General features: G+C 37.3%; 1 protein-coding gene, 2 non-coding genes and 1 pseudogene across 3 annotated transcripts; 2 read left to right on the top strand and 2 right to left on the bottom strand.

Annotated features, from left to right (window-relative positions):
* Positions 1 to 7,532: 7,532 nt before the first annotated feature.
* Positions 7,533 to 10,452, bottom strand: LOC112776889 (hypersensitive-induced response protein 4-like). Its single transcript, XM_025821160.3, has 4 exons — positions 10,185 to 10,452; positions 9,888 to 10,100; positions 9,523 to 9,619; positions 7,533 to 8,078 (listed from the first exon to the last, which is right to left on the bottom strand). Exons 1-4 carry the CDS (start codon positions 10,377 to 10,379, stop codon positions 7,708 to 7,710), a joined length of 876 nt encoding a protein of 291 aa, XP_025676945.1. The 5' UTR covers positions 10,380 to 10,452; the 3' UTR covers positions 7,533 to 7,707.
* An 8,551-nt stretch (positions 10,453 to 19,003) lies between these two features.
* LOC140182315 (uncharacterized) lies at positions 19,004 to 49,645 on the bottom strand (annotated as a pseudogene).
* LOC112780371 (small nucleolar RNA R71) lies at positions 43,548 to 43,651 on the top strand. The gene has a single exon (XR_003191213.1). It is a non-coding gene; the product is annotated as a small nucleolar RNA R71 (small nucleolar RNA).
* Positions 49,646 to 68,464: 18,819 nt separating the features above from the next.
* LOC112780848 (small nucleolar RNA R71) lies at positions 68,465 to 68,572 on the top strand. The gene has a single exon (XR_003191659.1). It is a non-coding gene; the product is annotated as a small nucleolar RNA R71 (small nucleolar RNA).
* The last annotated feature ends 3,517 nt before the right edge of the window (positions 68,573 to 72,089 follow it).

Here is a 72,089-nt window from a genome sequence, read left to right as displayed (position 1 = left end):
ATAACCCCTGGAACGACCTCGATAGTAAGAATATTGATTTCGAGAAGGCGCTTGATGCCCCCATTGTGGATTGCGTCGATACATATGATCATGTATATGGAATTCTTGGCAATTCCTAATCTACTGAACACCTATGGCTTGGGATTGGCTTAAAGGTGTAGTCACATTTTGCCGAGGGGCCTTTGAGCCGGAACCTCTATTCGCCGAATCGGCTGCCTTTGGCGCGCTTGTTCTTCTCTATGAGCTAATTCTTTCTTCATCCTTTCCTTTTCGAAGATTGCTGCTACTTCAGCATCAAAGACAGTATTGCATTGTGAACACAGAGATACATCCCGGTCTTTGATTTTTTGCTGAACCAAGAAATCCAGCAAACCATCCCCTGTTCTAGGGTATACAGATCTCACCTGTGACTTAAAATCATCAAGAGTCACGTCAAAGTCATAAGACATGCCAACCATGTTCACTCCTAAACAAGGTTCGACATAGCTAGCATCAACCTCGAATGGATCCACATCAACCTTCATCTCTTTCTTGCCATCGTCAAATTTCAACCGTCCTTCCATTATTGCTTCTTGAATCAAATCCCTGAAATGGATACAACTGTTAGTCGAATGACTTGTTGCTTGATGAAATTTACAGTAAGGCTTTTCTTTTAAATCTTTCACAGAAAGTAAAGTTCTGCCCTCAGGCAGAATTAATTGTTTATCTTTAAGCAACACATAAAAAATCTGATCAGATTTCGAAATATCAAAACTATACTTCTTTCCACTTTTTAGTTTTTAATTATTCCACTTTTCAGAACTTGGAAGTTTCTTCAATATGGAGGACCTTTCTTAAGTTCAGCCAAATCGACTTCTATCTCAAAATCGAATTCCTCCTCTAAGGACTCCATGGTTACATAAGCAACCTTTTATTTTCGAGTAAAAGGTTTACTCTTTGACCTTCGCTCATTTCTATACTTTTCTTTCTCTTTTTTCATGAGTGCGGTCTGTCGAACCTTTTTAGTCAAATGGGCCAAATCAGGAATATGCACATTGAGCAGCTTTCTGCGTATATAGAATCCTAACCCCATGGTTGCTATTTTCACTATCTCACTTTCGGGTAATGATACATAACATCTACTTCTAGCATTTTTGAAACGTATTAAATAATCATCGATGGTTTCACCATCTTCACGTTTCAAAGCCACTAGATCAGTAACTGCTACATTCATCTCTCCTCGCTAAAACTGAGCGTGAAAAGCATTTTCTAACTGATTCTATATTGTGATCAAATTCGGTCTGAGATTTGAAAACCAAGTAAATGCATTCTTTGTTAATGAAGAAGGAAAAAACTTCATTTTCAAATTTTTATCATTACCTAAGTTCCCAATCTCGACTAAATAACGAGCAACATGTTCAATAGTTGATTCTCCAACCTCACCAGCAAATTTTGCGACTATCTTTGGATTCTTCACCCCTCTCGGCACTTCAGCCATCTGAACAACTTGAGGGAAAGCAGACACAAAATGTGGTTGATTCATAAAACCAACATTCAGCCCAACCCGATTCAATACTTCTTCCATAATTCTAGTGACTTGATAACGTTCACCACCATGATTTGCACGTAATTTGGCTAAAAAATCATCAGCATTTTGACCTCGGGGAACTACATAAGGGTTTTATTGATTCAAAACATTATTTTCATTTCGAAAAACATTTTCTACTCCTCCGATATTTCCCTTGGCATTATGCTTTTCACCTTCATCATAATCAACAATTCGAGCAATTTTGTCGACTTGTCTAGCAAGACGTTCAAATTTTGATTCATGATCAGCCATCATGGGATTCAGAATTGTAGTCATTTGTTGGGTCAATAAGTTAACTAAGTCATGATGACTTTCCTCCACTTATTGTCGATATACCGCCATTGAATTGGCAGCATTCGAAGTAGAGCCCACATTATAATCGCGAGAGTACTCGGAATGTTGTTGTGGGTTTTGAGTATTGTTTACTCCATTTGTATTCCCAAAGCGGATAGGCGGAATAAAACCACCCACCGGTGGGGTATAACCAGGGAAAAGACCATAAGGAGGCAAACCAACGGTTAATGGAGGTTGATATGGTGGAACAGGGCCACGTGGACGAATATTACGTCCACCATTTCCTGTCTGAACAGTCGTAACTGCTATACTTTCAGTTCCAATTGCACCCTTCGAACATGAAGACACGTCGGCTTGTTGCATGGACACCGGTATGCTATAATTAGTGGATGAACCACCATTCACATTTGATAATTCATCAGCCATGTGAATGATTTTTCCACTTCGCAGTCGCATACACTGAAAAATACTGGAAAAAAATATTTGTTTGGCACACTTCGAAATTTTAAAACTGTCTCACTGGGCGTGCCAATTTGTTTTATCGATTTTTAACAAATCGATGGTGGTTCGATATCTAATGATCTGGGAGCGAAACCTACTCCTCTTTGCAGGTGCCAGTTTTCTAGAAGTGCATCAAAGTGTCTTCGATTAGATGGAATTTGGAAATAAAGATAAATTAAATTATGTAATTTAAGATAAAAGATGGCAAAATAAAGTTTTCAAAAAGAAAAAATTAAACTGAAAACAAAGAAAATGTGTTGAAATTAAACAAAGCAATAAAATGCCTTCGACTCAATCAAAGGACTTTTGACATAAAAATTAAAAATGATGAAATGTAAATTGAACAAAGAAATTAAAGATTGCTTGAAGGATAAATTTACTTGAAAAATAAAGTTTATAGAAAACATAAATGAGAAATTTAAAATTTGGAAGGAACCCTACATAAATTGAACTCAAATGCAGACTCAGAAATTCACTGGGGATGTGAATGTGCTTGAGTGTTTTCTGAAGTAAAATTCCAACCCTAATTTCCTAAGACTTCTTAGTATTTATAATCTACCTTTAGTAACTGATAATTAATTATAATTAATTACAATTAACTATGAATTTGAAATTTCGAATGATTTCTCCTTGGTAACTATTTCCGTCTTTTGATTGTCCGCATTCCCCATAATTTCCTCGCGTGATGGAAAACTTCTTAACTTCTTCACTACTACAACTATTCGAATCAATCTTTTTCGAATAACCACTTCAAGTATCCCATTCAATTTGACTCGCTCGATCAGGAAGCCTCGAAATTGAATCCGTGCTAAAAACCTTCACCTAACACTTGCACACGTGTCACTGCTTATGTTTTCGACCACTTTATCAATTTGAACAATTCACCTTTATCAAAAATATTTTTCTGATCAACACTATTATATATATAATGAAACTTATTATTGATATAATGCTTTATTAGTGTGTTGATATAACTAGCATCCCAACATATATGTTACTAATTTTTTTAATTTTTAAGTGTTAATATAATTTATTAAAAATATTTTATTAAAAATTATTAAAAATATATTTCTATTTTTAATGAATAAAAAATCAAAATTTTCAACTTGATTTTCTGACAAATGCCCCTAAATAATTTTTAGTTTCTCCATATTTTATTAAGTGTCTACTTTTAAATATTTACTTAATTTAAAAAATAACTAGAATGTAATAATAATAGTATCATTTTTTTGTCTAGTGAGTTTTTTTTTTCTCTATATGGTCAAAAGAATATTCTTTATAGAGTAGTGTTCTCTTCGTGTTTTGAGTAGCTTCAAAATCATTGTCTCAGATTAGCCTTTGTACAGTCAATGACGCCACTATGCTACCATTTAATGGTCTGCTTATCAAAAATCTGAAATGAAGAAAAACTCGTCAACCAACAATATTCACCACACAACCCAATCAGTTGTATCCGATGAGGAGGAAGAAACTATAATTGTGTATGATGAAATCGATATACATGAATGTGTGCAGAAGTGTCACCATAGTCTAGTAAGTAAATTACTCACCGATAAAACTATCAATTGTAATTGGGTACACAGTGTGATGTTTAACATTTGGAAAAAGTCAGAAGAATTTCAAATAAAAGAAGTTAAACAAAAAATTTACCAATTTTTTTAACAATGAACATGATATGAACCGGGCTCTCAAAGGGTAGTACCTGGTTATTCCGTAACTCGTGGCTCATTCTGTAACCTTGGCAGCTGCATGTTCCTCCCTGCAACTGAATTTTGCTTAAGCGGAAATGAAGTTACAATTTTGGAACCTGTCAGAACATTGCAAAATAGTCAAGTTGAGGGAGAAATTGGCCAGTTTGGTTGGCGCTAAAAATGAGTGTGGTCTCTTTGATGCTAGCCAGAGACAGGACATTTTATTAAAAGCTACGGTCATGATGCAACTTGATCAACCCATCAGGAAAGGCTTAAATATAAGAAGTGTAGCAGATGGAATCACTTGGGTTGACTTTAAATATGAGCGGCTACCTAATTTTTGCTACTATTGTGGTCTTATTGGACATTCGAAGACTAGTTGTGACAAATAGTGGAACACAGTGAAGAATCTCAAAGAATGTCGAAAGAATTAGGAGCTTGGGTTAGAGCTGATACGATTGGTACAAGAGTAGGGGCTATTGGGAAAAATAATCAGACACCTCCAAAGGAGGATTTCAAGCAGAAAGAATGTCAGAAGGCACAAGAATGTAGACAAGAAATACTTCTTGCTAAGCTAGCTAATCTTTCTGTACATAGCAATAATCCAAACCCTGCCCATGAGGAGACAACGGCGAAGCACTTGCAATAATTAACGCCCAATATGACTGAAAGATATGAGCCAGTAACTCAGTCCCCCAATTCAAGTGAGAAAACACCCCTTGAAAAATCCCACAACAGCCTCAACATCAAAATCCTGGGAAAATGGTGAAGAAAGGAAGGCACACATGGATGCAGATCTCAATAGGTTCATAGCGACAAATAACGATTTAGCACAAGGGAGTAATGGTACAAAAAAATGGAAATAGTTACCGCGTGAAAAGATGAACAGTTTGAATACATTAGCGATACAAAGTAACAGAGATCTAAAATGTAAGCAAATTGCAGATTTTTCAATAACTGAAGAAGGGGCAGAGGATACTAACAAGAAATACAAGATGGTACCATCCAACAGAATGGTAGTGGCTACTTAGCTGGAATTGCTGTGGGTTTAGGAACCTATGGGCAGTTAGAGCTTTAAATAAACCTGTTAGTAAATAAGTTCCAAATCTCTTTTTCCTAATGGAAACGAGACGCACAGCTGCAGAAATGAATCGACTTAGGAAAATGGGTAAATTGACAAATGAGGTGGGAATGGATTGTCAAGAAGAGGATCGAAGTAGATCGGAGGGATTGGCAATTTTGTGGGATGATACAATAGTAGTCGAGGTACTCTCTATGTCCCTTAATCACATTGACATGATTATAACAAATGACAGGACTGCACAACCATGGAGAGCGACAGGATTCTACGGGTGCCCGGAAGCTGAATATAAACACAAATAATGGGATTTACTCAACTCTCTTAGCCAGTCAGTGAATATGCCATGGATAATTTTTGGTGATTTTAATCAAGTTCTTGAGCAAAAGAACTCGGGGGACTGCCGGTAGCATATACTCAGACACGAGGTTTTCAAGATTCAATCCAACAAAACGAATTTCTCGATTTGGGGTTTGTAGGGCATGTATTCACTTGGTCAAACAGTCAGCACAGATACTCAAATATTCAGGAGCGCTTAGATCGAGCTATGGCTACCATTGATTGGACAAAAACTTTTTCCGGATGTGGTGGTACAAAATTTGCAAAGATACAGGTCTGATCACAACCCTTTTTTACTGGATACACAAGGTAGAAAACAGGGGGCGCGACAGAGACATAAGTTGTTCTATTTTGAAAAAGCCTGGTTAAGCAATGTCGGATGTCATGAGGTGGTGCGTCGTACTTGGCTCTCAGGCAGCCATGAAATTATGAGGAATTTGGAGAATTGTAGCAGTCATCTAAATGATTGGAGAAAAACAAAATTTAGGAGTATTCCTATAGCCATTCAGGAAAACCATAAGAAATTAGAATCTCTCTAATCACTCCCACAAATGGAAGATGTGGCTGCCGTAATGACAACGCAAAACACACTCGATGAGCTACTCAACCAAGAGGAGATTTGGTGGGCGGAACGCTCCCGGGCGACGTGGCTTAAAGCAGGTGATCGGAATACACGATTTTTCCATCAAAAGGGAATTCAAATTCAAAATAAGAAACATTATCCAGCAAATTACAGATGATACCGGGGTGGTATATCGAGAGGAAGGGTAGATTGAGGAGGTTGTAGTCAAGCATTTTGAACAACTATTCTAGACAGAAGGAATTCATAATATCGACGAAGTGACTGATGTGGTACGGAAAAGAGTAACACCAGAGAAATTTCAATGCATTCATCCAGAATTTACAAAAGAAAAGGTCAAGGTAGCTCTGGACCAAATGCACCCAGCCAAATGGTATGCCAGCTCTCTTCTATCAATGTATGCGGCACATAGTGGGGGAGAAGGTAACGGAATGGACTCTAAACGCACCAAGCCATAAGGCTGATCCTACATATTACAACAAGATATTTCTATGTCTAATTCCTAAGGTACATCAGCCAACTTATACAAAGGATTTTTAACCAATCTCTCTTTTTAAGGTTTTGTTCAAGATTATGACAAAAACAATGGCAAAAAGATTGAAGCTCATCTTACCAGAAATATGTTCATTTTGGGTAAACAACTTAATTAAGTTACTTTTAAAGAAATAGTTTAAACAATAAATATTTATATTAAAAGTAACTTATAAATAAGTTATTTTATATTTAGTTTTTTAGTTTTAAAAGTACTTATTTTAAGAGAAAAGTGATAAAAAGCTTTTTATTATGAGAGAAGTCATTTTTTTTAACTTCTCTTTAAGCACCAAAATAATTTTTTAGAAAGTTATAATTTTATTTTAAAAATTGTACCAGACATTAATACTACACTTTTTCATAAGTCAAAAGTTAAAAAAAGTTACTTATAAATCTATCCAAACAGACCATAGTGGGAGAATTTTAGAGCGCTTTTGTCCTGTGGCGGCTAATTACGGATAATAGTGTGATTGCTTTTGAGACTTTTCACTACATGAGAAAGAAGAAGATGGGAAACAAAAGTAACATGGCTTTAAAGTTGGACATGGCCAAAGCTTACGATCGCATAGAGTGGCAATTTTTTTTTTATCAAAGTTCTACAAGCTATGGGGTTCCCCCCACACTGGATAGGCTTGATTTGGAGATGCATTAATAAAATGTCCTTCCAAATACTTCTTAATAAAAAAATGCTACAACATTTTGGTTGACATTAAATTAGTAATAATTATTATATTGTATGACAACTATTGGTTACCATTCTAATTAGAACTTCCAACTTTTAAAATATAGTAAAAACATAGGAAAGAGATGCCATAAATTTATAGAAAAAAGATAATTTTATTTTTTTAATTTTTTTCACATTGAACCAACACATTTCTCCATATTATTAGATTAAACATAAGATTCTTGGTTTGATTATGCTTAATAATTATGATAGAATATATAAATATATAGAGAAATAAAAAAAGTCTCTAATCTCAAATATATTTATGTACTTTTCTATTTTTATCATGCATTTATATCATATATAAACCACCAACTCAACCCATAAAATGAATTTAATGTCCCACACACACACACACATATATATATGAAAATAAAAGTTTTATCCTAAAATGTGAAAAGATCATTGAGTGTTTACATGAGCACTGGTTGCTTCCATCATTCCCATACGTATCTGCTCACTAATATCTCTAACATGGCCAGGTCCATGTGGTATGAAAACCGTTGTGTTCTTTGATGAGTTGCCAAGGTCTTTGATTGTGTCAAAGTACTGAGTTATCATTATGAGATCCATAACCTCTTTTGCAGAGGTCCCTTCTACTTTGTGTGAGAAATTCAAGATGTTCTCTCTCAATCCATCCGTTATGGCTTGTCTTTGCCTTGCAACACCAACACCACCAAGGTACTTGGATTCTGCTTCAGCTTCAGCTCTCTTTACTTGAAGCACCTTTTCTGCTTCTCCTTTATATACACTAGCAAGTTGCATTCTTTGAGCTGAGAAATAAAATTATTTCTTAAATTTTTTTATTTTTTATTGTTTCATAATTATATCAAGATATCAATATAAAAATATAAAATAAAATAAAATATATAATAAAAAATTATTTAAATAGATCTGACTCAGCCTTAAATTAAAAATTAGTTCAAGATTTGAGAATTGTCTAAATATTCAAGTTGTCTAAAATTGTAAAGTTCTTACTTTTAGATAATTTACTCCTAACACTTAAGATTGTACAATGATTTAGAGTGTGAAAGTTCATAACCTGAACTTTTAAATAGTGTGTAACTACGTAAGGTGATTTAATAATAAAAAGAGTAAGTGGATGTAATTAAATTGTAAAAAGTAGTTCAAAACATAAAAAGTATAGTCTCATTTTTAACTGGACAAGACTAAAGTTTAGTCACTGATTGATTATTCTGTATAGTGTATACAAAAAAATTAGGAACAATGCAAATAAATAGAATAGAGATAAATTTTTATATTTTCTTTAGCATCATTCTCTTAATACTTTTGTGTTCTATATCTATCAAATACATATATTTCGATATTTGATGAATTTTAGACTCTCTTCATATATGGAGAAAAAGTTTAAATATTAGTACTAAGTCCATGGTTACTCTCAATTAAAAGTGAATTGGCTAATACTGAGCTAAGGTTGAGAGAGAGAAATCTTATTTAACAAAAACAACAAATACTTGAGAAAAGAGAAGATAGAGCTATTTTCACAATTGGATTGAGTTGAAATTTAGACAGCATGTTCTAAGTATCTAATTCTTTATTTTCATCGTTCAAATTTTTAAAATGAGCTCTATTTTTGTGGTATATATTTCCATGTTCTTATTTGTAAGTTGTGATAATTGGGTTATTTAATTTGGCTTGTTGTATGTATATACATTTGTGAAGTGATTTGTGACTCTCTTATATTTTATCTAAATCATAGTAAAATTAATTTTTTAATTTTGGTGAATAATTTTTACATTTCACATTAAGAAGATTTTTTACGTTAAAAATGTTGATACATTTTTATCTCTATTTATTTGATTTTTTGTGTGTATTTTTTTGCTACTATTAATGTGTTTATTTACTGTTGTCATTAATTTAGAGAATAAGTATTATTATTGCTCATATTCTTATAAGTAAAAAAATGTGTGTTTTATTTTTATCAGAATCCCACTATAAAAAATGATACAAGTTTGAAGATATTTAATGTCCAAAATCTCAAACAAACTGCATTATTATATCATATAGTTTTCTTTTTCTCCGATCAGCAATACTATAATATGTATCCTTTCATTCTACTTTAACAAAAATAGAAACGAAAAGCAAATATTGGCAACTTCACCAGGAGAAGTGTGCAAAATAATTGCACACATACAAGCCTAAAAGAAGCATGGAGGAAAAATAAAGTGTGAGGAGGAAGCAGAGTAGAGTATGTACCTGCATTGATCTCATTCATAGCTTTACGAACAGAAGGATCAGGCACAATATCAACCATGAGTATGTGCTCAATATTATATCCATATGCTCCCATTACCTACGTACACGAGTGCATCATTCATTAAGTGTTAGCTACATGTTGTCCAGCTTGGTAAAATCACTTCTCCTAAAAAATTTAAATTGATAAGAAAAAACATATGAATAGTTATATATGTAATATACTCTTTCACCCAAGAATCTTTGTTGGACCTTTCAGACATAGAAGTTTGGTGTCATATCATGAAATCACATAACGTATAGATAGTTATATTTCTAATACCTAAAAAATTATCGAATTAAAAACCAAAGGTTACATGGATTATGACCTTTTCAAGCTCATCCAAGACAGCTTTGGCAACCTCGCCCTTTTGTTCAAAGAGTTGATCGAGAGTCATTCTTGGAACAAGAGCGCGGGTGACATCAAAGACGTAGGCCTGGATTTGTTCTTGCGGATTTTGTAGCTCATAGAAAGCATCATCGGCACTCTCCTTTATCACTCTGTAATGGATCGAGCATAACAACTGTACGAACACATTGTCCTACATTTAACATATGGAGACCTCAAATCAGATCTACGATTGATAGGATTTGAATGAACCATATACCTAGTGCCTAGTGCGTACCTTGGTCTTGGTTTCGATGCGGACGTCGAGGTAGGAGAGCCTTGTGGACAGTAGTCCCGCCAAAAATTCGCCAGCTAAGGGGTTGAAGAAGTTGAAGCCAGGCTGAGCAAGCCTCTCGAACCGGCCCCAACGCTCGACCACCGCGACATGTGATTGCCCTATACACCCGCAGAACAAGCAAAATGTGTTTCCCATTGTCCGCTGTTTCACGATCTGATACGTAATGATAACGGTATCACATGTTAATTAATAATTATTACTATCTTCCTTTCTTGCTTTGGTTTACTTTGTTTTATTATGAAAAAAATTGTACTATTATTTTTTTATACAATAACAATAAAATAACAATAACCATTGGTCCTTATAACCAACAATATTGGGCCTATTTCCCATAAAAAAAAAACACGCGTCATACCACAAAACCAAAATAATATTGATGCTTTTTATAATATCATTTGGTTATTTTCTTATAATCAATTATCTAATGCGAGTTTAATTTTAATATATTGACTGTGTAAACTACACAGTCGTCTAATCATATTCTTTTTTTTTGAATGACCATTCACACAGTCAATGTAAAAGGTAATTATTTTTGCTAATATGTTATTACGTAATTGGATATATGTGTAAAATTATTTTACACTGATATTACATCAAAATTAAATTCTATCTAATAAACATAATAATATTATAAATGTATTATTATGCTGCCCTAAATTTAATCGAAATTTATATCTTAAATTAATAGAGCTAGTTATAGATGTAATTTAGTTGAGTTAGTTAATAATTAATTTTTTTGGCTATTAATAATCTTTTAAGTAGTTTTGAAGTATATATTTTTTGGATTTAGATCTTCTAAAGTTTGAATTTTATGTTAGAGAGTAAAATGTGATTTCTCACCATTGATTTCATAAGTGGGACCAAGAATAAATATTAAAGAAAAATTATTCAAAGTTAGAAGATCACACTTTACTCTCTAAAGTAAAATTCAAACTTTAAAGGATCCAAATCTATATTTTTTAGTGCCCTACTAGAATTTTGATTAGTTTTTTTGAGAAATCAGTGTCTAGTATGTGTGAAGATTCAACCTTTTTTCCGTACTGTTAACATAAGCAATCTGAAATATAACATCTAAGGAGGTTCGAAAGGTTAAAAACCTTGAATTTCTTGGACTAATGGAGGAAAAAATCGTGCCTCTTAGAAAGGAAGATGTGCGGCTAGAGATTGAGAACTACACATGGAGTCTTGTAGGAAGGCTCAAGGCAGATAGGGGTTTTAGCTGAAAATAACAGAGGATGCATTCAATGCAATATGTAACCACCCTAAGGGATTATGTGTGAAATCTCATGGTAACAATGTCTTTCAATTTTTCTTTGCGAACGAGGCAAACATGATTAGAGTGAAGAGAGGTTTTCCATAGCTTGTCAAGCAATTCATGATCCATTTAAAGTGGTGGATACAACCATGAAGATGAATGAAGAGGATTATATCCGCTTTCTAATTTGGATACAACTGTGGGTTATGCTAGAATTTTTTAAAACCAAAGAGGTTGCAAGGAAGATAGGTGAGGGGTTGGGAGAGGCCATTGAGGTAGATACATTCATGTTAAGGGGTAAGGAGGATCATATTATGAAGGTAAGTGTTAACTTGGATATCACTAGAACTTTGAGGCAAACAATTAAAATCTCTAGTCCTGACAGATTTAGTTTTGAAGTCACGCTAAAGTATGAAAGGAAAAGAGCCTATTGTTGTTTTGTTGTTTCATAGGACACGAAACTAGAAACTACAATAGCTTCTTAGAGGCAACCTCTAATCAACAGGGAGGGGAAGAGTAGAGGATTAGAAAGAAAATGCCAACCTAATATAAAAAAGAGAGAAACAAGACTAGTATACTCAGAAAAGAAACCCACAGCAGTCAACTTTCTAAAAAAATTTTCACAATTATTATTTAATGACTCAACAGGAACAACCACTAGCCATCCAAACCAAAACCTATTACCTCAAACCATCCATTTATCCTTACACCAAAACAACTCTTAAATATCTAATACATAAAAATAACTCCCAAATAGCCAATACATACAACCAACTTGACCATTCTCCAATTATCCTACCCGAGAATAACTTATTGGATGAATACAATCATGAGGTACTCTCATTATGGGAAATGAGAGATTTTCAAATTAGAAGTAACTAGAAGCTTGCTGGATGATGCAACAAAAAATCAAAAATTAAAATATGTAGTAAGAAGAATGAAGGTAAAGGAGTCTTGTTCTAATTCAGAATTGACTAGTGCTAAAGGGGAGAAGGGTGCAATCCCAAATTTGGCACTCCCTAATGCCACAAAGATGCTTATATAAAATTGCCAAGGTTTGCAAAAATTCATGGTAGTTCATAATATAAAAGGATAAAAAAAATTTTTATTCTTCCGAGGTGATGTTCTTATGCGAGACCAAACAACAACCCTTGATTATGGAAAGACATTTGAAACTGTGTGGTTGTACGAATTTCTTTCATGTAGAACTGGTTGGATTAGTATAAGCTAAGGACTAATAACCCTGGTTTGGCAAGAGGGATGAAAATAAAGGTTATAAGAGAAGGAGAGTTCTGTTTAGTATTTTCTATTCAAGATTTAGAGAAGCAAATTAGATGGAAAGTGATTGGAGTCCACCTTTATAGTGTAGACTACATTAGAAAAATCAAAATGAGGTACTACTTGGTATTACTAGAGGTTTTGGTTATAGACACATGATTATTAGGGACTTTAACACCATTTCAACAACTTGTGAAAAAGCAATATGTAGAGAAAAATTTCACAATCAACTAAAACTTTCAAGACTTTATTAACAAGGGACAACTAGTTGTGATGGATTATATAGGAGGTAAATTTACTTGGTAGAATCAAAGCTATCAAGATCGAACTATCAGGCAGAGATTAGATAGGGTTCCCTCACTAAAACCGAAAAAGGAGTACACAATGGCTACCATAAGACATTTGAAGGATAGAAGGTAAGATCTTAAGCACCTATTGATTGTGCTAACTCTGTCACTCATAAAGGAAAGAAAATATTCATGTTTTAAGAAAGATGGTGTGGGATGGATAAAATAGACGAAATAGTGAAAGATGTTTCGAAGATGATTGTGACTGGCTCATCCATGTTCAGATTATTCAAAAAACTTAAAAGATGCAAACATGAAATTGTGAAATGGCATTCCTCAAAGGCAACCAATTCAAAAAAGAAATTCTAAGATTAGAAGTCATATTAGGTACTGCCAAAGAACACCCCTCTTTTTAGATAAGTACTAAATTCTAAAAGTTGAAGATGAACTAACTAAAGCTTACTTGAATGATTAATAATTTTGAAAAGAGAAATCTAAGACTAATCAGCTAAGGTGTGGAGACTAAAACACCTGATTTTTTTACTTAAAAACTAAGCTAAAAACTATGGAGGAATAAAATATGAAAGATGGAGGACAATAAATGCCAATTAGTCCACCATTCTTGAAATAACAGTGGGCTACACATAGAGGTACTTTGAAGAACTTTTTCATGTAGTGAACACACAGGACACGTCTCTACTATTGGAAGGAACAAGGAGTAAATTAACATCAGAGATAAACCGAAGTCTCATTAGACCAGTTGTTAAAGAGGAGATTAAAAAAAAATATTTTTTATAAATGCTGAGACAACCTAGGAGAAGATAGATCCACAACCAAATTTACCAATTCTATTGGAGTATAATTAAAGTAAATGCGTGCCAGGCAGTAAAGAATTTCTTTGGAGGAAGTAGAATCCTTAATAGGGTGTTTGGAACCCTAAAATTCAATTTTAATAGGAATTGAATTAAATTCCATTGTTTGAAATAAAATCAAATTATTTAGTTTAGATGGAATTCGTAACACTCTACCACATAAAGCGTTATGTCTAGGTCATAAATTACGGGTGGTGAGGCGTTACGATCTCTAAAAACAAAATACATACATATACATATGAAGAGTAGTTTAATTAGGAGCCTTGAAATAAAAGTCACACAAAATTAAGACTAGACAAAAATGTCATATTCGAAAAGAGTTAAGCGTAAAAGAAACAGATAAGTGCGTATAGAAATATAAGATACACATAATATAGAATGCCAAAGATACAACTAGCAAGCTCCAAATTCGACTTGCAAAGTAAAATGTAACACTTCAAATTTTTAAAAATTAAATAATTAGTTGTTTATGAGTTATTATATTATATTAAAATTCTATTTTTAAGGAAACTATTTTTAATAAAAATAATTAAATAAAATTTTAAAATTTTTAAAGTATAATTTAATTATGATTTATTTTATTAATTTAAATTATTTATTAAAAACTGTTTTAATAGACAAAATTTAAATTAATTTTTATAAATATTATTATTATTATTATCATTATTATTGTTATTATTACTATTATTATTATATTATCATTATTATTATTACTTATTATCATTATTATATCATTATCCTTCTTCCATTTATTTTCCTTGGCCGAATGCCATCAGGGAAAGGAAGAAACAAAGCTAAAGAAATAAAAGGAAGAAAGCTAACGTGGCTAATGTATACATATACATATATATAATGTGACACATACCTCATTAATCATCACCCTTATGTCATTTTATTCCTTTACTTCACCGAACCAAAAAGGAAGAAACTAAGGGAAAGAAGTGACCAAAAGGAAAAAGAAAAAAAAGACCGTGGGTGAGGAAGGGAGAAAGCGTGAAAACCTCTAACTTTTGGGCTTCGATTTATTGAGATTCGTAACTTTAATAAAAAATCTAATCCAATAAAAATGTTAGTATCTTCTTTTTCTATATGTTGGTGATATTTTTGTTCGATGGAAGCTGACGGTGACGTAATTTCTCTTTTCTTTGAGTTCGGTCAATTGAAGTTTTAGGAAATACAGACAATTTCTGACGTTCTTTTTTTCGGCAGCTCGGTTAAAAAGCTTCTCCGGAGTCTCGAGTATTTGATTTCATACAGAGGTAGGGTTTGATAACTTTATAATAATTAAATATGAATTTAATAAGTGAATATTGATTTGGTTGATTATTATTTGAGTTTAAATGAGTTTATGTTGAATTATTGTTATTGCTTGTGATTTGTTGGTTTGACTATGAGAAACAGCTAAACTAAAATTATTTTGATAATTTTGGGACTGTTGTGATGTGGTATTTTGAGGAAATTGAAGAGATTTGGTGGTTGAAAGATTAAATTAAAAGCTGTGAAAAATCGGTAACTGAAAAACTCGAAAACGGATTAAAATACAATTAATATTTTGAAAAGGAAGGATTAAAAGTCTCAGTTTTGGAATAAGAGGAAGATTAATATTAAACTTTATTTTTGAAGGGTAACATTGTATCTGTATATAAAAATTGAGGTACAATTTGTAATTATATAAGTTTTCAAGTATTTTAGGTAATAAATAAAGTACAAAAAATAAAAATGGGTATTTTATAAAAATTCAGGTTATTTTTATAAATATGAAATTAAATGAGTGTTCGAATATAATTTTATAAAATATTAAGGTTAAAAATAAATTATTAAAAAGTTCGTGATTCAAAAAATAATTAATAAAATAATATTTTATAATCTAAGTTTTAAGAATATATATATAAAAGTTTATAAAATAATATTTTATTAATAACTTTCTATATATATATATATATTATTTATTTACCATTTAAATTATTCTATTTATATTATTTTTAATATTTTATTACGAATATTAATTAGTAGAGATATTATTAATATTATTATAAGTCAAAGAAGAGTAAACAGAATGATCTTAAAAGTTTTAGAGAATGCAGACTTAATTAAAGTATTTTATAATTCTTTTTCATAAGACACTTAGGAAAAGGCGAGAGAATAATGCAGAGATAAATTATATTATGGAATGATAGGAAAGAAAAGAAGAAGAAAGAAAAGAAAGGAAAGAATAATATTAAAGAAACCTCTGCCACAGGAGAGAAGAGAGTAAAGACTAAAAGAACTAAAAGAATCCCTACCAAAAGAGGGCAGAGCACAGAAAAGAAAGAAAGAAAGAACGAAAAGAAAATGAGATAAGTAGAGATATGGTGGTGAGTCCACCGAGATTTGCTTTCCAGAGATACATCAGCCACTCCAGGGGATGATCGCACCTGTAAGACAGAGGTTGCTTACAGAGGTTATCAATACATATATTGGCTAGAGAGAGCCTCACCTGTAAGACTGAGGTTGCTTACAGAGGTTATGTTTGCATATATCGGCTCGAGAGAATCGCACCTGTAAGACAGAGGTTGGTTACTGAGGTTATGGCATTGGAAGCCAAACTCAGACAAAGGTTGCTGAGTTAAGTGGAAATATAATTCAATAAATAATAAAGAATAAATGAATTAAAAGAATAAAAGAAACTAAAGAACTTCTGCCACAGAAGAGCAGAGAACAATGATTAAAAGAATTTGATGAACGTCTGCCACAGTAGAGCAGATAAAAAAAGGTATTAATTAAAAGAATCTCTGCCGCAGTAGAGTAGAGAGCAAAGATTGAAAAGAAATTGAGTGCTGTTTGGGCCTTAGTGCCAAGTGTCTAGTGGGATGGCGATGCGTAACGCTCACTTGATACTATAGGGACGACTTAGTGAGGACTGCGATACATAATGCTCATTGGAGACCGAAAGGAAGGTTCTCCCACGAGGACGGCGATGCGTAACACTCATGGAGGGGACGTTAGCTGAGATAAAGATGGCAGTACAAAACTCTTATCTCAAGACCAAGTCAGAAATCGGGCAACAAACCAACACATGAGCTCACGACATGTATAGGACTAGGCATGCATCATACTTGTTTGCATATATTTGTTTGTGATTGTGTTTTCTATGGTTGTGTGTGCTTGTGATTGGATTCTATGTTCTGTAATTACTGAGTTGGACAATACTTTGTTACTGCTGTTATTGACTGGGAACATTGATGAGTCCATATATGAAGTTAAATTTTAGCTTAAATTTGACGGATTTCATCATAAAAACTCACACTTAATCACCAAAATAGCATACTTTTGTGAATTTCTCCCTAATTTGGACCTAAATATGAAAACATGCATTTTTGTATTTAAATTGATCATTTTAATTTCACTTTTATTCTATTCGATGCCGTGATATGTTTTGTGAGTGATTTCAGGTCCTAAAGGCATGAATGGTTTGGTAGAAGTGGAGGGAAGCATGCAAAAAGGGAGAACACATGAAGAAAACAAAGGAGAAGCACACAATCAAGTGTGCATATGCACAACCTTCAGTGCGTACGCACAAGTACAGCAATCAGCAAGTGTGCGTATGCACAACCCTCTATGCGTACGCACAAATGGCAAAATCAACAAGTGTGTGTACGCACACATCTCTGCGTACACATAGGTCCTAGTACGTGACTTCATTAATGAAGCACGTAACTCGCGATTTTTGGGGTTCTTTGGCCCAATTTTGGAAGGCTGGAGGCTGAATTGAAGTGCTATATGAAGGGGACATCAACACATATCAAGGATTAGCTTAGAATTAGTTTTAAAGAGCTCATTTTAGATAAAAAATGCATTAGGAGTTGGAGTAGTGTAGATAGAAAATTCTCTCTTAAGATTTACTTAAATTTTCATTGTAGCATTTTATAGTTTCAAGTTTGATCTTGGATTTTGCTTATCTCATTGTAAGTACTCTTTAATTTCCTCTTTAATTTCACTACTCTTGTTGCATTTTTCTATGGTTCAAGTTATTTTGTTAATATATGAAATTTTGGTTTCTTGAAGTTTTGATTGATGAATTTAATGTTTTATGTTTTATATATGCTTGATTGAATGTTTATTGTTGATTTTGTGAATAGTTTGATTATAGTTTTTATTTTCCTTTGCAATTTCCTATGTTTTGGTTTTATGCCCACCAAGTGTTTGTCAAAATGCCACTTGGTAATTTTGAGTATCTTTTCACAACTTGGTTTGGAAATTGAGTTGAGTAATAATGTCCAACATTTAGTGGTAACTCTTGGGTAGTTAGTTGACTCTTGTTTCCATTGACGCTAGCTTTTTACTAAGAAATTAGTAAGTTAGCTAGGACTTATGGATTAAGGTCAATTATGCTTGCTTGACTTACTCCTCGATGCTAGGGGTTGACGAAGCGAGATTGACTCATCATAGTGGCCATAGTTGTGGTTATCACGATGATAGGATTCCTTAATTCTCATTCCCAAGTCAAGGCTCTTTTATGCATTTATAGCATTTTCACTAGTTTTGACCTTATCTTCTTTTCAATTGCATTAATTTCCTTTTTGATCATTTGTTAGTTCTTTTATTTCTTAGTTCTTTTAATCTTTCGTTCCTTAATTGCAAACCCCCTTTTCCTCACAACCAAGAGTGTGAAATCTTAATTGCATTGTTCGAGGGAAACGACTCGAGGTTTAATTACTCTCGGTTAATTTTATTTGGAAATTAAACTTTGATTGGGAGGATCCATTGTCAGTTCGGACTATACTATCAATGGAATTGTTTTGTCTCAATTCCGAATTGGCATAATCCTCATCTATCAAGTTTTTGGCGCCGTTGTCGGAGAATGCAATTGGTGTCATATTTTTTGTTTGTTGTGAATATGTGCATAGTGTAAATAGCTTACTTTTTTGGTTATTTGGTTGTTTTCATTAATACTTAGGTGTTTATTTTTCTTGTTTATTGATGTCTTTTGCTTTTATTTTCTATTTTCTCTATGAATTATCACCCTTGTTGCTTGGAGCTTGGTTGTAATTATATTGTAGGGTGTGATGGATTCAAATTGGGATTGCATCATGGAGTGGGAGAATCAATTGAGGGAGGAACCAATTGCGTATGAGCAATACTCATGGCAACCACCTCCCCCATGCTACAACGAGCCAAACTCCCTCCAATGTGCATACCAATACCAAAGATATGAACGGTACCCCATACACAACCATCAACCATCAAAACTTCAAGCACCACACCATCCACCTTCATGGAATCCAAATAATTATACACCTTGCCACCAACCATATGAACCATCACCTCTTTATACACTACATCAATACCCTTACCCACATAACTCACCTTCCAACCATACAATCTTTCTCCCAACCATTGAACCTTCTTTCTCACCCAAAGATGAAGTTCTCCAACCCTTGTCCCAAGAACAACAAGACCTTCAAACTTTTCTCCAAGAGTAACAAGAATTTCGGAAGAAGCAAGGGGAGTTCATGGTAACCATAGCCGAAGCAGTGAACTGCTTAGCCCTACTACACTCAAGCAATCAAGACATCCTCCTTGAGAAATGTGGAAAATCAACTAAGGAATGTAGTGAGGAGGAGAATATGGAGTCTAAGGTAGAAGGAGTGGAGCTAAAGCTTGATTCACAAGAGGAGGAAGGTAAAACAATTGAACCCAAAAAGGTGAATGGAGAATTGAGAGAATTTGATCAAGAAGTGGATTCCATCATCCATGATTTTTTGTCCACCTTGGTCAATTTCCTCAATGATCTTGAAGAACCCTTCTCTTTTGAGTTTGAGAGAGATATGGAAGTAGACCTCACACAACCTCCTAAGCTTGGATTGAATGATAGTAGAGAAAACTTAGAGGAGGTTGGTGAGGAAGAGCTAGAAAAGGGTGGTAAGGAAGAGGTGGTCACCAAAGAAGTGAAGGTATTCATGCAAGAGCCCAAAAGATCAATTCCATTCCAAAGGCAATTTGAGTGGATAACAATATCCTCAATGAACTTCATCGGCCCACATCAATTTGCTATCTTGGAGACGAATCACCAACTTAAGGTGCTTCTTAGAGTGTTAAATGGTGAAGAAATGGGTGTTGGTTGCCAAAGAAATTCAAGGTATAAGTGGTAGAAGGTCCAATTAGGAGGATCCCAAGATATAATTGGATGCTTTAAAGGTGATTTGAAAGGTTGTCCATCCAAGAGCAAGAATAAAAATCAACAAGAGGATGACCGGAAAACTAGAGTTTGGGATCCCAGAGGAGTTTTGAAGAGCAAACATGGGTGGCGACTCAAGGATGAGTGGAAGCATAAGCCACCATGACACAAGCTTCATTCAAAAAAGTCCAACTTAAGGACTTTAAACCAAAGTGCTAGGTGGGAGACACCCCACTATGGTAATATCCTTCTAACATTTCTCTTATTTTAGCTTTTGCTTATTGAATTTTGTCTTTTTAGTTAGCTAAGTTTGATTGAATTCTTGGCTTAATTTAATTGCATTTTGGTGTTTATTAGGTAATCTTAGTGGAATAATATGTTTTTGGGGTTTTAATATGTTTTGGAGTTTGAAAAACTATTTTGGATGTCATGTTTGGTGCCTTAGAGGCATTAATATTGTTGCAGAAACAGGACAGTGTGCGTATGCATACACCTGTACCCACGCACACTTTTTCCAGATTTTGACATCTGTGTGTACGCACACTGATAAACCCTATTTTTAAGGTCTATCTTGTGCTTAATTAAGTGGATTTTATCCACTTTTCTCACACTTATTCATAGAATTCGCATGTTTTACATTTTCCTTCCTAATTTTGTGCTATGATTGAAAACATGCTTCTTTGGCCTTAAATTTGCTATGTTTAATCATCTCTTATTGCCATTCGATGCTGTGATATGTTTGTTAAGTATTTTCAGGGTTTATAGGGCAGGAATGGCTTAGAGGATGGAAAGGAAGCATGCAAAAGTGGAAGGAATACAAGAAATTGAAGGAATTGCTAAGCTGTCAAGCCTGACCTCTTCATACTAAATCGATCATAACTTGAGCTACAGAGGTCCGAATGAGCGGTTCCAGTTACATTGGAAAGCTAACATCCGGGGCTTCAAAATGATATGCAATTTGCCATAGTTTCCATGCAGTTAGGCTACGTGTACGCGTGAATGACGCGTATGCGTGACCTTGTGAAAGTTCAGCGACGCGTACGCGTAGGCGACGCGTACGCGTGACAGAGCCACGTGCTGCACATATTAGAAAATGCTGGAGCGATTTCTGGGCTCCTTTTGGCCCAGTTTCAAGCCCGAAAAACATAGAATAGAGGCTGCAGAGTGGGAGAATCAACCATACAACTTTCATTCACATAATTTTAGGTTTAGATGTAGTTTTCTAGAGAGAGACTCTCTCCTCTCTCTAGGTTTTAGGGTTCTTAGTTTTATTCCTTCTCAATTTCTGAATTTTTATCTTATTTTCTACTTAGTTCTCTTCTACTTTTATTTGTTCTAGCATTCTAGTTTATTTATTTCCCTTATTGATCACTTTATGTTCCCAATTTAGTTTATGAATCTCATGTTAGATTTGATTTTCCTTTTTAATACAATTCGAGGTATTTCATGTTTCTTGCTTCTTCCTTTATTTGTTATCATTGATGCTTGCAATTGTTGGTTTTAGATTTTACATTCTCTATTATTTTTCTATGCTTTTATTTTGCGCCCACTAAGTGTTTGATGAAATGCTTGGTTGGATTTTAAATTAGCTTTTTATGTTCTTAGCTAAGATTGAGTAATTAAAGACTATTGGATTGTCAAAGTCTCTTTTTGGTTGGTGATTGAAACTTGCTAGTTGGCTTGAGCTTCACTAACTCTAGTCTTTGATTAGGACTTGTGAACTTAAGTTGATTTTCTCACTTGACTTACCTTCAATTGTTAGAGGTTAACTAAGTGATAGCAAAAGGCAATTACCATCACAAGTGACTATGATAATGGGGATAGGAATTCCAATTATCAATCCTTGCTAAGATTTTTCTTAATTATTATTTTATTTCCTTGTTATTTACATTATTTGTTCCTTATTTCAAAACCCAAAAAGATACAATCTCATAACCAATTATAAGTACACTTCCCTGCAATTCCTTGAGAGACGACCCGAGGTTTAATACTTTGGTTTATTTTTATTGGGTTTGCTTTAGTGACAAAAAAATTAAATTTGATTGAGGTTTAATTGTCGGTTTAGATCTATACTTACAACGCACTTATTTTTGTGAAATTCTTTACCGACGATTTTCCCCCATCACACACTCATCAGCACCCCTTCTGTTGGGAGCATTCGCACATGCTTGTACGCGCGAACCCCAAAGTTTTTTGCCCTTGTGCATACGCATAGAACTTGTGCGTACGCACACATGATCCTTTTTCCCTGTTGAAAAAAAAAACTTTCTGTGTGTGTGCACAGCCCTGTGCGCACGCACACTCTGTAGCACCCTTCCTACTGGGAGCGCTCGCACACCCTTGTGTGTGTGCATCCCCTGTTTTCTCACCTTTTGTGCATACGCACGGACCTGTGTGCGTATGCACAGGCATCGATCTGGGCAGCAATAGAAACAGAACCCAGTTATGCTAGAGCACCTCCCAGCCCCACCCATCCCTTCTTCCGGCGACCCGACCGCCACCGGCGATGCCAATGCCGTGCCGCGTGCCGCCTTTCTTCTTCCTTCCCTTTCCTTCTTCTTTCTTCTTCTTCTTATCTTTTTACTCCTCTTTGTTTTGTTTATTTGCTTGTTTAATTTTTGTTTTCTTTATTTAACTTTGGTAATCTAGCTTGATTTTTACTTAATTGTTTGTTTGTTGAATTGCAAGTGTTTAATTTCTGATTTATGGGTTGTTGATGTTCGAATTTTGTCTTGAAATTGTTGAATATGTGCACTGCATATCATGTGTTCAATAAAATGCCCGAATGAACTTTTAATTTAATGCATGTGTTGTAGCTACCATATGTGTTAGACTATATCCTTGTGTGGCATTTTAATCAAGAATTGTGCACTTTTGAATGATCATTATATTATTGTGGATTGAATTTCAATAATGTACTTGTTTATTGCTTGAATTGCTAGCACCAAATTGATATGGAAATTGACATTTGTCCCTCATTTGGTGATATTTTGAATAAGTGCATATTGAATTTAGTAAATTGAATTGCTTATTCATCTTGGTTTTCAAAATCAATATAATCACATCACAAGGTCCTTGTTTCTTGTTAATGCTCTGCATTTGTTTGAGTTGACTTGACTTGATTCTTATCAAACTTGTCACCTTTTTGTAACAAAGACTTTATCCATGTGATTATTTCATTGTTCTTAAGGATGAATAAGTAGTTTTTTTTTTCATCATTAAATTGGTTATTGTGTGTTGTGCTATTTTATATCAATCTTGTGCTTCTACTTGCACAATTTCAATATCCAATATTTCCTAAATTCAATTCACTCGTGTTGTAATTGCCTAAGCTTGCTTGAGTCTAATTGATGCTTATCTATTGCTTGCAACTTAGGTCGTTTAATTGAGGAACTCATGCTTAATTTTTGATTGTGTGGTTGCCGTTTGAACCGGCCAATGTGGGTGTTCTAACCGTGCACATTTAGAACACATACATTGTCTTTTATCATACCACACCACTATGCAAACTTCCTCAATTAAATGTTTGTTTGTTTTCTTTTGGCTCTAAGTATAGATTGTATTTGCTTCACCCTTTGTCTTTTTTGTGCTACTTGCCCTATGTTTCCTAATTATACTCTATTCATTCTTTTTGAGGATGAATGAACGATTGGACTTTCTGCCGGTAAAAATTTTTTATAAAATTAATAGCGTTGTAAGTATAGTTTCTAAACCAACAGAGAATCCTTTCGTACAAAAGTTTGGTTGTCACAAGTAACAAAACCCAATAAAATTTATAACCGAAGTATTTAAACCTCGGGTCGTCTTCTCAAGGAATTGCAGGGAAGTATGATTTATTATTGGTTATGGAAAAGGTAGAAATTTGGGTTTTTGAAATAGGAAAAAGGAAAATAAATTGGCAGGAAGTTAAATCTTAATTATCATAAAAACCATTGTAAGGTATGAGAATTGGAAATCCCATCCTAGTTATCCTTATCAGGTGTGATGAGAATTGTTTATCGCTCCCACTTAGTTAACCCTTACTAAATAAAGGAAAGTTAAGTTGATTAATCAATTTGATCATCAAGTCCTAGTCAACTCCTGTGGAAAGACTAGCTTTAGAGCGATCCAAATTAATCAGTAATTCCCAAATCTCAATCAACTGTTGAGTTTGACAACTCAAGTATTACCAATTACTTAACCAAAGCAAAGGGGAATAAATCTAAATTAAATTAAAAGGATTAATAACATAAATTCGAAGAAAGCAATCTTAAATCTGAAATACCTCAATATGCATTAAATAGAATATTCAAATCTAACATGAAAAGGTTCATAAGCCAATTTGGCAACATAAGTCAAATACAAATAAAAGCATTAGAATAAATAAAAGTAGAAGAGAAATATAAATTAAAGGAACATTGAACCTGGAATGAAGAGAAGTAGCCTAATCATAATAGAAATCCTAAATCCTAATCCTAATCCTAATCCTAAATCCTAAGAGAGAGGAGAGAGCCTCTCTCTCTCTAAAACTACATCTAAAACCTAAAATTATGTATATGAATGTTGTATGAATTGTTCTTTTTTATGAATGGGTTGATTCTCCCACTTTATAGCCTCTATTCTGTATTTTCTGGGTCAAGAACTGGGCCAAAAACAGCCCAGAAATCGCTGGTTGCGATTTCTAATACGCTGATTTCCGCAGATGCGACGCGTGTGCGTGATGCACGCGTCCACGTCATCTATTCTCAAGGCAACTATAGTTAATTATATATCATTTCGAAGCCCCGGACGTTAGCTTTCCAACGCAACTAAAATTGCGTCATTTGGACCTCTGTAGCTCAAGTTATGACCGTTTGAGTGCAAAGAGGTCAGGCTGGACATCTTAGCAATTTCTTCAATTTCTTGTATTCCTTCCACTTTTGCATGCTTCCTTTCCATCCTCTCAGCCATTCCTGCCCTGTAATCTCTGAAAACACTTAACACACATATTAAGGCATCTAATGGTAATAAGAGAGGATTTAATATTAGCAAATATAAGGCCAAAGAAGCATGTTTTCAATCATAGCACAAGATTAGGAAGGAAAATGTAAAACCATGCAATTAGTATGAATAAGTGTGCAAAGACTTGATAAAAACCACTCAATTGAGCACAAGATAAACCATAAAATAGTGGTTTATCAACCTCCCCACACTTAAATATTAGCATGTCCTCATGCTAAGTTCAAGAGAAGTTATAAGAGAGTGAAGAGGAATGGTAGAATGTATGAAATGCAACCTATGTATATGAATGCAACTACATGCTAAGATGTTTCTACCTACTTGGTCAAAGTAAATAAATCTTCCAAGAACAGACATGAACTGGATTTCACTAATTCAAATCACAAAATAAAGTACAAGTAAGCTTGCAGAAGAAAATAGCTCATGAAAGCCGGGAACAAAGAATCGAGAGCATCGAACCCTCACTGGAAGTATATGCACTCTAATCGCTCAGGTGTTTAAGGTTCGATCTCTCAATTCTCTACTAACCTTGCTTTCTAAGACTTGCTCTTCATCTAACAATCAACAAAAATTTGATGCACAGATACACATATCAAGAGGTCTTTTAAGGGTTGTAATGGGGTTAGGGTCAAGGTAGGATTGTATTTGGCCAAGTGGACTAAAATTTGAATCCTTAATTAACTTAAACTTTCCACCTAACTTTAGACAATCCATGTAATCATAATACAACATCTAACTATCCATTAACCATGTTTTTCACATATTCATGCATTCTAATTTCAAGTACAGTACATATGCATTGCTTTCACCACTTACTTTGGGGCATTTTGTCCCCTTTTATTTATTTGCTCTTTTTCTTTTTTTTTCTTCTCTTTTTTTTATTTTTTTATTTATTTTATTTTATTATTATTATTTTTTATATTATATATATATATATATTTTTTTTTCTTTTGTTTTTCTCAATGCATATGATTAAATTATTGAATGCATGAACATGTCCTAAACATTTCTTTCACATTTTCAGAAAATTTTAATATACTCAATTCTCAAACCAAATGTTTCCGAAACCAACTTCTCCACACTTAATTCATAAGCACTCTCACTAGTCTAAGCTAACCAAGGATTCAAATTAAGGACATTATTGTTTTCCGCTTAGAGTTAATGATGTGCTAAAGTAAAGAACAAAGGGGTATAATAGGCTCAACATTGGTTTGCAAAGGATAATGAAAGGGTAAGGCCATATGGGTATGTAAGCTCAGTGAAACAAAGGCCTCAATCATATAAGTGCATGCATACATGAAACCATGGAAATATAGAATCAAGAAAGACAAAGATCACAATTTTAGAGAGAAAAACACACACAAAAAATAAAATATTGGTTGATAAGATGCAACCAATCAAGTAGGCTCAAAATCTCACTGGTTTTGTGTGTTCAAGCTCTAAAACCATGTTCCAAATTAAAATTTCTTCAAACAAATTTTTCAAAAAGTTTAATTCAAATTAGTGAAATGCTATAAAAAATTTCTTGAAAAAGAAAATATTACTTCAACCAAGTGGTAAAATATGCACAAAATCAAACAAGCATGCAAATGCAACAACTAAATTAACATAGAAAATTAAATATTAGTGTTAAGAAGGAAATAACTAACCCATGGAAGTCGGTACCGACCTCCCCATACTTAAAAATTGCACCGTCCTCGGTGCATGCTGAGATGTGCAAGTGGACGGGTTGCTACAACTGACGCCTTTCTCTAGAGATTGTGCATATTGACTTGTCTGTCACCCTATGTAAACCTTTTTTGTTTCCCTTCCTCGGTGGCCAGCCAGTGGTGCAAAATTTGCAACAAAGGGGAGGAGTGTGGGTAATGCAAGATAGTGTAAGTGCATGTCAATGCAAAGGAATACCAGTATTATAAAAATTAGTATTGACTTATGAATAAAATACCCAATCAGAATAAAATAAGTCATGAAGCACCAGGATAATTCAAGAGAAGGTGCAACGGTTAAATAAGAAAATTTAACACCAATAGAAAAAATAATAGATTTAGAAAAGAAAATAAAAATATGCACAAAATTAAAATACAATGAATGAAAGTATGCAAATAGATTAAGTAAAATAGAATGAAAGTGAAGAAGGATGAGAAGTTAAAGAGATGAAGAAGAAGAAAGTAAGAAAGAAGAAAGAAGAAAGTAGAAAAAAGAAAGAAGGAAGAAAAGATAGAAGAAATTAGGATTAGAAAAGAAAAGATAAGATATTTGGCGCTGATCTGGATAAGCTGTGCGGCGCAGGCGAAGCGGACGCGCAGGTCACGCGTTTGCGTGTTTTATGATATTTTCAAGTGACGTGTACGCGTGGGTGACGCGTACGCGTGACCTGATTTGTGCTATTGGCATGAGTGTAGCCTCACGCACGCGCAACTCTCTGTTTTAAATGCATTTTGCCAAAAATCTGGGTGACGCGTTCGCGTGGTTAACGCGATCGCGTGAATGGCCATATTTTGAAAATGACGCGGACGCGTGGGGCACGCGTTCGCGTGATAGGGCTTGTGCTTCTAGCACCATTCTAGCTCAGCTCCATCATAACTTTCTGCCATACACCCTTTTACATCGATTTTGCAGGGTCATGCGTGCGCATGGGTGACACGGACGCCTGGGGAGGCTATTTCGCAAACGACGCGAACGCGTCAGCGACGCGGTCGCGTGGTCATATTTGTGCCTAAGGCACGCCTCCAGCCACGCTTTTGCGTGACTCTCTGTTCAATTTTCTTTTCTTCAGAACGCACCTATGACGCGGATGCGTCAGCGACGCTTACGCGTCGCGTGCGTTTTTTTTTAATGCAGAATGCAAAAATGCAGAATGCAGATGCTGGTGCAGATATGATGTATGAACACTAAGAAAAATAAAATAAAATAGAACTAAGAATAAAAAAAACAAAATAAAACTAAGACTGAAAAAGAACGATCATACCATGGTGGTTTGTCTCCCACCTAGCACTTTTAGTTAAAGTCCTTAAGTTGGACATTTGGTGAGCTCCTTGTCATGGTGGCTTGTGCTTGAACTCGTCTTGAAACTTCCACCAATGCTTGGACTTCCAATAAGCTCTGTCAATACCAAGTAAATTTCTCAAGCTTTGATGGAGTTCTTCACAAGCTTTGAGCTCCCAAAATTGATCCTCATATATTTCTGGATCCCAAATCTTGATTCTACACCCGTCTTCAAGTTGATCATTGACACAAGGATTTATACCAGTTTAGAATTCTACAAAATAATTTCGTTGTTAGTATAGTCTAAACCAATAGTCAATCCTCAAATCAAATTAAATTTGAGTTGTCACAAGTAACAAACCCCAAATAAGAATTAACCGAAGTATTTAGACTCCGGGTCGTCTCACAAGGAATTGCAATGAAGTGTATGATTATTGGCTATGAAGGATGCATGGGAGGTTTTTGGTTGATAAGAGGGGCAACAAAATAAGTGACAAGAAAAGTAAATCAAACAAGTAAATAAAGAAAGCAAGTAATAAAGAGAGACATTCATGGCAAGTTTTGAGATCATAGGCTTTCTATCCTAGTCATGCAATGATTAATTCATCTTATTTAGTCAACTCCAACAAATAGGGAGAAAGTCAAACAAGACTAATCAATCATACCACAATAATAAACAAGAATTTATCTTATTACGTCATCTCCAACATTGGAAGAAGGTATCATATTATTTTCCATGAGAGAAAGTCTAATAAGACTAGCTAATCTCAATCCAAAAGTCCTAATCAACTTACTAATTAAATTAGCAAAAGATTAGCGTCAATGGAAACAATATTAGCTAACAACTCTAGATCACCAACATGAGTTGGGTTTTCATGACTTAAGATTGCCTAATTACTCTCTCCAAGCCAAGAATGCTCAAAATCTACTCTAACATCCAATCAAGCATTTTGTCAAACACTTGGTGGGTACAAAAGGAAAGCATAATAAATGACAAGAATTAGTAAAATCTACCAACTACAAATTGCAAGGAAACAAGATCACAACTCAAATCAACAATAAAAGAACATGGAAACTTAAAATTGCATTAAAGAAAATTAAGATTCAACAATGGTTCATAAACATAAAAATGGCAAAATAAGAGAAATGACAAGTAAAACTAGAAGAGTAGAGATGTAATACAAGAAATTAAGAAGAAAAACTAAATCAAGACAAGAATTATAACTTGGATCCAAGAAGAATTAACTAAAACTACCCTAAAATCTAGAGAGAGGAGAGAACCTCTCTCTCTAGAATTCTAACCCTAAAACATGATGAAAACTAAACTATGACTACTTTATTTTTTCCCCCTCTCAATCCTTGGGTTCAATAGCATCAGAAATGGGTTGGATTGGGCCCAAAATGAGCTGCAAAATCGCTGGAGGCGATTTCATTAAAGTGGACCCATGAGCAGCATCGGCGCGCACGCGTACATGGCGCGTGCGCGCCCCTGAGCGCAAAGCAACATATGACAAATTTTATATCATTTCGAAGCCCCGGATGCTAGCTTTCCAATGCAACTAAAACCGCCTCATTTGGATCTCTGTAGCTCAAGTTATGGTCGTTTGAGTGTGAAGAGGTCGGGCTTGACAGCTTTACGGTTCCTTCATTTCTTCATGAGTTTTCTCACTTTGCATGCTTTTCTCCTCACTTCTTCCATCCAATACTTGTCTTATGAATATGAAATCACTCAACAAACATATCAAGGCATCGAATGGAATCAAAGTGAATTAAAATTACCAAATTTAGGGCCTAAAAAGCATGTTTTCACATTTAAGCACAAATCAAGGGAGAATTGCAAAACCATGCTATTTCATTGAATAAATGTGAGAAAAGTTGATAAAATCTCCCAAATTAAGCACAAGATAAACCTCAAAATCGGGGTTTCTCAAATCTCCCCACACTTAAACCAAGCATGTCCTCGTGCTAAGAATAAAGAAGGACAAGAAAAGGGTATGAACATTTATTCAATGCAAATAAACTAGCATGCAATTTCTAACTAGCATGCAACCTATCATGCAATGCAACAACTAACTAACAAGGATAAAAATTAAGAATTTGGTGTTGAAAAAGGAAGTTGTTACCCATAGAGGTCGGTCGGACGACCTCCCCACACTTAGAAATTTGCACCGTTCTCGGTGCATGCAAAGAAGAGCAAGGTGGACGGGTTGCTACAATTGATGAGTTCCTCCAAAAGGTTGTGCGGAAGGACTTGTTTGTTGCCCCATTTAGAAGATTTTCCTTTTCTTTCCTTCTTGGTGGCCAATCTCAAAGAAGAGAAAAAGAGAGAAAATTAAGCCTACAACAAAGATATGAAAGCAATAGAACATAGGCGGGGCTAATGCCAATTAAGAGTAGGGTTCTCACTACATGTTAGCTACGCATGTGAGTGAGGCAGCAATATAGGAAAAGGGTATATCAATTAATACTTGATGCAAGAGTAAAGTCAAGGCATGAAGAGCACTCAAAAGCATCAAGTTCGACTAGAAATAGTGGGTCATGAAAGACATGTAAGCTCATATCAATGCACAAAAAATATAAGGATCATCAAAGGTTAAGCATTGAATTAAATATTTCATTATCCATCAATATCAAACAAGTCTAGAAGCATCAAGATTAACCAAGAAATTCTCAACAATTGAGTAAGAGAATTCAACACCATTATTAAAATAAGAAACTTAGAAAAGAAGATAAGAACAAGCTATAAAAACAAAATTAAAATGCAATAAATGAAAATAAGCAAATGTAATAAAAGAAAATGGAAGAAATTTTTTTTACCGGCACGGACGCGTCATGCACGCTTTCGCGCCGATGCACAGTTTAGCTAAACGACGCGTACGCGCCAGGTGCGCACACGCGTGGGTTGCAGGCACAGGATAGGCACAAACTGGGCATAACTCTCTGGGACATGTACCAGGAGGGTAGGTGACGCTATCGGCGCGCACGCATTACGCAATTAGCTTCAAGGGCGCGTACGCGCCAGGTGCGCGCACGCACGGGTGATTTTGTGCCTCAGGCATGGTGCTGGCGCAGTGTAGGCGCAACTCTCGGGTCAATGTATGGAGGGGTGAGATTTTTGCATCCACGCGTCCGCGTACATGGCGCGTCCGCATGGATGGTCGAAATGCTTGAGGCGCGCGTACGCACCAGGTGCGCGCACGCGCGGGTTGGTGCTCTGTTTTTCAAAATTTTTCCAAGTTCTTGCACCAAACCAAGCATTCCAAACCTCCAAACAGCTACCCAAACACCTTAAAACCTTATTTAACATATTATTCTACTAAATAAACTCAACAAACAAAACAAAACATGAAATTAAACTAATTACCAATATGTACAAAAAAGGAAAAATGAAAAGATTTTACCATGGTGGGGTGTCTCCCACCTAGCACTTTTGTTTATTGTCCTTAAGTTGGACTTATGGGGAGCTCCTCTTAAGGTGGCTTGTGCTTGAAGCTATCCTTGAACATCCACCAATGCTTGAATCTCCAATGAGCTCCATTCTTCAATTTTAATATCTTCAAGCTTTGATGGAGTTCTTCACAAACCATGAGCTCCCAAATTTGATTCTCCTTGTGCGATCCGGGATCCCACACTTTGTTTTGACACCCATCTTCAAATTGATCATCATGATTCCAATTGGGTGGCATGACCTTAGAATTCTCAATTAGGCACCCAAACATTCTCCTAGACCCATGCAATTTGGTTCTACACCAACCATTACTTTTCAACTTTGAGCATGCAACCATCATGAACTTAGAGTGACGTGTCCAACCACTACACAACTCTCTCCTACTCTTGACTCCACAAAGAGCTCTAAGTTGACCCTCATTTTTAATCAAACCATATTCAAGTGAGAAAGTGAAGCTTAGGGATAGAAATTTTACCCACTTGAATGTTGTGTTGGATGATGGTGACTTAGTGTTCATACCCTGGGTCGAGCTATCCGACCCGGGATGACTAGCGACAAAGCGACCGACCTCTTCAGGTCAGACTATCCGACCTCTTCTTCTAAAGAGCTCGGCCAATCGATAGGAAAGCCCAATAAAGGGCCCAAATAGAGGAACACGACCCAAATCCCCAGGCAGTATGAGCCTACAGAGATAAGGACGGTTCCCTTGAAGATAAGCTGACCTCACCCAAAGATAAGATAAGATAAGATAACTAACTTATCTTATCTAAAAAGGTCACTCCACACCATTATAAATACACTGGAGCACCCAGGTATAACTCATACTCTGATTCTACTAAAAACCTATTTAATACCCATGCTAACTTAAGCATCGGAGTCTCTTGTAGGTACCCCCGACCCTCCGGTAACCAAGGATCAGAGGTGTAGTCAGTCCAACAAGTCGGACACTACAGCTCCGGCCGCAACCAGCCAGCCAGACACGTCATCTCCGACCAGTACAGAAGATCTCATCCGAGATCGACCTACAGTTTCAGGTAACCCTCGGAACATTAGCGCCGTTGCCGGGAACCTGGAAGTCATCCCATCACCATGGCGGACGACCATGACAACGACCATAACTCAGATCTAGAGGACAGAACGCCGCACAAAAATACGGATGCCACACCAAAGGATACTCCAGAATCTAACGGAGACAAAAACTCATCACATCCGGGAGTAATAGAAGCACTTCAAGATTGCCTAAAGCAACTCAAAAAAGAAAGCCAGTACCAGCAAGAAGTTGGCAAGGATCTACAAAGAGAGGTAAGGCGACGTTGAGAATTAGAAGATAAACTCCTACAACTTGAAGCCGATCTCAAAGCAAAGGCTACCCGGACCACCCCTGAGGACAACTCTCGCAAGGATCAAGATCTATTCACTAGGGAAATCATGAAGACTAAAATCCATAAAGACTTCAAACTTTCGGATATGACTTTGTACGATGGCACCACAGATCCCAACCATCATCTCAGCAACTTCAAAAGCAGAATGTACCTCACCGACACTCCAGATGCCGTTCGCTGCAAAGCTTTTCCAACGACTCTCACAAAGACAACAATTAGATGGTTTGACAACCTACCTCCGAAGTCCGTCTCAAACTTCAACGACCTGGCCAAAAAGTTCCTGGCCAGATTCTCCAACCAAAAAGACAAGGCTAAGCACGCTCCAGTTTACTGGGTATCAAGCAAGGAGATCGGAAAAGTCTTCGCAACTACATAGAAAGATTCAACAAAACATGCCTAGACATACAAAGCTTGCCAACAGAGGCTGCCGTCATGGGCCTCATCAACGGCCTACGAGAGGGACCTTTCAGCCAATCTATATCAAAGAAATACCCCACATCTCTAGACGAGGTGCAAGAGCGGACAGAGAAGTACATCAACATGGAAGAAAATTCCCGACTTGGAGAAGCCTCAAAATCCGGTTTCACCTACCGAGATAAAGAATCCAAGAAGAAGGAAGATCGAACGGGCAAAAAAATAAAAAAGTATCATAATTACACCCCTCTTCGGGTGTCCCTTGTGGATATTTACAAAGAAGTCTGTAACACAGAAAAGATACCCCCAGCTCAACCACTTAAAGGCAAAAGAGGAGGAGGAAATCGGAACGAATACTGTGAATATCATCGGGTCCGAGGGCATTCCACCAACGAATGCTTCGACTTAAAAAACATCATAGAAAAATTAGTAAGAGAAGGAAAACTAAATCGGTATCTGGCCACCCGAGATGATGAGCAAAGAAAAAGACGAAAAGATGAAGATGTCGGACGAGCTGAGCGATTGATGACAAGTCATCCTAGCCTATTTTAGCTAGTCTTTTTCTTTAGTTTTCATTAGAATTATGCACTTTCTTGAGCTACAAGCAAGCTAATTGAGTAGATTTTCATGTTTCCCTTGATTGAACCAACCATGTATGAATTCATGCTATTTCATGAGGTTTTATGCTAAAATTGTCACATATTATGAAAGAATGAATATCTCATGATTTTAAGCATAGCTTTGATGTGTTTGGTTGATTAATGATAGGTGAAGAAAGCTTGGAGAAAGGTTGAAGCAAAGAGGAATGGCTAGAAGTGAAGAATGGAATAAGTGAAATTGAACCTGGAGGCATGAAGTTAGCCCCAACGTTAGCCCCCTAACTTGGAGGCTAACGTTGGGCATGAAGATTGCTCCCTGGGCTCCCCACGTTTGAGCCAACGTTAGCCCCCTAACTTGGAGGCTAACGTTGGCACATGAATTCCTCCCTGGCCATCTAACGTTGGCACATGAAGACATAAGGGAGAGGGGCCAACGTTTGCGCCAACGTTAGCCCCCTAACTTGGAGGCTAACGTTGGCGCCACACACCACAAGGCATACAAGGGGTATACTTCCAACAAGAATAACTTGAGCTACAGAGCTCCAAATGAGGTGATTCAAGAAGCATTGGAAAGTAGGAATCAAGAGCTTTCCAAGAATATATGGCACTGCATGGTGGACACTAAAATTGAGGGAGAAAACTGCCCCGCAATGTGCATAAACGAACATGGTGGCAACCTGCAGTGAGGCCAACTGACCTCTGCACCTTCAAAGGAGTATAACTCGAGCTGTAGAGCTCCAAATAATATGCTCCCAACGGCATTGGAAAGTAGACATCCAGGGCTTTCCAACAATGTATAATAGTATGGGGTGGACAATACATTTGAGCCTCCAGAACTGGCGTTTTCGCCAACGTTTGAGGGCTAACGTTACCTCAAACGCTGCACACTTGATGCGCATAAACTTGTTATGCTACGATTTAGGAAATTGCACGATCGGCAAAATTCCTTCCGGCAAGTGCACCGGTTATCGTCAAGTAAAAACTCACAATAGAGTGAGGTCGAATCCCACAAGGATTGGTTGAGTGAGCAATTCGGATTAGAAGTGTGTTCTAGTTGAGCGGAATCAAGATTTAGATGAGAATTGCGGAATGTAAAATTGGCGGGAAACGTAAATGACAAGAAATTTAAATGGCGGAATCTTAAATTGCATGAATTAAAGAGCAGAAGCTAAATTGCTGAAATTAAAAGGGAATGGGGGTGATTGCATGAATTGAGTTGCAGAATGTAAAGAGAAAGTGGAAATCAGAAATGGGGAATTCATTGGGTTATAGGAGATATTGAGATCTCCGAATCAAAACATGTTTATCTCTTCCTCAACCAATGCGTTCATTAAATTTTGCTTGGCAATCTTATATGATTGGATCCCAATCCCTTGGCTCACCAATTCTCTCTAAAAACAAACAAATTCCCAATCCCTTGGTTTAAATGTTCATAAGAAGAGATGATGCTCGATCACTGATTATACCACACAGTTTCATGAACCACAATTTGGTAGGATTACATGTCACAATATCCATCCAAACCCCAATCCAATTCACTGTGAGAAAGCTTCTCTAGCATGAATCCTCCATTCCTTTCCCAAGGTTCCGAAGGATTCCAATTATGGGTAGTTTCTTTCCCAAGACAACTACCCAATGGAATTAGATCGAGAAGCTTTCTAACAAAATTCAAGAGAAAAGATTGAAGAAGAAGATAAACTATTATTGATTCATTGAATTACAATAGAGCTCCCTAACCCAATGAAAGGGGGTTTAGTGAGTCATAGCTCTGAATTCAATTACAAAGAAATGAAAACTAGCTAAAATGAAAAGGTAAAAGTCCCTCCTAACTTAAATTCTATCCTATTTATACACTTTCTATATTGAGCTTCTGTTGTGTTTCTTGGGCTTTGAGGCCTCTCCCTGCTTTCCTTTTGCCTTGGGTTTATGATCCATAATCTTGATGAGGCTGTTGATCCAAATTCTGTAACATTCATTGAGCTAACTTAGTGATAATCAAATAATGACACATGACTCAATAAATTGAAATTTCAGACTCATCAATCCTTCAGGCCCAATCCCATAAACCATGATATTCAATTGGGTTTCATACCAGAGTAAGTTTAAGTTAATGTTTGTGCTCAAATACTAACTTAAACCGCAATATTGTTGGCCCAGAAACCTTTTCCAAGAGTGGCGTTTAAGTTGCAGTTTAAGCTTAAACTGTAGCTTAAACGCCAGACACTTCCAGTGATGCCTTTTGTGGAAGCACGTTTAAGCTTCAATTTAAGGTTAAACTGAAGCTTAAACGTGGAAATGGAAGAAGGCAGCCCTGGAGGGTAACTTAGTCGAACACATTTAAGCTTCAGTTTAAGGTTAAACTGAAGCTTAAACGTGGAGATAGAAAGGGCAGCCCTGGAGGTCGAACACGTTTAAGCTCCAGTTTAAGGTTAAACTGGAGCTTAAACGTGGAAATGGAAGAAGGCATCCTGGAGGTCGAACACGTTTAAGCTCCAGTTTAAGGTTAAACTGGAGCTTAAATGTGGAAGCTGAGAAAGGTAGCCCTGGAGGTGTCGAACACGTTTAAGCTCCAGTTTAAGGTTAAACTGGAGCTTAAACGTGGAAATGGAGAAAGCAACCCTAGAGGAGAAACTTGGTCGAACACGTTTAAGCTCCAGTTTAAGGTCAAACTGGAGCTTAAACGTGGAAATGGCTCCCTGGTGCTTTTCCCCTTTCTGGCGTTTAACCTCCAGTTTAAGGTTAAACTGGAGGTTAAACGTGGAACTGCCCCCCTTGGTGCCCTTCTCACTTCTGGCGTTTAACCTCCAGTTTAAGGTTAAACTGGAGGTTAAACGTGGAAATGCTTCTTTGGTGAGACTCTCATTCTGGCGTTTAACCTCCAGTTTAAGGTTAAACTGGAGGTTAAACTTCAGTTTCAGCATTTCTTAGCCTTCATGATTTTGGCGTTTAGGCTCCAGTTTAGGCTTAAACTGGAACTTAAACTCCACATGTGATATTCAAGCTTCCTTTATTGACTTTGTTGCTTCCTTGCCTAGCCTCTTCTTCCCTGAAATCATCCAAACAATTGCATCAAAGTCTTGCAAAATTTCATGAGAAATCTTCCATTCATAGCATTCAAGTAATATAACTAAAAACTCATGGAATTTGCATCAAAATCATACTGTTTGGATGGTTCATTGCTTTGTTCTTCTTTTAACCATTCTTGGTTACTTTAAGCTCAAGAAAATTCATAAAACATCTAAAACTAACAGAAAAATGCTAGTGAAACTAGCCTAAGATGCCTTGGCATCACAACACCAAACTTAATACTTGCTTGTCCCTAAGCAAGTCCTGAGTTATTTGAGAAGAAAGTATGAAACAGAAAGCAATTACATTGGCTATATTAGCAAGCATTTGAAGTTCATCAGAAGGGTTTTATGCAGAAAGTTGCAGCATCACTTTTTCATTCTTATTAGGTAAGATTATCACTTTTTCATCGCATTCATCAAACACTGCTATGGCCTCTTGTTATTCTTATGTCCTTGGCACTTTTCTCTTCTTTGTTTTTCTTTTCTTTTTCTTAGAGCTCCTTTGCTCCTTGCTTGCTTGGTGTCATGTGTTGCACAAGCCTTTGGCATTTTCTTTTTCTTATCAGTGCACTACACATATCCACTTCAGGCATTTTAGTTCACATTTCTTCTTGAGACATTGGTGCCCAGTACCTCTTTGTGTGACTAAATGTTTTGTATTTAGGTTGCTCTTGATAATGGACTTTTGGTTGATAATCCCGGGTTAGTTAACCCAAGTTACCAAGTGTTGAAACACTCCTCAGAACCTATTCATCCAAGCATATCCTTAATACATAAACACCACAGGCATTTGTCTCAGAAGTTCAAACCATTGGTGCCTAGCTTATTTTCTCAATTTTCTTGCTTTTTGGTTACCCTTTTTCAGTGGCTTTTTCTTCTTCTTTTTCTTTCTTTTTCATGGCCAAAGACATTTATTCATCAAGATCCATAGACAGTTTTTAATTTCTACACAAAAAATGATAATTCTACACTCTAATTCCAGTGATCTGACTAAACAATCAAGCATGCATACCACCACTTAATTCTACTTGATTTGTCACTAATTGAGCCAAGTTACTTTTGTTCAAACTTTTCTTTTATTTTTTTGGAAACAGAACAAGCATGGCAAGCATTTGTTTAAGAAGGTGGAGTTATATCCAAACATCTAGGCATTCACTTTATTCAAAGCAATAAACAGACAAATATACTAAAAACTTCACATTCCAGAAAGATTCAACATTTACAGTTTAAACCAGAACAAGCATGCTTTTGTTTGCCCTTTTTAAAGAATTATCAAGGAACAATACCACCTTGTGAAATTCCTTGTTTTCTCTTTGTTGCCAGGAAACAATTTGATTTCTCCTTCTTCTCCTAAATGTTGCTTCTTGCTTTAAGATCCTTGTTTCCTTTCCTGCAAAGAGTGATGAAGTTGCTTGCTTCTCAAGCACTTGAGTGGTTAGCTCAACTATTTGTGGGTAAGTATCTGAGTCTTAAGTTAGTGTGTGAACACCAAACTTAGTCTCCCACTTACTTCTCTGTGCTTTGAATCCTTGAGTTCTCTTTGGAATGAAGTTGCTGCTAAGGGTTTTAAGCATTCTGTGACTGCTTAGAATGGTTGTTCCTTTCATATAATTCAAAGGTTGTTGTGTTCAGTTGATCTTTATGGTGGAACACCAAACTTAGAGTCACACATTCCCTTTTGAATTATTGATCCTCGAATTCATTGTTTGGTGTGAAACACCAAACTTAATTCTTTGCAATGCACAGAGACTACTTCACCCTTTTTATTGAAACAAATAAAAGAACAGCAAAAAGGGTATTACCTCAGGTTGGGTTGCCTCCCAACAAGCGCTTCTTTAACATCATTAGCTTGACGGTCAGCTTCCTCAGTTGAGGTGATATTTAACTTTGTCCTTCTCCTCCACATCTCCCAAGTAATGTTTGAGTCTTTGACCGTTCACAATGAAGGTTCGTTGTGACTTTTCTTCCATGATTTCTACTTGTCCATATTTGGAGACCTTGGTGACAAGGAATGGTCCAGACCACCTTGATTTTAGCTTCCCTGGAAATAGCTTCAGCCTAGAATTGTAGAGCAATACTTTTTGTCCTTCTTCAAATTTCCTTGGGGCTATGTTGCTGTCATGCTTCTTCTTTGCTCTTTCTTTGTAAATTTTGGAATTCTCATAAGCTTCCGCTCTGAATTCTTCCAACTCTTGAATTTGCAACATCCTTCTTTCTCCAGCAGCTTTGTTGTCCAAGTTCAAAAGTTTCAAGGCCCAGTATGCCTTGTGCTCCAACTCCAGTGGCAAATGGCAAGCTTTTCCATATACTAGTTGGTAAGGAGACATTCCAATTGGTGTTTTGAAAGCTGTCCTATATGCCCAAAGAGCATCATCTAGCTTAATCGACCAGTCCTTCCTTGAAGTTCCCACAGTCTTTTCCAGGATCCTTTTGAGTTCTCTGTTAGATATTTCGGCTTGCCCACTTGTCTGTGGATGGTATGGTGTGGCTACCTTGTGCTTGACTCCATATTTTAGAAGCAATGCCTCTAATGGTTTGTTGCAGAAGTGGCTTCCTCCATCACTGATGATTGCTCTTGGAACCCCAAAACGGCAAAAAATGTGTTTTCTGAGGAAGTTCATGACTACCTTATTATCATTGGTTGGAGTTGCTATTGCTTCAACCCATTTGGAGACATAGTCTACTGCCACAAGAATGTAATTATTTGAGTATGAGGAGGGAAAGGGTCCCATGAAATCTATCCCCCATACATCAAACAATTCAAGTTCCAGAATGAATTGTTGTGGCATTTCATTTCTTCTTGGCAGGTTCCCCGCTTTCTGGCATTCATGGCAGTGCTTTACTAATTCTTTTGCATCTTTGAAGATAGTGGGCCAATAAAAACCACACTGCAACACCTTAGCTGCTGTTCTTTCTCCTGCAAAATGTCCTCCATAAGTGGAGCCATGGCAGTCCCATAAGACTTCCCTTCCTTCTTCCTCGGATATGCATCTTCTGAGTATGCCATCGGAACATTTTTTGAACAAGTATGGTTCGTCCCAGATGAAGTATTTGGCATCATTTACCAATTTCTTCCTTTGATGTTTGTTGAATTCCAACGGTAAACTCCCAGTGGCCTTGAAGTTTGCTATGTCTGCAAACCAGGGTGCTTTGTGAATTACCATGAGTTGTTCATCAGGAAAGCACTCATTTATATGTGTGCTTTGTGCGCTTCCTTCTTCACATGGTATTCTTGATAAATGGTCTGCCACCTTGTTCTCTACACCCTTCTTGTCTTTGATTTCAATGTCAAATTCCTGCAACAAAAGAACCCATCTAATAAGTCTTGGTTTGGATTCTTGTTTAGCAAGTAAGTATTTTAAAGCTGAATGATCAGTGAAGACAATGACTTTAGATCCAATGAGATAGGATCTAAATTTGTCAAATGCAAAGACTATTGCCAAGAGTTCTTTTTCAGTGGTTGTGTAATTCCTTTGGTTATCATTCAAGACTTTACTGGCATAATAAATCACATGTACCAAATTGTCTTTCCTTTGTCCTAACACTGCCCCAATAGCAAGGTCTGATGCATCACACATCAGTTCAAAAGGTAAGTTCCAATCAGGTGGGGCAATGATAGGTGCAGAGGAAAGTTTTTGCTTCAAAAGTTCATAGGCTAGCATGCAATTTTTATCAAATACAAAGGGTGTATCAGAGACAAGCAAGTTACTCAAGGGTTTGGCTATTTTAGAAAAGTCTCTAATAAACCTTCTGTAAAAACCAGCGTGTCCCAAAAAACTCCTAACTGCCTTGACATTACTTGGTGGAGGTAATTTTTCAATGAGTTCCACCTTAGCTCTGTCCACCTCAATGCCTCTATTAGAGATTTTGTGGCCAAGGACTATTCCTTCTGTGACCATGAAATGACACTTTTCCCAGTTTAATACTAGGTTAGTCTCTTGGCACCTCTTAAGCACCAAGGCAAGGTGGTGTAGGCAGCTAGGAAAAGAATCTCCAAACACAGAAAAATCGTCCATGAAGACCTCAATAAATTTTTCAATCATGTCCGAAAAGATGGACAGCATGCATCTTTGGAAAGTGGCAGGTGCATTGCACAATCCAAAGGGCATGCGTCTATAAGCAAAAACTCCATATGGACAAACAAATGATGTTTCTCTTGATCTCTAGGATCAACTACTATTTGGTTGTAGCCTGAATATCCATCCAAAAAGCAATAGTAAGCATGTCCGGCAAGCCTTTCAAGCATCTGATCCATGAATGGGAGTGGGAAATGATCCTTTCTGGTGGCTTCATTGAGCTTCCTGTAGTCTATGCACATCCTCCACCCAGTGACGGTTCTTGTGGGTATGAGTTCGTTCTTCTCATTTGGCACCACAGTTATGCCACCTTTCTTGGGAACTACATGGATGGGACTAACCCATGGGCTATCAGAAATGGGGTAGATTACCCCTGCCTGCCATAACTTCATGACTTCCTTTTGTACCACTTCTTTCATGACGGGATTCAATCTTCTCTGAGCTTGAATGGAGGGTCTAGCATCCTCTTCTAACAAGATTTTATGCATGCATATGGATGAACTTATCCCCTTCAAATCGGCTAGGGTCCATCCAATGGCATCTTGATGAGTTTGTAGCACCTTGATCAATTCTTCTTCCTGTTCTTGGCTCAGGGCAGAGCTAATGATAACAGGGTGACTCTCATCACTACCCAAGTATGCATACTTGAGATTAGGGGGCAATGCTTTGAGCTCAGGTTTTGGTGCTTCCTTCTCTTCTTTCACTCTCTCTGGCATGCTTGGCATGGTTGTTTCAGCAGCCTTGATGTCACTAACTTCAATATCCTTGGTGAACTCCTCCTCTGCCACTTCCTTTATTGTTTCCTCAAAAGTTTCTTGTACTGCAATGTCCACTACATCAACCCTCATGCATTCCCTTAGTGATTCTGATGGATAGCTCATTGCCTTGAATACGTTAAACACCAATTTCTCATCATGTAGTCTAAGAGTGAGTTCACCCTTTTGTACATCTATGATGGCTCCAGCAGTAGCTAGGAAGGGTCTTCCCAGAATTATTGAAGCTTTGGCTTCTTCCTCCATATCTAACACCACAAAATCAGCAGGAAATATAAAATCTCCCACTTTCACCAACAAATCCTCAACTATCCCATGAGGGAATTTAAAAGTTCGATCTGCCAATTGGAGGGCCATTCTTGTTGGTTTGGCTTCCTCAATCTTCATTCTTCTCATCATTGTTAGAGACATCAAATTGATGCTAGCCCCCAAGTCACACAAGGCCTTCTCCACCATGACTTCTCCTATGATGCAGGGGATTTGGAAACTGCCTGGGTCCTTCAATTTCTGAGGCAATTTGTGCTGAATGATGGCACTGCATTCTTCAGTTAACAACACAGTTTCCTCATTTCTCCAGCTTCTCTTCTTGGTCATTAATTCTTTTAAGAATTTTGCATAGAGTGGCATTTGCTCTATTGCCTCAGCAAATGGAATGTTGATTTGGAGCTTCTTGAAAATCTCCAAGAACCTGGAGAATTGACCATCCTTTTCACTTTTCATCAAACGTTGAGGATATGGTGCTTTAGGTGTATAAGGCTTCAGGACCTCTTTTTCTTTTTCTTTTGTTGCGGACGGTGTAAAAGATTGTCCTTGTTCCTTGTCTCTCACATGTTCCCTTGCTTCATCCTCTGTGGTTTCCTTTGAGATCTCCTTTAGATTCTTTCCACTTCTGAGGGTTATGGCCTTACATTCTTCCCTTGCAATAGCCTTGGCAGCATGAGAAACGCTTGTCCCAGGGGTTTGCTTAGACAAATACAAAATTTGATTTTCTAGCTTCTGGATGGCAGCTCCTTGGTTTTGCAGGTTAGAATTTACTTCTTCCTTAAAAGCTTTCAATTCGGTTATGTCTTGACTCATGGTTGCAAGCATTCCTTCTATCCGGTTTAATTGATCTTGAAATTGTTGGTTCGGATTAGGTTGGGTAGGTTGATTATTTTGGCCATGATATGATGGTTGGGAGTAAGTGTTTTGTGTGGCTTGGTATGATCTTTGGTTGGAGTTTTGGTATGTGGAATTGTTATGTTGGTTGTGGTTGTAAGGTTTGTGGTTTTGTGGTTGGGTTTGTTGGTTCCCCCACCCAAAGTTTGGGTGATTTTTCCATCCTGGGTTGTAAGTGTTGGAATGTGGATCATATGATTGCCTTTGTTGGTTTCCCACATAGTTGGCCTCTTCCCAATCACCTCCTTCAATGCTTACTTCCTCTTGATCTTGTGTGTGTATCGCAGCCACTTGCTTTGTTTCTAATTGCCTGGTAAGCTTTGCTAGTTGCTTGGCAAACACCTTGTTTTGGGCTAGAATTGTATCAACATGGTTCAGCTCCATGACTCCCTTAGTGTTGTGCCTCTCTGATGCATAGTAGTACTCATTCTCAGCCACTGTCTCAATCACTTCAATGGCTTCTTCCACAGTCTTTTTCCTGTTCAATGAACCTCCTGATGAATGGTCTACAGCCTTCCTTGATTCATAAGAGAGTCCATCATAGAAAATATGCAATTGCACCCAATCATGGAACATGTCTGGTGGGCATTTCCTTGTCAAATCCTTGAATCTCTCCCATGCCTCGTAGAGAGTTTCACCATCTTGTTGTCTAAAAGTTTGAACCTCAGATCGAAGCCTATTGACCTTTTGTGGGGGGTAGAAACGTGCCAGAAACTTGCTTTCCACCTCATCCCATGTTGTTAGACTCCCCCTTGGGAATGATTCCAGCCACTTAGCTGCTTTGTCCCTAAGTGAAAATGGGAACAAAAGCAGTTTATAGGCATCTTCCTGGACTCCATTGGACTTCACAGTGTCACAAATTCTCAGGAATTTTGTGAGATGTTGGTTGGGATCTTCATTAGCACTCCCACCAAATGAACAATGATTCTCCACAAGTGATATTAGCTGTGGTTTGAGCTCAAAATTGTTGGCCTGAATGGGTGGTTTTTGGATGCTGCTACCACAATTCCCAGAGGTTGGGTTTATGTATGAACTAAGAACCCTCCTCTCAGGAATGGCATTGTTTCCATCAGCTCTCTCATGGTTGTGAACTTCTCTATCCATGTTGAGATCTAAAGCTTCCTCAAAATTGTCCTCAGATTCTCCTTCAGATTCCTCTTCTCCCAGTACTCTCTTCCCTCTTGCTTCCCTTCTCAGTCTATGAAGGGTCCTCTCTGGTTCGGTATATGGAGGAGTTGATGTCTCTCCTCTCCTACTTGTCATACAAGAACACAGCACAGGCAACAAACAAGTGAAATACTCTTGGTTAATGGAAGAGTATGGTTAGAGCAGTTGAGGAATTAATTCAAACAGTTAGTGAGTCAGTGAGTTAGTTGCTTGAATTTAAAGGCATAAAGAAAGAAAGCATGTAACAGAGTGCAGAAATTAAAATTCAACAAGTAAATTGTACTGAATTAATCAAAACAAAAAAAATGCTCAATCTAGTTAACTTCCAATTTGAGAATTGTCAATCGAAAACCAATCCCCGGCAACGGCGCCATAAACTTGATGCGCATAAACTTGTTATGCTACGATTTAGGAAATTGCACGATCGGCAAAATTCCTTCCGGCAAGTGCACCGGTTATCGTCAAGTAAAAACTCACAATAGAGTGAGGTCGAATCCCACAAGGATTGGTTGAGTGAGCAATTCGGATTAGAAGTGTGTTCTAGTTGAGCGGAATCAAGATTTAGATGAGAATTGCGGAATGTAAAATTGGTGGGAAACGTAAATGACAAGAAATTTAAATGGCGGAATCTTAAATTGCATGAATTAAAGAGCAGAAGCTAAATTGCTAAAATTAAAAGGGAATGGGGGTGATTGCATGAATTGAGTTGCAGAATGTAAAGAGAAAGTGGAAATCAGAAATGGGGAATTCATTGGGTTATAGGAGATATTGAGATCTCCGAATCAAAACATGTTTATCTCTTCCTCAACCAATGCGTTCATTAAATTTTGCTTGGCAATCTTATATGATTGGATCCCAATCCCTTGGCTCACCAATTCTCTCTAAAAACAAACAAATTCCCAATCCCTTGGTTTAAATGTTCATAAGAAGAGATGATGCTCGATCACTGATTATACCACACAGTTTCATGAACCACAATTTGGTAGGATTACATGTCACAATATCCATCCAAACCCCAATCCAATTCACTGTGAGAAAGCTTCTCTAGCATGAATCCTCCATTCCTTTCCCAAGGTTCCGAAGGATTCCAATTATGGGTAGTTTCTTTCCCAAGACAACTACCCAATGGAATTAGATCGAGAAGCTTTCTAACAAAATTCAAGAGAAAAGATTGAAGAAGAAGATAAACTATTATTGATTCATTGAATTACAATAGAGCTCCCTAACCCAATGAAAGGGGGTTTAGTGAGTCATAGCTCTGAATTCAATTACAAAGAAATGAAAACTAGCTAAAATGAAAAGGTAAAAGTCCCTCCTAACTTAAATTCTATCCTATTTATACACTTTCTATATTGAGCTTCTGTTGTGTTTCTTGGGCTTTGAGGCCTCTCCCTGCTTTCCTTTTGCCTTGGGTTTATGATCCATAATCTTGATGAGGCTGTTGATCCAAATTCTGTAACATTCATTGAGCCAACTTAGTGATAATCAAATAATGACACATGACTCAATAAATTGAAATTTCAGACTCATCAATCCTTCAGGCCCAATCCCATAAACCATGATATTCAATTGGGTTTCATACCAGAGTAAGTTTAAGTTAATGTTTGTGCTCAAATACTAACTTAAACCGCAATATTGTTGGCCCAGAAACCTTTTCCAAGAGTGGCGTTTAAGTTGCAGTTTAAGCTTAAACTGTAGCTTAAACGCCAGACACTTCCAGTGATGCCTTTTGTGGAAGCACGTTTAAGCTTCAATTTAAGGTTAAACTGAAGCTTAAACGTGGAAATGGAAGAAGGCAGCCCTGGAGGGTAACTTAGTCGAACACGTTTAAGCTTCAGTTTAAGGTTAAACTGAAGCTTAAACGTGGAGATAGAAAGGGCAGCCCTGGAGGTCGAACACGTTTAAGCTCCAGTTTAAGGTTAAACTGGAGCTTAAACGTGGAAATGGAAGAAGGCATCCTGGAGGTCGAACACGTTTAAGCTCCAGTTTAAGGTTAAACTGGAGCTTAAACGTGGAAATGGCTCCCTGGTGCTTTTCCCCTTTCTGGCGTTTAACCTCCAGTTTAAGGTTAAACTGGAGGTTAAACGTGGAACTGCCCCCCTTGGTGCCCTTCTCACTTCTGGCGTTTAACCTCCAGTTTAAGGTTAAACTGGAGGTTAAACGTGGAAATGCTTCTTTGGTGAGACTCTCATTCTGGCGTTTAACCTCCAGTTTAAGGTTAAACTGGAGGTTAAACTTCAGTTTCAGCATTTCTTAGCCTTCATGATTTTGGCGTTTAAGCTCCAGTTTAGGCTTAAACTGGAACTTAAACTCCACATGTGATATTCAAGCTTCCTTTATTGACTTTGTTGCTTCCTTGCCTAGCCTCTTCTTCCCTGAAATCATCCAAACAATTGCATCAAAGTCTTGCAAAATTTCATGAGAAATCTTCCATTCATAGCATTCAAGTAATATAACTAAAAACTCATGGAATTTGCATCAAAATCATACTGTTTGGATGGTTCATTGCTTTGTTCTTCTTTTAACCATTCTTGGTTACTTTAAGCTCAAGAAAATGCATAAAACATCTAAAACTAACAGAAAAATGCTAGTGAAACTAGCCTAAGATGCCTTGGCATCAACACCAAAGCCAGCGACCATGCCCTCTTCAAATGATCATAACTTGAGTTGTAGATGTCCAATTGAAGTGATTCCAAGTGGGTTAGAAAGCTGACATTCAAAGCTTTCCAACCATATATGATAGTCTATATTGGGCATAAAATTGGCAACATGACAAGAGGACAAAGTTGGCGCCATAAATGTGCATAAGGGAGGCCAACGTTAGGGTCAAAGTTAGACCCCTAACGTTGGCACCAACGTCCATACCAGCAGATTGTGTTTGCTGATGTGAAAAGTTGGAGCCAAAGTTAGACCCCTAACTTTGGCTCAAACTTTAGGTCCAACTTTGGCTAACCTCAAACCCGGTTCAATTGGTTCACTTTGGTTCTTCTTCAAACTTCAAGAGCAATCAACCAAGGCCTCTTTCAACCCAATTCCATCAAGAGCAAAGGCCCAATTGACACCACTCAGAGGCACAAGAGATAGTTAGAATAGAAATTTCATTTTAATTATAATTTGTTTTGAATTTCATTTTCATTTTGTAAAAATGCCTATAAATAGGCATCTGTTTCATATTTGTGAGGAGGCTGGCTCCACTAGGGAGCACTAGGATTCGAGAACTCTCTCTTTAATTTTCTTTTCTTTGTTTTTGAGTCTTGGGTGGAGAATTGAAGGTGTTCTGTTTCATTCTCCCTCTGAGATTTCTCTCTGTTTACTTGCTGCATAATTTGAAGGAATTGTGATTTGAATCAAAACTCTCTTTACTGCTTTCCTCTCTATTTTCTTCTGCAATTATTCTCTGTTGGATCAAGGAAGGAATTGAGATCTAGACTTGGTCTCTAGTCTCATCCAACCCCTGAGATCTTCAACCTCTCGTTCAGATTTTGCAATTGAGCCAAGTTGCTTTCTGTTTTGATTTTTCAAGTGATTTTCCAAATCTGTTGAACCTGCTACATCTTTTACTTCTCTGTTTGATTGCTATTTACACTTCCTTGTTTGCTTTCTTTAATTTCTCTGCACCCAATTCCCTTTACATTTGATGCAATTTACTTTTCTTGTCATTTAAGATTTTGCCAATTTACTTTTCTTGCAATTTAAGTTTCAATGCAATTTACTTTCTGCAACTTTAAATTCATTGTCCTTTACTTCCTGTTGGTTACAATTTCACACAATTCACATCAATGTTAGCTTGACTAAACTAATCACCCACTAAAGTTGCTTGATCCATCAATCCCTGTGGGATCGACCTCACTCCCGTGAGTTTTATTACTTGATGCGACCCGGTGCACTTGCCGGTTAGATTTGTGTGTTTTGGGAGAAATTTATTTTTCACCAAAATACTCATCAGCGATCACCTCGTACGCCAGAAAGACATGTCCATATGATACATGAAGGATTCCCAGGAGGCGAAATCTCCAAATCATCCCGCAAAAGATACCTCAAAGAAGTATATCATGTCGAAAGAAAGGAGGAAGCACCCGACATCCCTGCGATCACGTTCACCAAAAAAGACGCATCCGGTATCATCTCAGGACACGACGATCCCATGGTCATCACCATCATACTAGCAAACGCTAATCTCCACCGCACATTAATAGACCAAGGGAGTTTTGCCGACATCTTATTCAAAATAGCCTTCGACAAACTCGGCTTAGAAGAAAAGGAGCTTAGAGCATACCCGAACAGCCTGTTCGGACTGAGAGATACCCCAGTACAACCACTGGAATACGTGTCACTACATACAACCTTCGAAAAAGGGATCCAATCCAGAACACTCAAGATAGACTACATTGTGGTCGACGTGAGTTCAGCCTACAATGTCCTAATAGGTCGGACAACACTAAATCAACTCAGCGCAATAGTCTCGACTCTACATCTATGCATGAAATTCCCAACTACAGAGGGGATAGCCACAATAAAAGCAAATCAAAAGATGGCACGCCGCTGTTATAACGAAAGTCTAAACCTCAGAGGCAGAGGAGAAGAGTTCCATACAATTGAGCTTGGTGGAGTTCAGAGACGAGAAGAACTCCGTCCACTGCCCGAAGGTGAAATAGAGAAAGTTCAGATCGGAGATACCTCGGACAAAATGACTAATATTGGCACGATCCTGAAAGGAGATGCAAAGGAATTACTAGTACAGTTCTTGCGAGATAATGTCGATCTCTTTGCATGGAAAGCTGCAGACATGCCAGGCATAGATCCCAAGCTAATGTGTCACAAGTTGGCGGTCTATCAAGGATCTCGACCGGTACAGCAGAGACGAAGAAAACTTGGGCCAGAGCGATCCCAAGTTGTGGAAGAACAGGTACAAGCACTACTGGAGGCAGGATTCATAAGAGAAGTCAAGTACCCACTATGGCTAGCTAACGTCGTCTTGGTGAAAAAATCAAATGGGAAGTGGCGAATGTGCACCGACTACACCGACCTTAACAAAGCCTGCCCAAAAGATCTTTACCCACTCCCAAGTATCGACGCTCTGGTAGATGCTTCCTCCGGATATAGATACCTCTCGTTTATGGATGCATATTCCGGATACAACCAAATCTCCATGTATCCACCAGATCAAGAAAAGACCTCATTTTTTATGCCAAAAGAGAATTACTGCTACATTGTGATGCCTTTCGGTCTCAAGAATGCGGGAGCTACTTATCAAAGGCTAATGAATAAAGTCTTCTCAGATCACATCAAAAAAATCATAGAAGTCTATGTGGACGACATGTTGATAAAGACACAAAGTGAAGAGACATTATTGTCCGACCTGGCTTAAGTGTTCGACACTATAAGGAAGCACGACATGCGACTCAATCCCACAAAATGCACCTTTGCAGAAGAAGCGGGCAAATTCTTAGGTTTCATGCGCACACAAAGAGAAATTGAAGCGAATCCAGACAAATACCAGGCCATACTCAACATGAAGAGCCCAACTTGTGTTAGAGAGATACAACAACTCAACGGGAGATTGGCAGCCTTATCCAGATTCTTAGTGGGATTGGTGCACGAATTGTGAATCACACTTTTCACAACTCGTACCACTAACCAGCAAGTGCACTGGGTCGTCCAAGTAATACCATACGTGAGTAAGGGTCGAATCCCACGGAGATTGTTGGTTTGAATCAATCTATGGTTATCTTGTAAATCTTAGTCAGGAGGTCAATTATAATTATCAGTTTGACTTGCGAAAAATAAAAGAGCACTAATTAAATACTTGTTCTGCAGTAATGGAGAATATGTTGGAGTTTTGGAGATGCTTTGTCTTCTGAATCTCTGCTTTCTTCTTGCCTTCTTCTTCACGCACGCAAGGTTCCTTCTATGGCAAGCTGTGTGTTGGTGGATGGTGTGCGAAATCGTGATCATTCCATTCCTTGGTAACGGCGCTAAAAACTTAATACGCACGTTCATAATCTTATATCTGTTTCACAACTTCGTATAACTAACCAGCAAGTGCACTGGGTCGTCCAAGTAATAAACCTTACGTGAGTAAGGGTCGATCCCACGGAGATTGTCGGTATGAAGCAAGCTATGGTCACCTTGTAGATCTCAGTCAGGCAGATTCAATTGTATTAAGAAATTATAGTGGATGAAAATAAATAAAATATAAGATAAGATAGTGGTACTTATGTAATTCATTGGTGATAATTTCAGATAAGTGTATAGAGATGCTTTCGTTCCTCCGATCTCTGCTTTCCTGCTGTCTTCATCCAATCATTCCTACTCCTTTCCATGGCAAGCTGTATGTTGGGCATCACCGTTGTCAATGGCTACTTCCCGTCCTCTCAGTGAAAATGGTCCAAGATGCTCTGTCACGGTACGGCTATTCATCTGTCGGTTCTCGATCATACTGGAATAGGATCCATTGATCCTTTTGCGTCTGTCACTACGCCCAGCACTCGCGAGTTTTAAGCTCGTCACAGCCATCCCTTCCCAGATGCTACTCGAAATACCACAGACAAGGTTTAGACTTTCCGGATCTCAGGAATGGCCATCCATGGGTTCTAACTTATACCACGAAGACTCTAATATCTCGGACTCGGTCCCCTGTATTAGATATCCAAGAGATATCCATTCAATCTAAGGTAGAACGGAAGTGGTTGTCAGGAACGCATTCATAAGTTGAGAATGATGATGACTGTCACGATCATCACATCCATCATTTTGAAGTGCGAATGAATATCTTAGAAGCGGAATAAGTTGAATTGAATAAAAAAACAGTAGTACTTTGCATTAATCTTTGAGGAACAGCAGAGCTCCACACCTTAATATATGGTGTGTAGAAACTCTACCGTTGAAATTACATAAGTGATAAAGGTTCAGGCATGGCCGAGAGACCAGCCCCCCAAACGTGATCTAAAGATGAAACTAAATATGTAAATACAATAGTAAAAAGTCCTATTTATACTAGACTAGCTATTAGGATTTACAGAAGTAAGTATTTGATGCAGAAATCCACTTCCGGAGCCCACTTGGTATGTGCTTGGGCTGAGCATGAATATTTCACATGGAGAGGTCAATTTTGGAGTTGAACACCAGTTTGTAACGTGTTTCTGGCGTTGAACTCCACTTTGCAACTTGTTTCTGGCGCTGAACGCCAGACTGCAACATGGAACTGGCGTTCAACGCCAGTTTGCGTCGTCTAAACTCGGGCAAAGTATGAACTATTATATATTTCTAGAAAGCCCTGGATGTCTACTTTCCAACGCAATTGGAAGCGCGCCATTTGAATTTTTGTAGCTCCAGAAAATCTACTTTGAGTGCAGGGAGGTCAGAATCCAACAGCATCCGCAGTTCTTCTTCAACCTCTGAATCTGATTTTTGCTCAGGTCCCTCAATTTCAGCCAGAAAATACCTGAAATCACAGAAAAACACGCAAACTCATAGTAAAGTCCAGAAATGTGATTTTTAATTAAAACCTAATAAAAATATACTAAAAACTAACTAAATCATACTGAAAACTATGTAAAAACAATGCCAAAAAGCGTATAAATTATCCGCTCATCACAACACCAAACTTAAATTGTTGCTTGTCCCCAAGCAACTGAAAATCAAATAGGATAAAAAGAAGAGAATATACTATAAATTCCAAACTATCAATGAAACATAGCTCCAATCAGATGAGCGGGACTTGTAGCTTTTTGCCTCTTGAATAGTTTTAGCATCTCACTTTATCCATTGAAGTTCAGAATGATTGGCATCTATAGGAACTCAGAGTTCAGATAGTGTTATTGATTCTCCTAGTTCAGTATGTTGATTTTTGAACACAGCTACTTTATGAGTCTTGGCCGTGGCCCTAAGCACTTTGTTTTCCAATATTACCACCGGATACATAAATGCCACAGACACATAACTGGGTGAACCTTTTCAGATTGTGACTCAGCTTTGCTAAAGTCCCCAATTAGAGGTGTCCATGGTTCTTAAGCACACTCTGCTTTTGCTTTGGACCTTGACTTTAACCGCTCAGTCTCAAGTTTTCACTTGACACTTTCACGCCACAAGTACATGGTTAGGGACAGCTTAGTTTAGCCGCTTAGGCCAGGATTTTATTCCTTTAGGCCCTCCTATCCACTGATGCTCAAAGCCTTGGATCCTTTTTATTACCCTTGCCTTTTGGTTTTAAGGGTTACTGGCTTTTTGCTCTTGCCTCTTGGTTTTAAGAGCTTTTGGCTTTTTCTGCTTGCTTTTTTTTCTTTTTTTTTCTATCATTTTTTTCGCCATTTTTTTCGCAAGCTTTCTGTATTCACTGCTTTTTCTTGCTTCAAGAATCATTTTTATGATTTTTCAGATTATCAAATAACATTTCTCCTGTTCATCATTCTTTCAAGAGCCAACATATTTAACATTGTTAAACAACAACTTCAAAAGACATATGCACTGTTCAAGCATTCATTCAAAAAACAAAAAGTATTGTCACCACATCAAAATAATTAAACTAGTTTCAAGGATGAATTCAAAACCATGTACTTCTTGTTCTTTTGTTTTTAAAACATTTTTCATTTAAGAGAGGTGATGGATTCATATTCACTACTTTAAGGCATAGACACTTAGACACTAATGATCATGAAATAAAGACACAAATATAAAAAACATTTAACATAAAAGATGAAAAACAGAAAATTTAAGAACAAGGAATGAGTCTACCTTAGTGATGGTGGCGTTTTCTTCTTGAGGAACCAATGATGTCCTTGAGCTCTTCTATGTCTCTTCCTTGTCTTTGTTGCTCCTCCCTCATTGCTTTTTGATCTTCTTTAATTTCATGGAGGATGATGGAGTGCTCTTGGTGCTCCATCCTTAGTTGCTCCCAATAATTGTGTGGAGGAAAATGTATCCCCTAAGGTATCTCAGGGATCTCTTGATTTGCAGTCAAATGTTCTACCACTGAGCTATAGATCCTTGAGATGAATCTCTCCATCTCCTATAACTCGGAGGTGGAAGTTTTTGTCTTCCCTTTCCTCTTTCTAGAGGTTTTTATGGCCTTAGGTGCCATCAATGGTTATGGAAAAACAAAAAAAGCTATGCTTTTACCACACCAAACTTAGAATGTTGCTCGCCCTCGAGCAAAAGAAGAAAGAATAGAAGAAGAAGAAGAAGAAGATATAGAGGAGATAGAGGGATGTGTGTATTCGGCTATATGGGTAGGATTGGGTGGGAAATAGATTTTGGATTTGGAAGGTAGGTGGGGTGTATGGATGTGAGTGGTGAATAGAAAATAGAAGGGATGACTGTGAATGGAGAGAGAGAGGGTGAGGTAGGTGGGAATCCTGTGGGGTCCACAGATCCTGAGGTGTCAAGGATTTGCATCCCTGCACCAATTAGGCATGTAAAACACCTTTGCATGCAATTCTGGGCATTCAATGCCCAGATGTAGCATGTTTCTGGCATTGAACGCCAGTTCTATGCTTGTTTCTGGTGTTCAGCACCAGCTCTATGCTCTGTTCTGGCGTTTAAACGCTAGTAAGCCCTTCCTCCAGGGTGTTCTATTTTTAATGCTGTTTTTCATTCTGTTTTTGAATTTTTTTGTAGTTTTTGTGACTCCACATGATCATCAACCTAGTAAATCATGAAATAACAAAGAGAAAATAAAATAAAATATATTAAATAACATTGGGTTGCCTCCCAACAAGCGCTTCTTTAATGTCAACAGCTTGACAGTGGGCTCTCACTGAGCCACACAGGTGATCAGGTCAATTTTATAGATTCCCAACACCAAACTTAGAGTTTGGATGTGGGGATTCAACACCAAACTTAGAGTTTGACTGAGGCCTCCCAACACCAAACTTAGAGTTTGACTGTGGGGGCTTTGATTGACTCTGCAGTGAGAGAAGCTTTTCATGCTTCCTCTCCATGGTTACAGAAGGAGATCCTTGAGTTTGAAACACAAGGTTGTCCTCATTCAGTTGAAGGACTAACTCTCCTCTGTCCACATCAATCACAGCTCTTGCTGTGGCTAGGAAGGGTCTTCCAAGGATGATGGATTCATCCTCTTCCTTCCCAGTGTCTAGGATTATGAAATCAGCAGGGATGTAAAGGTCTTCGACCTTTACTAACATGTCCTCTACTAGTCCATAAGTCTGTTTTCTTGAGTTGTCTGCCATCTCTAGTGAGATTCTGGCGGCTTGCACCTCAAAGATTCTCAATTTCTCCATTACAGAGAGGGGCATGAGGTTTATCCCTGACCCAAGGTCACATAGAGACTTCTCAAAGGTCATGGTGCCTATGGTACAAGGTATTAAGAACTTTCCAGGATCCTATTTCTTCTGAGGCAATCTCAGTTGATCCAGATCACTCAGTTCATTGGTGAGCAAGGGAGGTTCATCTTCCCAAGTCTCATTACCAAATAATTTGGCATTCAGCTTCATGATTGCACCAAGGTACTTGGCAACTTGCTCTTCAGTAACATCTTCATTTTCTTCAGAAGAAGAATACTCATCAGAGCTCATGAAGGGCATAAGGAGGTTCAATGGAATCTCTATGGTCTCTAGATGAGCCTCAGATTCCTTTGGTTCCTCAGAGGGAAACTCTTTGTTGATCACTGGACATCCCAGGAGGTCTTCCTCACTGGGATTCACGTCCTCTCCCTCCCTTACAGGTTCGGCCATGGTAATCAATTCAATGGCCTTGCACTCTCCTTTTGGATTCTCTTCTGTATTGCTTGGGAGAATACTAGGAGGGGTTTCAATGATCCTTTTACTCAGCTGGCCCACTTGTGCTTCCAGATTTCTAATGGAAGACCTTGTTTCATTCATGAAACTTAATGTAGCCTTAGATAGATCAGAGACTATATTTGCTAAGCTAGATGGCTTCTGCTCAGAATTCTCCGTCTGTTGCTGAGTGGATGATGGAAAAGGCTTGCTATTAAACCTGTTTCTTCCACCATTGTTAAAGCCTTGTTGAGGCTTTTGTTGATCCTTCCATGAGATATTTGGGTGATTTCTCCATGAGGGATTATAGGTGTTTCCATAGGGTTCACCCATGTAATTCACCTCTGCTATTGCAGGGTTCTCAGGATCATAAGCTTCTTCCTCAGAAGATGCCTCTTGAGTACTGTTGGATGCAGCTTGCATTCCATTCAGACTCTGAGAAATCATATTGACTTGCTGAGTTAATATTTTATTCTGAGCCAATATGACATTCAGAGTATCAATTTCAAGAACTCCCTTCTTCTGAGGCATCCCATTACTCACAGGATTCCTCTCAGAAGTGTACATGAACTGGTTATTAGCAACCATGTCAATGAGTTCTTGAGCTTCTGTAGGCATTTTCTTTAGGTGAATGGATCCACCTGCAGAATGGTTCAGTGACATCTTTGATAACTCAGACAGACCATCGTAGAATATATCCAGAATGGTCCATTCTGAAAGCATGTCAGAAGGACACTTTTTGGTCAGTTGTTTGTACCTCTCCCAAGCTTCATAGAGGGATTCTCCTTCTTTCTATCTGAAGGTTTGAACATCCATTCTAAGCTTACTAAGCTTTTGAGGAGGGAAGAATTTGGCTAAGAAAGCCTTGATTAGCTTATCCCAAGAGTTCAGGCTATCCTTAGGTTGAGAGTCCAACCATACTCTAGCTCTGTCTCTTACAGCAAACGGGAAAAGCATAAGCCTGTAGACCTCGGGATCAACCCCATTGGTCTTAATAGTATCACAGATCTGCAAGAATTCAGTTAAGAACTGAAAAGGATCTTCAGATGGAAGTCCATGAAATTTGCAGTTCTGTTGCATCAGAGAAACTATTTGAGGTTTAAGCTCAAAATTGTTTGCTCCAATGGCAGGGATGGAGATGCTTCTTCCATGTAAATTGGAATTAGGTGCAGTAAAGTCACCAAGCATCCTCCTTACATTATTATTATTTTCGGCTGCCATCTCCTCTTCCAGTTCGAAAATTCCTGTAAGGTTGTCTCTGGATTGTTGTATTTTAGCTTCTCTTAGTTTCCTTTTCAGAGTCCTTTCAGGTTCAGGATCTGCTTCAACAAAAATGTTCTTGTCCTTGCTCTTGCTCATATGAAAAGAAGAAAACAGAAAATAATAGGGATCCTCTTTGCCTCAGTAGAGAGAGGTTCCTTTGTGTGAGTAGAAAAAGAAAAGAATGTAATGTAAAGAAGAGAAGAGGAAAAACTCGAACACAGAGAGGGAGGTGGTGTTCAAATTTTTGGATGGGAGAGAAGTGTTAGTAGATGAATAAATAAATAGAAGGAAATGAGAGAGAGAATTTCGAAATTTAATTAAAATAAAAATTAAAATTGAAAGTTAGATTTCGAAAATTAAAGTTGAAATTAAATTAAAATTAAAATAATTAGTTAATTAAAAAGGAATTTTGAAAAAGGAGAGAGGGAATTTTCGAAAATAAGAGAGAGGGGATTAGTTAGGTAGTTTTGAAAAAAGATATGATTGAAACAAAAAGATAAGATTGATTGAAAAAGTTTTGAAATTTGTTTTTGAAAAAGATATGATTGAAATTTAAAAAGATATGATTAAAACAAAAAGATAAGATTTGAAAATCAATTTTAAAAAGATAAGAAGTTAGAAAAGATTTTGAAATTGAATTTGAAAAAGATATGATTGAAATTTTAGTTTGAAAAAGATTTGAAAAGAAAATTAAAAAGATTTGATTTTGAAAACTAAAGTTGATTACTTGACTAACAAGAAACTAAAAAGATATGATTCTAGAGTTTAAAGATTGAATCTTTCTTAATGAGCAAGTAACAAACTTTACATTTTTGAATCAATCACATTAATTGTTAGTAATATTTTCGAAAATTATGAGATAAAATTAAGAAAAAAATTTTTGAAAAATATTTTTAAAATTTTTGAAAATAAATAAGAAAAATGAAAAAGATTTGATTTTTGAAAAAGATTTTGAAAAAGATAGGATTTTTAAATTGAAAATTTGATTTGATTCATAAAAAACAATTAAATTTAAAAACTTTTTGACTAAATCAAATCATATTTTCGAAAATTTTGAGTAAAATAAGGAAAAGATTTTTTTTTATTTTTGAATTTTTAATGAAGAAAGAGAAAAACATGAAAAAGACTCATAACATAAAAATTATGAATGAAAACACACAATGCATGCAAGAACACTATGAATGTCAAGATGAACACCAAGAACACTTTGAAGATCAAGATGAACATCAAGACTTATTTTTGAAAATTTTTAATGAAAGAAGAACATGCAAGACACCAAACTTAGAAATTTTCAAACTTTAGAAACTAACAAATTAAAAATGCATATGAAAAACAAGAAAAGACACAAAATAAGAAAATATGAAGATCAAACAAGAAGACTGGCCAGGAACAACTTAAAGATCATGAAGAACATATGATGAATTTTCGAAAATTCTTGAGAAAAAGGAAACACATGCAAGACACCAAACTTAAAAATTGACTCTAGACTCAAACAAGAAACAACAAAAATATTTTTGATTTTATGATTTTGTAAATTTTTTTGGATTTTTCAAAAATTAATTTTGGGAAAACGAAAAAGAAATTTTTTTTTTTTGTATTTATTTTACTTTTTTCGAAAACATATAGGAAAAAGGAAGTAATGAATTCAAAGTCCTCAATCAAAATTCCATGAATCATACCAGGTTAGTCTAAAGCTTGATGGCCAGACAAGCTTCAGCATATTATTTTGAAACTCTAGAATTCATTCTTAAAAATTTAGAATAATTTTCGAAAACAAAAGGAAAAAAAAAATTTTTTTGAAAGATTTTTGAAAACAATTTTTTTTGAAAATAAAACGAAAAAGAAAATTACCTAATCTGAGCAACAAGATGAACCGTCAGTTGTCCAAATTTGGACAATCCCCGGGAACGGCGCCAAAAACTTGGTGTTCGAAATCGTGATCATTCCATTCCTTGGTAACGGCGCTAAAAAATAAACTTAATACGCACGTTCATGATCTTATATCTGTTTCACAACTTCGTACAAATAACCAGCAAGTGCACTGGGTCGTCCAAGTAATAAACCTTACGTGAGTAAAGGTCGATCCCACGGAGATTGTCGGTATGAAGCAAGCTATGGTCACCTTGTAGATCTCAGTCAGGCAGATTCAATTGTATTAAGAAATTAAAGTGGATGAAAATAAATAAAATATAAAATAGGATAGTGGTACTTATGTAATTCATTGGTGAGAATTTCAGATAAGTGTATAGAGATGCTTTCGTTCCTCTGATCTCTGCTTTCCTGCTGTCTTCATCCAATCATTCCTACTCCTTTCCATGGCAAGCTGTATGTTGGGCATCACCGTTGTTAATGGCTACTTCCTGTCCTTTCAGCGAAAATGGTCCAAGATGCTCTGTCACGGCACGGCTATTCATCTGTCGGTTCTCGATCATACTGGAATAGGATCCATTGATCCTTTTGCGTCTATCACTACGCCCAGCACTCGCGAGTTTTAAGCTCGTCATAGCCATCCCTTCCCAAATCCTACTCGGAATACCACAGACAAGGTTTAGACTTTTTGGATCTCAGGAATGGTCATCCATGGGTTCTAACTTATACCACAAAGACTCTAATATCTCGGACTCGGTCCCCTGTATTAGATATCTAAGAGATATCCATTCAATCTAAGGCAGAACGAAAGTGGTTGTCAGGCACGCGTTCATAAGTTGAGAATGATGATGATTGTCACGATCATCACATCCATCATTTTGAAGTGCGAATGAATATCTTAGAAGCGGAATAAGTTGAATTGAATAGAAAAACAGTAGTACTTTGCATTAATCTTTGAGGAACAGCAGAGCTCCACACCTTAATCTATGGTGTGTAGAAACTCTACCGTTGAAAATACATAAGTGATAAAGATTCAGGCATGGCCGAGAGGCCAGCCCCCCAAACGTGATCTAAAGATGAAACTAAAGATGTAAATACAATAGTAAAAAGTCCTATTTATACTAGACTAGCTACTAGGGTTTACAGAAGTAAGTAATTGATGCAGAAATCCACTTCTGGAGCCCACTTGGTGTGTGCTTGGGCTGAGCATGAAGCTTTCACGTGGAGAGGTCAATTTTGGAGTTGAACGCCAGTTTGTAACGTGTTTCTGGCGTTGAACTCCACTTTGCAACTTGTTTCTGGCGCTGAACGCCAGACTGCAACATGGAACTGGCGTTGAACGCCAGTTTACGTCATCTAAACTCGGGCAAAGTATGGACTATTATATATTGCTGGAAATCCCTGGATATCTACTTTCCAACGCAATTGGAAGCGCGCCATTTGAAGTTCTGTAGCTCCAGAAAATCTACTTTGAGTGCAGAGAGGCTAGAATCCAACAGCATCCGCAGTTCTTCTTCAACCTCTGAATCTGATTTTCGCTCAGGTCCCTCAATTTCAGCCAGAAAATACCTGAAATCACAGAAAAACACACAAACACATAGTAAAGTCCAGAAATGTGATTTTTAATAAAAAACAATAAAAATATACTAAAAACTAACTAAATCATACTGAAAACCATGTAAAAATAATGCCAAAAAGCGTATAAATTATCCGCTCATCAGTGGATCACCATTGTCAATGGCTACCATCCGTCCTCTCAGTGAAAAGGGTCCAGGTGCGCTGTCACCACACGGCTAATCATCTGTCGGTTCCCACTGATGCTGGAATAGGATCCATTGATCCTTTTGCGTCTGTCACTACGCCTAGCCCTTGTGAGTTTGAAGCTCGTCACAGTCATTCAATCCCTGAATCCTACTCGGAATACCACAGACAAGGTTTAGACTTTCTGGATTCTCAAGAATACTGCCAATGGATTCTAGCTTATACCACGAAGATTCTGATTAAGGAATCCAAGAGATATTCATTCAATCGAAGGTAGAACGGAGGTGGTTGTTAGGCACGCGTTGATAGGTTGAGGATGATGATAAGTGTCACGGATCATCACATCCATCATATTGAAGTGCGAATGAACATCTTAGATAGAAATAAGCGTGTTTGAATAGAAAACAGAAATAGTTGCATTAATTCATCGAACCACAGCAGAGCTCCTCACCCCCAACAATGGAGTTTAGAGACTCATGCCGTCAAAGAGTACAAAATTCAGATCTAAAATGTTATGAGGTACAAAATAAATCTCTAAAAGTTGTTTAAATACTAAACTAGTAACCTAGGTTTACAGAAAACGAATAAACTAAGATAATTGGTGCAAAAATCCACTTCTGGGGCCCACTTGGTGTGTGCTGGGGCTGAGACTTAAGCTTCTCACGTGCCTGGGCTGTTTTGGGCGTTCAACGCCAGGTTGTAACCTGTTTCTGGCGTTGAACTCCAACTTGTAACTTGTTTCTGGCGCTGGACGCCAGACTGCAACATGGAACTGGCGTTGAACGCCATTTTACATCATCTATCCTTGAGTAAAGTATAGACTATTATATATTGCTGGAAAGCCCTGGATGTCTACTTTACAACGCAATTAGAAGCGCGCCAATTGGACTCATGTAGCTCCAGAAAATCTATTCCGAGTGCTGAGAGGTCAGAATCCACAGCATCAGCAGTCCTTTTTAGCCTGAGTCAGATTTTTGCTCAGCTCCCTCAATTTCAGCCAGAAAATACCTGAAATTATAGAAAAACACACAAACTCATAGTAAAGTCCAGAAATATAAATTTTGCCTAAAAACTAATGAAAATATACTAAAAACTAACCAAATCATGCTAAAAACTATATGACATTAACCCCAAAAAGCGTATAAAATATCCGCTCATCACAACACCAAACTTAAACTGTTGCTTGTCCCCAAGCAACTAGACAAATAAAATAGAATACAAATAAGTCACGCAGCAATAATATCTCAGAGTTCTTGAGTGAAGCTCATATTCTAATTAGATTTGCGGGACTAGTAGCTTTTTGCTTCCGAACAGTTTTGGCATCTCACTTTATCCATTAAAGCTCAGAATGATTGGCATCTATAGGAACTTAGAATTCAGAAATGTTATTGATTCTCCTAGTTCAGTATGTTGATTCTTGAACACAGCTACTTTATGAGTCTTGGCCGTGGCCCTAAGCACTTTGTTTTCCAGTATTACCACCGGATACATAAATGCTACAGACACATAATTGGGTGAACCTTTTCGGATTGTGACTCAGCTTTGCTAAAGTCCCCAATTAGAGGTGTCCAGGGTTCTTAAGCTCACTCTTCTTTTTGCTTTGGACCTTGACTTTAACCGCTCAGTCTCAAGTTTTCACTTGACACCTTCACGCCACAAGCACATGGTTAGGGACAGCTTGGTTTAGCCGCTTAGACCAGGATTTGATTCCCTTAGGCCCTCCTATCCACTGATGCTCAAAGCCTTGGATCCTTTTTATTACCATTGCCTTTTGGTTTTAAGGGCTATTGGCTTTTTCTGCTTGCTTTTTCTCTCTTTTTTTTTTCTGCAAGCTTTGTATTCACTGCTTTTTCTTGCTTCAAGAATCATTTTTATGATTTTTCAGATTATCAATAACATGTCTCATGTTCATCATTCTTTCAAGAGCCAACATATCTAACATTCAAGAACATCAAATTCCAAAGACATATGCTCTGTTTAGGCATTCATTCAGAAGGCAGAAAGCATTGCCACCACATGTAAATAATTAGAATTTCTTTTATTAAAATTTCGAAAAATATTGCCTCCTTATTCTAAAAAAAATCTTCTATTTTATTCATGTTTAATGATGATGAGAAAAATAAATTATAGCTTAATTGGAGATAAAATAACTACTAATTACTACTATAACTTCTAAGGTAAAACTCAAATAAGAACAATTATCACAGAGTTAAGGCTAAGATTAGAACTCAACAACCTTGAGTTTGGGATGTGGATGTTCCTCTAGTCTGTGGGGTGCTTGGTCCTTCAAGAGATAACTTCTGACGCTTCAGTTCCTTTAAGTCACGCCCTTGCTCTTCTTGTTCCCTGAGCAGTTTGCAGAGCATATTGTTTTGATTTTGCTGTTCTTCCTTTATTTGGTCCATAGATTCTTGCAACTTGGTAACAGATGCTTCAAGCTGTTCCCAATATTAAAATTGAGGGACTTCCAGGAGAAGTTCTTGCGCCCTCCTCTTGATGGGGTTATCCTGCACTTGTTGTTTTTCCATTGTGGTTTTAGTGATTGGTTGCTCCACTGAGATGTACTCCGTTATTCCCATCCTTACTCCAGCATCTTTGTAGAGCATAGAGATTAGGCTTGGATAAGCCAACCTGGCATCTTTGGAGTTCCTGTTTGCAAGTATGTAAAATTCAGATGGAATCAGTTGATGAACTTCCACTTCTTTTCCCAACATAATGCAATGGATCATCACTGCTCTTTTAACGGTGACTTCAGAATGGTTGCTAGTGGGCAATATAGAACGCCCAATGAAGTCCAGCCATCCTCTGGCGACTGGTTTGAGATCTTCTCTCTTGAGTTGATTTGGGACACCCTTGCTGCTGGTGGTCCACCTGGCTCTAGGGATGCATATATCCTCTAGAATCTTATCCAAGCCCTTGTTTGTTCTCATCATTCTCCTATTGAAGGAGTCTGGGTCATCTTTCAGCTGAGGTAGCTTAAAGATCTCCCTGATTTTGTCAGGGTGGATGTGAACAATCTTCCCTCTGACCATAGTCCGATAGTCATAGAGGGCAGTTTGGTATCCGAAATTGCTACTCAGGTTGTGAATTGTTGTTCGAAATTGGTTCCCCGGCAATGGCACCAAAAACAGATGCACAGAACTATGGTCTAAACATATCTTCACAACTTCGCATAACTAACCAGCAAGTGCACTGGGTCGTCCAAGTAATACCTTACGTGAGTAAAGGTCGAATCCCACGGAGATTGTTGGTAAGAAGCAAGCTATGGTCACCTTGTAAATCTCAGTCAGGCGGATATCAAATGGTTATAGAGTTTTCGAAAATAATATAATAAAATAGGGATAGAAATACTTATGTAATTCATTGGTGAGAGTTTCAGATAAGCGAATAGAGATGCTTTTGTTCCTCTGAACCTCTGCTTTCCTGCTATCTTCATCCAATCAGTCTTACTCCTTTCCATGGCTGGCTTTATGTGATACATCACCACTGTCAATGGCTACTTTCGGTCATCTCTTGGGAAAATGATCCGATGCCCTGTCACGGCACGGCTAATCGTCTGGAGGCATCACCCTTGTCAATGGCTTCATCTTATCCTCTCAGTGAAAATGGTCAACGCACCCTGTCACGGCACGGCTATTCATCTGTCGGTTCTCGATCATGCTAGAATAGGATTTACTATCCTTTTGCGTCTGTCACTAACGCCCTGCAATCGCGAGTTTGGAGCTCGTCACAGTCATTCATTCATTGAATCCTACTCGGAATACCACAAACAAGGTTTAGACTTTCCGGATTCTCTTGAATGCCGCCATCATTCTAGCTTATGCCACGAAGATTCTGATTAAGAGATCTAAGAGATACTCATTCAATTCTAATGTAGAACGGAAGTGGTTGTCAGGCACGCGTTCGTAGGGAATGATGATGATTGTCACGTTCATCACATTCAGATTGAAGTACGAATGAATATCTTAGAAGCGAAACAAGATGAATTGAATAGAAAACAGTAGTACTTTGCATTAATCTTTGAGGAACAGCAGAGCTCCACACCTTAATCTATGGAGTGTAGAAACTCTACCGTTGAAAATACATAAGTGAGAGTCCAGGCATGGCCGAGAGGCCAGCCCTCAAATGTGACCTAAGATAGTATACAACTGATCAAAGATCAAAAGTTGATCAAAAGATACCTAATACAATAGTAAAAGGTCCTATTTATAATAAACTAGCTACTAGGGTTTACAGAAGTAAGTAATTGATGCATAAATTCACTTCCGGGGCCCACTTGGTGTGTGCTTGGGCTGAGCTTGAGTGTTGCACGTGTAGAGGTCCTTTTTGGAGTTGAACGCCAGTTTTTGTGCCAGTTTGGGCGTTCAACTCTGGTTTTGGATCCTTTTCTGGCGCTGGACGCCAGATTTGGGCAGAGAGCTGGCGTTGAACGCCAGTTTGCATCGTCTAAAAGTGGCCAAAGTATGAACTATTATACATTGCTGGAAAGCCCTGGATGTCTACTTTCCAACGAAATTAAAAGCGCGCCATTTGGAGTTCTGTAGCTCCAGCAAATCCACTTTGAGTGCAGGGAGGTCAGAATCCAACAGCATTAGCAGTCCTTCTTCAACCTCTGAATCTGATTTTTGCTCAAGTTCCTCAATTTCAGCCAGAAAATACCTGAAATCACAGAAAAACACACAAACTCATAGTAAAGTCCAGAAATGTGAATTTAACATAAAAACTAATGAAAACATCCCTAAAAGTAACTAGATCCTACTAAAAACATACTAAAAACAATGCCAAAAAGCGTATAAATTATCCGCTCATCACAACACCAAACTTAAATTGTTGCTTGTCCCCAAGCAACTGAAAATCAAATAGGATAAAAAGAAGAGAATATACTATAAATTCCAAACTATCAATGAAACATAGCTTCAATCATATGAGCGGGACTTATAGCTTTTTGCCTCTTGAATAGTTTTGGCATCTCACTTTATCCATTGAGGTTCAGAATGATTGGCATCTATAGGAACTCAGAGTTCAGATAGTGTTATTGATTCTCCTAGTTCAGTATGATGATTCTTGAACACAGCTATTTTATGAGTCTTGGCCGTGGCCCTAAGCACTTTGTTTTCTAGTATTACCACCGGATACATAAATGCCACAGACACATAATTGGGTGAACCTTTTCAGATTGTGACTCAGCTTTGCTAAAGTCCCCAATTAGAGGTGTCCAGGGTTCTTAAGCACACTCTTTTTTTTGCTTTGGACCTTGACTTTAACCGCTCAGTCTCAAGTTTTCACTTGACACCTACACGCCACAAGCACATGGTTAGGGACAGCTTGGTTTAGCCGCTTAGGCCAGGATTTTATTCCTTTAGGCCCTCCTATCCACTGATGCTCAAAGCCTTGGGATCCTTTTTATTTCCCTTGCCTTTTGGTTTTAAGGGTTGTTGGCTTTTTGCTCTTGCCTCTTGGTTTTAAGAGCTTTTGGCTTTTTCTGCTTGCTTTTTCTTTTTCTTTCTATTTTTTTCGCCTATTTTTTTTTCTACAAGCTTTGTTCTTTGCTGCTTTTTCTTGCTTCAAGAATCATTTTTATGTTTTTTTAGATTATCAAATAACATGTCTCCTAGTCATCATTCTTTCAAGAGCCAACATATTTAACATTCTTAAACAACACTTCAAAAGACATATGCACTGTTCAAGCATACATTCAGAAAACAAGAAGCATTGTCACCACATCAATATAATTAAACTAAGTTCAAGGATAAATTCGAAACTCATGTACTTCTTGTTCTTTTGAATTAAAACATTTTTTCATTTAAGAGAGGTGATGGATTCATAGGACATTCATAACTTTAAGACATAGTTACTAACTACTAATGATCATGTAATGAAGACACAAACATAGATAAGCACATCACATAGAAAACGAAAAACAGAAGAAATAAGAACAAGGAATGAATCCACCTTAGTGATGGTGGTGTTTCCTTCTTGAGGAACCAATGATGTCCTTGAGCTCTTCTATGTCTCTTCCTTGTCTTTGTTGCTCCTCCCTCATTGCTTTTTGATCTTCTCTTATTTCATGAAGGATGATGGAGTGCTCTTGATGTTCCACCCTTAGTTGTCCCATGTTGGGACTTAATTCTCCTAGGGAGGTGTTGATTTGCTCCCAATAGTTTTGTGGAGGAAAATGCATTTGAGGCATCTCCGGGATCTCATGGTGATGAGCTTCATACGCCTCTTGAGCTCCATGAATGGGCTCTCTTGCTTGCTCCATCTTTTTCTTAGTGATGAGCTTGTGAGATGAATCTTTCCATCTCCATGGCTCAGAGGTGGAAGCAATTGTCTTCCCTTTCCTCTTTCTTGAGGTTTCTCTGGCCTTAGGTGCCATTAATGGTAATGGAAACACAAAAAGCTTATGCTTTTACCACACCAAACTTAGAATTTTGCTCGCCCTCGAGCAAAAGAAGAAAGAATAGAAGAAGAAGAAGAAGAAGATATGGAGGAGATGGAGGGATGTGTGTATAGATGTGAGTGGTGAATGGAAAACAGAAGGGATAATCATGAATGGAGAGAGGGAGGGTGAGGTGGGTGGGGATCCTGTGGTGTCCACAGAACCGGAGGTGTCAAGGATTTACATCCCTGCACCCATTAGGCATGTAAAATGCCCTTGCACACAACTCTGGGCGTTCAGCGCCAGGTTGGTGCCCATTTTGGGCGTTCAACGCCCATTTGTTGCCATTTCTGGCGTTGAACGCCAGAACCATGCTTGTTCTGGGCGTTCAGCGCTAGGATGTTGCCCATTTTGGGCGTTCAGCGCCAGAACCATGCTCTGTTATGGCGTTGAACGCCAGGCAGATGCTCCTCCAGGGTGTGATTTTTCTTCTGCTGTTTTTGATTCCGTTTTTTAATTTTTTTGTTTATTTTGTGATTCCACATGATCATGAACCTATAAAGACATATAACTAAGAAAAATATTGTTAGATAAATAAAAATTGGGTTGCCTCCCAACAAGCGCTTCTTTAATGTCAATAGCTTGACAGTGGGCTCTCATGGAGCCTCACAGATGTTCAGAGCATTGTTGAGACCCTCCAACACCAAACTCTAAGTTTGGTTGTGGCCTCCCAACACCAAACTTAGAGTTTGACTGTGGGGGCTTTGTTTGACTCTGCTTTGAGAGAAGCTTTTTATGCTTCCTCTCCGTGGATGCAGAGAGAGATCCTTGAGTTGTAAACACAAGGTTGTCCTCATTTAATTGAAGGATCAATTCTCCTCTGTCCACATCAATCACAGCTCTTGCTGTGGCTAGGAAAGGACTTCCTAGGATGATGGATTCATCCTCTTCCTTTCCAGTACCCAGGACTATGAAATCAGCAGGGATGTAAAGGCCTTCAACCTTTACTAACACGTCCTCTACTTGTCCATAAGCCTGTTTTTTTGAACTGTCTGCCATCTCTAATGAGATTTTAGCAGCTTGCACCCCATAGATTCCCAGTTTCTCTATTACAGAGAGGGGCATGAGGTTTATTCCTGATCCAAGGTCACACAGAGCCTTAAAAATCATGGTGCCTATGGTACAAGGTATTATGAACTTTCCAGGATCCTGTTTCTTCTGAGGCAATATCAGTTGATCCAGATCACTTAGTTCATTGATGAACAAGGGAGGTTCAACTTCCCAAGTATCAATGCCAAATAATTTGGCATTCAGCTTCATGATTGCACCAAGAAACTTGGCAGTTTGCTCTTCAGTAACATCCTCATTCTCTTCAGAAGAGGAATACTCATCAGAGCTTATGAAGGGCATAAGGAGGTTCAATGAAATCTCTATGGTCTCTAGATGAGCCTCAGAGTCCTTTGGTTCCTCAGAGGGAAGCTCCTTATTGATCACTGGACGTCCCAGGAGGTCTTCCTCCTTGGGATTCACGTCCTCCTCTCCCTCTTTGGATTCGGCCATTGTGCTTATGTCAATGGCCTTGCACTCTCCTTTTGGATTCTCTTTTGTATTGCTTGGGAGAGTACTAGGAGGGATTTCAGTGATCCTTTTACTCAGCTGGCCCACTTGTGCTTCCAAATTTCTAATGGAAGACCTTGTTTCATTCATGAAACTCACAGTGGCCTTAGATAGATCAGAGACTAAGTTTGTTAAATTAGAAGTATTTTGTTCAGAGTTCTCTATCTGTTGCTGAGTGGATGATGGAAAAGGTTTATTATTGTTAAACCTGTTTCTTCCACCATTATTAAAGCCTTGTTGAGGCTTTTGATCCTTCCATGAGAAATTTGGATGATTTCTCCATGATGAGTTATAGGTGTTTCCATAAGGTTCACCTAAGTAATTCACCTCTGCTATTGCAGGGTTCTCAGGATCATAAGCTTCTTCTTCATAAGAAGCCTCTTGAGTACTGTTGGATGCAGCTTACATTCCATGCAGACTCTGAGAAATCATATTGACTTGCTGAGTCAATATTTTATTCTGAGCCAATATGGCATTCAGAGTATCAATTTCAAGAACTCCCTTCTTCATAGGCGTCCCATTACTCACAGGATTCCTCTCAGAAGTGTACATGAACTGGTTATTAGCAACCATGTCAATGAGTTCTTGAGCTTCTGCAGGCGTTTTCTTTAGGTGAATGGATCCACCTGCAGAAGTATCTAATGACATCTTTGATAACTCAGATAAACCATCATAGAATATATCCAGGATGGTCCATTCTGAAAGCATGTCAGAAGGACACTTTTTGGTCAATTGTTTGTATCTTTCCCAAGCTTCATAGAGGGATTCACCTTCTTTCTGTTTGAAGGTCTGAACATCCACTCTAAGCTTGCTTAGCTTTTGAGGAGGAAAGAACTTGGCTAAGAAAGCCGTGACCAGCTTATCCCAAGAGTTCAGGCTATCTTTAGGTTGAGAGTCCAACCATATTCTAGCTCTGTCTCTTACAGCAAAAGGGAAAAGCATGAGCCTGTAGAGTTCAGGATCTACTCCATTAGTCTTAACAGTTTCACAAATCTGCAAGAATTCAGTTAAGAACTGAAAAGGATCTTCAGATGGAAGTCCATGAAACTTGCAGTTCTGCTGCATCAGAGAAACTAGCTGAGGTTTTAGCTCAAAGTTGTTTGCTCCAATGGCAGGAATGGAGATGCTTCTTCCATGTAAATTGGAATTAGGTGCAGTAAAGTCACCAAGCATCCTCCTTGCATTATTATTATTTTCGGCTGCCATCTCCTCTTCCTGTTCGAAAATTTCTGAAAGGTTATCTCTGGATTGTTGTAATTTAGCTTCTCTTAATTTTCTCTTCAGAGTCCTTTCAGGTTTTGGATCTGCTTCAACAAGAATGTTCTTGTCCTTGCTCCTGCTCATATGACAAAGAAGAGGGCACAGAAAAATAATAATAATAGAGATCCTTTATACCACAGTACAGGGATCCCTTTGTGAGTGGGAGAAAAGAGGGAGACAAAGAATGTAATGTAATGGAAGAAACACAACTGTGAGGAGGGTAGAGATGTGAGATGAGATGTTAGTTGATGAATAAATAAATAGAATAAGATGGGAGAGGGAGAATTTTCGAAAATAATTTTTGAAAAAGGGTTAGTGATTTTCGAAAATAGTTTTTGAAAAAGGTTAGTATTTTTTTTGAAAAATTTTAAAATAAAAAATAAAAATAATTAGTTAAAAGAAATTTTTGAAAAAGGGGGAAGATATTTTCGAAAATTAGAGAGAGAGAGAGTTAGTTAGGTAGTTTTGAAAAAGTTAAGAAACAAACAAAAAGTTAGTTAGTTAGTTGAAACAAATTTTGAAAAGATAAGAAGTTAGGAAGTTAGAAAAGATATTTTGAAATCACATTTTTGAAAAAGATAAGATGAGAAGATATTTTTGAAAAGATATGATTGAAATTAGTTTTTGAAAAAGATTTAATTTTTTTAAAATCACAATTAATGACTTGATTCACAAGAAATCACAAGATATGATTCTAGAACTTAAAGTTTGAATCTTTCTTAACAAGTAAGTAACAAACTTGAAATTTTTGAATCAAAACATTAATTGATGATGTTATTTTCGAAAATTATGTGATAAAGATAAGAAAAAGATTTTTGAAAAATATTTTTATAATTTTCGAAAATAACTAAGAAAAATGAAAAAGATTTGATTTTTGAAAAAGATTTTGAAAAAGATAAGATTTTTAAATTGAAAATTTGATTTGACTTATAAAAACAACTAGATTTTAAAATTTTTTGAAAAAGGCAAATCTAATTTTCGAATTTATGAGAGAGAAAAAGGGAAAGATATTTTTTTGATTTTTGAATTCTTTTTATGAAGAGAGAGAAAAACAAGAAAAATGATGCAATGCATGAGAATTTTAGATCAAAACATGTGATGCATGCAAGAATGCTATGAATGTCAAGATGAACACCAAGAACACTATGAAGATCATGATGAACATCAAGAACACATTTTTGAAAAATTTTTAATGCAAAGAAAACATGCAAGACACCAAACTTAGAATTCTTTAATGCGTAGACACTAAGAATTCAAGAATGCATATGAAAAACAAGAAAAGACACAAAACATGCAAATGCAAAGATCAAACAAGAAGACTCACCAAGAACAACTTGAAGATCATGAAAAACACTATGAATGCATGAGAATTTTCGAAAAATGCAAGATGCACATGCAATTGACACCAAACTTATAACATGACTCAAGACTCAAACAAGAAACAGAAAAATATTTTTGATTTTTATGATTTTCTAATTTTTTTTTGATTTTTCGAAAATTAATTTGAAAAAGGAAAATAAGGATTCCAAAATTTTTAATATGAATTCCAGGAATCTTGCATTCTTAGTCTAAAGCTTCAGTCCAGGAATTAGACATGGCTCACTAGCCAGCCAAGCTTTCAATGAAAGCTCCGGTCCAAAACACTAGACATGGCCAATGGCCAGCCAAGCTTCAGCATGTAAATCAGGAACAACAGCAGGTGGATTAGCAACAACTAGCTTGCTCTTGATAACAAATTGCAAGCCTCAGTCCAAATGAATTTAGACATGGCTTTACAGCTAGCCAGGCTTCACATGCTTTATGAAACACTAGAATTCATTCTTTAAAAATTTTGAATAAATTTTTTTTTTTTTGAAAACAAAGGAAAAATTTTTGAAAGATTTTTTTTTTTTGAAAAATTTTTTGAAAACTTTTTGAAAAGAAAACGAAAAGAAAGTTACCCAATCTGAGCAACAAGATGAACCGTCAGTTGTCCAAACTCGAACAATCCCCGGCAACGGCGCCAAAAACTTGGTATTGTTGCCGGATCAAACTTGGCACTGATGTTACCGGACCAAAAGCTTGCCGAAAACTCGAACAATCCCCGGCAACGGCGCCAAAAACTTGGTATTCGAAATTGCTACTCAGGTTGTGAATTGTTGTTCGAAATTGGTTCCCCGGCAATGGCACCAAAAACGGATGCACAGAACCATGGTCTAAACATATCTTCACAACTTCGCATAACTAACCAGCAAGTGCACTGGGTCGTCCAAGTAATACCTTACGTGAGTAAGGGTCGAATCCCACGGAGATTGTTGGTATGAAGCAAGCTATGGTCACCTTGTAAATCTCAGTCAGGAGGATATCAAATGGTTATAGAGTTTTCGAAAATAATATAATAAAATAGGGATAGAAATACTTATGTAATTCATTGGTGAGAGTTTCAGATAAGCGAATAGAGATGCTTTTGTTCCTCTGAACCTCTGCTTTCCTGCTATCTTCATCCAATCAGTCTTACTCCTTTCCATGGCTGGCTTTATGTGATACATCACCACTGTCAATGGCTACTTTTGGTCATCTCTCGGGAAAATGATCCAATGCCCTGTCACGGCACGGCTAATCGTCTGGAGGCATCACCCTTGTCAATGGCTTCATCTTATCCTCTCAGTGAAAATGGTCAACGCACCCTGTCACGGCACGGCTATTCATCTGTTGGTTCTCGATCATGCTGGAATAGGATTTATTATCCTTTTGCGTCTGTCACTAACGCCCTGCAATCGCGAGTTTGGAGCTCGTCACAGTCATTCATTCATTGAATCCTACTCGGAATACCACAGACAAGGTTTAGACTTTCCGGATTCTCTTGAATGCCGCCAATATTCTAGCTTACGCCACGAAGATTCTGATTAAGAGATCTAAGAGATACTCATTCAATTCTAATGTAGAACGGAAGTGGTTGTCAGGCACGCGTTCATAGGGAATGATGATGATTGTCACGTTCATCACATTCAGATTGAAGTACGAATGAATATCTTAGAAGCAAAGCAAGATGAATTGAATAGAAAATAGTAGTACTTTGCATTAATCT

Source organism: Arachis hypogaea, chromosome 19 (assembly GCF_003086295.3).
Source record: "Arachis hypogaea cultivar Tifrunner chromosome 19, arahy.Tifrunner.gnm2.J5K5, whole genome shotgun sequence".
Taxonomy (NCBI): Eukaryota; Viridiplantae; Streptophyta; class Magnoliopsida; order Fabales; family Fabaceae; genus Arachis; species Arachis hypogaea.
The sequence above is the reverse complement of the archived record's forward strand: the minus strand, read 5'-3'. Positions and strand labels throughout refer to the sequence as shown.

What these genes read in the sequence shown, in the direction of transcription:
- LOC112776889 (XM_025821160.3), bottom strand. Translation starts at nt 10,379, where the DNA reads ATGGGAAACACATTTTGCTTGTTCTGCGGGTGTATAGGGCAATCACAT. An exon ending in GCATCGAAACCAAGACCAAG is followed by an intron (nt 10,101 to 10,184) that starts GTACGCACTAGG and finishes TGTTAAATGTAG; the next exon opens with GACAATGTGTTCGTACAGTT. An exon ending in TATGAATGAGATCAATGCAG is followed by an intron (nt 8,079 to 9,522) that starts GTACATACTCTA and finishes TTTATTTCTCAG; the next exon opens with CTCAAAGAATGCAACTTGCT.